The sequence below is a fragment of the Hibiscus syriacus genome, unplaced genomic scaffold (assembly GCF_006381635.1).
Source record: "Hibiscus syriacus cultivar Baekdansim isolate YM2019G1 unplaced genomic scaffold, ASM638163v2 tig00116960_pilon, whole genome shotgun sequence".
NCBI lineage: Eukaryota > Viridiplantae > Streptophyta > Magnoliopsida > Malvales > Malvaceae > Hibiscus > Hibiscus syriacus.
In genome coordinates, this window is record NW_024063486.1 from 1025325 (window position 1) to 1097413 (window position 72089).

Here is a 72089-nt window from a genome sequence, read left to right on the forward strand (position 1 = left end):
ACTAAATTTTTTTTATAACTTTTTACTATGACTAAATAATTTGTTACAATTTGTTATTGTGAAAGAATATTATTTGTCACAGATTTTTATAATGAGAAATTAATATTTGTTATAAATTATTATTTTTATTAAATAAATTTGTCACAATTTTTTATTTTGACAAAATAGTATGACGAAATAAATTTAAAATAACTTTTTACTTTAATTAAATTTAATTTAATTTTTTACTGTGATTAAATAATTTGTTGCAATTTGTTATTGTAAAAAAATATTATTTGTCACAAATTTTTATAATGAGAAATTAATATTTGTTATAAATTGTTATTTTATTAAATAAATTTGTCACAATTTTTTATGTTGACTAAATATTTTGACTAAATAAATTTGACATAATTTTTTATTTTAACTAAATTTAATTTTTTTATTTTGTCGAAATAAATTATCATAATTTTTTTATGTTAAAAAATAGCATTTTATTTAAATTTTTTATTATAACTAAAATAATTTGTAAACGAACTCCTAAAAATATATTTTAAGATCTTATAACAATAAAACTAATATTAAATATCATTAAAATAATCATAAAATGTTTATAATAAATTTGCTAAAAAAATAAAGTCCTCCCTATAAATAAAAGTAAATTAAAATCCACCATGAAGATCCATAAATTCTTCCACACCTACATGTAAATAAAAAAAGTTAAATTATATTAAATTTTTAATAAATATTTAAAAAAAATAACATATGAAATATATTTTTTTATTAAAAATTAAATTACAATATTACTTTGAATATTCAAGTAGATGTGTTTCCTCCAAATCTTTTAAGCAATTGTTGAATCTGAGTTTGGGGAACATTTTGATTTTCCAACTCATTGATTATTGCATTCTGATCAAGAATACTAAGAGGTCAGAGAGCGGTAAGGCTCTGGAAGTCACAAGTGCAGAGATCCTTATCCCCAATGTACACAAGTTTACTAATAAATACATAAGAAAGAGAAGATCAACGATAAGCTTCAAGAGAACCTATAAATCACAATTCACAACCTTCTTAAAAAATTCATCTTCCTTATAAAAAAAACTTCTTTCTTTTAGATTTTTTTAGCAGCTTATATTTTTTTTCTTATTAGCTTTTTCGAATAAAAACAGTAGGGAGAGGAGGTAGAGACCTTACCTCGCCGGCATCGTTCGATTTTCTTTGGTCAGAGTCCGAGTTGGTCGCCATCGGCTTTGAGTCGTCAGGGGATCGGTGTGGCTCCATCGATTTCGAGTTTATGTCTAGGGGACCACAGTTTGGCCTCGTTTGGGTTGCTACGTCGCCGGTGTCGGCCAAGATAAGAAACGGCCACCAAAGCATGGTGGCCAGCGTCCCATTTTTTTATTGTGTTGAGGTGAGTGGCTGCTGTGTGAGAGGGGGTTGAGAGTATATTAGTTTTTTAGGTTAGGTTGAGAGCGAAGCAGAATAAACGTAGGAGGGGTTTTCATTTTAATTATTTTGGATAAATCATGCGTCAGATCCCCGATTTCTGGGAGATTCTTGTTTTGTTCACCTATTTTATGGGTTAACCGTCAAATGATCCCCTTAATTTTAGTGCTTTTAGTCACTAGTTTAGGGTTTAATATTCGTATAGGCCCCTTAACTTTGCAGAGGTATTTACACTTTAGTCACCTGATTTCTCTTCTTTTTTATTTATTTCAAATTTGAGCATATCAATTTTATTGTTTTATATTCTGGTCATTTATCTATATTATAGTTATTTAAATTTTGCATTCTGTTTTTTGTTGATTGTATTTTGGTCATTCATGTTTCTGTTATTTATTTTTAATACAATTTGGTCCTATTTTTTATTTATTTCTTTCAATTTTGTCCTGTTACTTTATGTTTTAATTTCAGCTTTACATTTTTTATTTATTTTAATTTAGCCCTTTTATATTCAATAATTGTTTTTAATTTTTGTCTTTAATTTTTAATATTTTAAATTTAGTTCTTTAACTATTGAGCTTTATTTTTCTGTTCATTTCATTTTAGTCACACGAATATATATATTAAAGCCTCATAAGCATAACTCGACCGATTTCATAATTGGATTAAATGTAGTATTTATTTATTTTTAAATATTAAGAAATAGCCATCTTAAAGTAACTATATGTCTTATTCCAATATTTTAAAATAAATAAATACCCTACTAAGAAAACCTAAAAATCGAATATGCTTAAAATTAATTAAATTGGTTATAATTGGCTAATTTCTTTATTTTGGTTGAATCGTAACTTAAATTTATATTCGAATTCTTAGATTTTCACTACTAGAGATAATTTATAGTCTATGGAGTACAAATTTTGGGCGTTGTGGGGGTGTTTATCGATCACCAAGCATAATCGACCCTGAAACCCTTTTTTATTACTAAAAAAGAATGAATTCTCTGGTTACGCGTAGAATTTTTTATCTTTTAAAATGATATTTTCTAAAAAAAACTCTTTTAAAAATACAATTTTTAGGTATTCGATCTACCTAACCCAAAAGGTCAATGGCGACTCTCATTCTTTTCATTAAAAAAACCATTTATTTATTTGCTTTTCCCAATAAATGTCGTATCGGGAGAAAATTGGTTACGACAAGGATCACCCACAGTCTTTGAGGTAGCTCTCACTCTCTTTCTTTTATACACGATTGCCTATAAACCATAAACTATAGACCATATTATATTAGATCAAATATAAAAAAAACTCATTGTTTTTTTTACCTTCATGATGAAAGATATGAGAAATATAGTTGGGATAATGGTCGAAACGTTAAATTGAGGATTTTAAAAAAATTATATGATAAATACAAATAAATTTCTCTAAAAACTAGTTTCCCTCTAAAACCCAATCTCCTTTAAAAGAAAATAGAGGGAAATTTCCCTCCTTAATTAATTAATTATTTTAAAAATTATTATTTAATAATATTATTAAGAGCACAGCACTATTATTTATTTGATTCATATAATGTTAAAATAATAAAATAAAAATATAACAATAGATTAAATATTAAACAAGATCAAACTCCTATTAAGAGCATAGCACAATTATTATTATTAATTAAAATATCTTTAGATATCTTCTTAAGAAAATAAATGAAAACATTTTGATAATATATTTTGTTATTATATTTTATTTGAAAATGCCATTGAATTATATATATCACATAAATTTTATTTTTTTGGAACATTTTGTTTTTATAATAAGAATAAATATATTTTCTCATTATAATCAAAATGTATAACAACAAACATATTATTTCATAAAAAATAAATCATTTATTATTTAAAAAAATTGTTGTTATAATTTTTCTATAACAATAACTATAAAACTTTTACTATATAATATTTTTGGCACCAAAAAATAGGGAGAAATGTTTCTGATAGTTTAATTTTTCATAATAATTAAAATATATAACTACAAAAATAATTGATTACAAAAAACTTGAATTTTATTATCAAATATGATACTTTTTTCTATAACAATAACTATAATTTATAATTACAAAACTTATCAATATAATATTTTGAAACAAAAAAAGTGGAGAAAAATATTTATCACTATGTATGTTATCACTATAATTAAAATTTGTAACTACAAGTATAATTTGTCACAAAAATGTGAATACCATTATTCTTTGGGACAATATTTTTTTGTAATAATTATAAACACTATAGTTATGAAAATTGCTACTATATGATTTTTTAGCACAAAAAACATGGAAGAAAATCTTTATGACAATATATTTTGTTAATATATAACATTTTTGACACTAAAATTAGGGAGAAATGGTTCTGATAGTATAATTTTTATAATGATTAAAATATATAAGTAAAAAAATATTTTATTAAAAAAACTTGAATTTTATTATTTGATGTGATAATTTCTATAACAATAACTATAAATTATAATTATAAAAATTTTCAATATAATTTTTTAAACAAAAAAGTGGAGAAAAAACAATTATGACAATATATACCATCACTATAGTTAAAATTTATAACTACAAATATAATTTGTCACAAAAATTGAATAACATTATTTTTTGTGACTATTTTTTGTAATAATTATTAACAATTATAGTTACAAAATTTTTCACTATATAATTTTTTTGGCGCAAAAAAATATGGACGGAAATCTTTGTGACAATATATTTTTTCACTATAATTAAAACATATAACGACAAAATTTGTTTGTTACTAAAAACTTGAATCTCATTATTTGTTGTGACAACTTTTTTGTAACAATAATTATAGCTTATAGTTACAAAACATGTCACTATATAATTTTGTTTTTGTACAAAAAATTGGAGATAATCATTTGTGACTATACATTTTGTCACTCTAATTAAAATATATAATTACAAACAAAATTTGTCACAACAAATCTAAATCTCATTATTTGTTGTTATTTGTTGTGACAATTTTTTCTGTCATAGTTACTATAACTTTTAGCTACAAAATTTGTTACTATATGCATTTAATTTGGCACAAAAAAAATGGAGGGAAACATTTGTGACAAAAAATCATAATAAAATTTATTTTGTCACTATATGTTACACATATTTACTAATTGTGACAAATTATTATGACGATTTTAACTTTTGTCATAATTGTATATTTTTTTTAATTTAATGCGATGATTATTTATTTTGTCACCAAAAAACTACTAATAGTAACAAAAATAATTTTAATAAAATGAAATATGTCACAATAATAAAGCCATCTCTATCAATCTACGCTCATTGATGAGATGGCGACATAGAGAAGAAAGTATACCATTTGTCACCCACTTGTCGCTTAAAAGTAAAGAATAGATACAAACTTTGGAATAAAAATTTTGTGATTTTTAAACTTTGCATACTGGAATGCAAAGGATCGGTCCATTGTGTTTTTGCTTGACTAAAAATGGTAAAAATGTATTCATTAAATACCCTAAGTGTACGTACCTTAAGTCCTGATATAACATGAGAACCTCAGAATGAATTCAAATTGGTCCAGGACATGAATCTTTAATTAAAACTTGGTTTTAAATCAGAGTTGGATGAGATTTTTTCTATCACCCTTTACTATACTTAATTAAATAACGGATAATTCAATTAGGTGTTTGTTGATTGAATGCATGTTTTGAATTGTTTATGTTTTAGTCCCTAGAAATGCATATTCAATTAAATCCCAGAGCAAAGTCTGATTTCTCTGAAACTTTACATGTGACTAATTAATATTTAATAAAAGACATTGGCATGATTAATTTGTAAAAAACCCATGAATTTATATATGTATGTGAAATGACCATTTTATCCATTATGGTTAATTCAATTAATTTGTAATGCCTACCTCGTATGACTAAAATAAGCATGTTGTATGATTATTTTCACTGATGCGATGTGTATCACACATGATTAATTTAAATCTCTTCCGCTTAGTACAGATGATTTAGGATCTGTTTTGTCCGACTCGCTTCAGAATCTAACGTGCACACAAAATACCCTAGTCATCCGACGTGGTCGGGTATAGGGTGTTATAATTTAACCGATTTGTATAAGAAATAAAAGCTACAATTTTCTGGTATGGGACCTTTCATCTTCTATAATATTTTTTTCACCAGCTTATTTTCTCCTTTGATGTAGATTGTTATTATTTCCAATTCGTCTCCGTCCTATCATCCGTTCATGGCACTGTACATGCCAAATGAACCAGCTTGATTTTCTACTTCTTTTAGTAGTAGTACTAGTGTTTTCGTCGTCAATGTCACTGTCACTGTCACTATTGAGGGGTGCTGATTATGAGCAAATTTCAGCTTTTTTAAGAAAATAACTCTCCGTGGTTTACCATTGTGAACCGACCTATGTAAGTGGTTTCTAATTGCATTTTTGGTAAATCTGGAAACTTTAATAATTTTTCGATCATTGTGGATGTCATACGCACCCCTACGCACAACCCTTGGGCATGGTTCTGCTCCACTACTTGGAAACCCAAATGACTCTACCCGTGCCTGACCTGAATCGTGTTGGACCTGTGTCATTATTAGGACAACTATAACCGAAGTTGTTGAGCCTACTTATTGGGCCCAACCTATTGGTTTATTAAGCCAAACCCAGTGCAGACAAATTGGTTCAAATCAAACTAGACTGGTCCAAGCCAAGTCAATCAAGTCGAATCAAACTATTCCAAGATATGTTGAGCCATTAACTGTTGAGAAAATCGCCTCAGTGATCAAAAATGCCTTATAATATACGATTTTAACCAATTTTTTTTAGATTTGCCAAAATGACCAACAAAATCGCAATACGATCTCTAATTCGTAACGCGATCTCCAGTATCGCAAATTCGTGTTGCATTTCGCGTTGTGATAGTCTTGCGATTTTCCATTTCGCGTTGCGATAGTTGAAAATCGCGTTGCGATTATCCATTTCGCGTTGTGATAGTGTACAGTGTCATTGCGATTTTCCATCTCGCATTCCGATAGTGTACATTGTCGTTGCGATTTTTCATTTCGCGTTGCGATAGTCTACAGTGTCGTTGCGATTTTCCAAATTCGTTGCGATAGTCTACAGTAAATTAAAAAAAGATTTTGTTTCTTAAGAATTTTCTCTAAAAAGATAGTATGCGCGCGGACGTGTCGAAGACACGTATTACCACGACCACGACGACGCGCGAGAGTCCCCCTTGTTCTCTTTCACTCAACAAGGAAATGGGAAATCCAAGCCTTAAATACACTTCCATATAGTGTTTCCAATACTATGTGGGATTGAGCATTACTCAACACTTCAAAGAAAATATAGCAATTTTTGTAGCATGTTTCCTACTTAATCCATATCTAAAAATATTAAAACATTTTATCATATTAAAACTATATGTATAAGTTTGAATTGAAATGTAGATATCTACAACTCTTTTAATTCTCTTGATAAAATGATAAAATGTTTTAGATATGGATTAAGTGGAAAACATGCTACAAAAATTGCTATATTTTCTTTGAAGTGTTGAGTAATGCACAATCCCACATAGTATTGGAAACACTATTAGGAAGTGTATTTAAGGCTTGAATTTCCCATTTCCTTGTTGAGTGAAAGAGAACAAGGGGGACTCTTGCGCGCCGCCGCCGTCTAGTCTCGGGTCGGGTCGTGGTCGTGGTCGTGGTCGTGGTCGTGGTCGTGGTCGTGGTCGTGGTAATACGTGTCTTCGACACGTCCGCGCGCATACTATCTTTTTAGAGAAAATTCTTAAGAAACAAAATCTTTTTTTAATTTACTGTAGACTATCGCAACGCGAGATGGAAAATCGCAATGACACTGTACACTATCGCAACGCGAAATGGAAAATCGCAACGACACTGTAGACTATCGCAACGCGAAATGGAAAATCGCAACGACACTGTAGACTATCGCAACGCGAAATGGAAAATCGCAACGACACTGTAGACTATCGCAACGCGATTTTCAACTATCGCAACGCGAAATGCAACGCGAATTTGCGATACTGAAAATCGCGTTGCGAATTAGAGATCGCATTGCGATTTTGTTGGTCATTTTGGCAAATCCAAAAAAAGTTGGTTAAAATCGTATATTATAAGACATTTTTGGTCACTGAGACGATTTTTTCTTAACTGTTAATGAGCATTGACCGTTGAGAACCATTGACTTTTTTGTTGACTTGTATCTTGATGTTTTTCGACATCATGACTCCATTTTTGTAGTCCATTTTGCCATATCTCAAAGCCTCGAATTAAGCCTGTTAACTTGAATTTGCATCTTTAACTTCAGTATTTTAATCTTTTTAATAGACTTTGGATATTAAACTGATTTAAGATCATATTTCATGAAGGTAGTTGTGTTTTATCTATGGGTATCGACCAAATCCATCATCTCTCGTTTAGTAGTTCTGTACAGTTCCTGAATTCAAAATGTTACTCCTATGTTCTCATAAAATTATCAGAGTAAAATTTAGATTGAGTTTTTATCAGGATAGTAATTTATTTTCCCTGATAGTTAGGTTTTGGCACCATAGTAGACCATAATAGTCAGATTATTCAATAGATTTTCCTGTTAGACTTCTCAACTCATTACAAGTGTGTTCGTAACTGTGATATTATTATCCTGATTCACTTTTCTGAACTACTCTGAATTTCTGATTTTATCATATGTTTTAAAGGCATTATTTCCGCTTACTGGTATTCTTACGACTTGTATACACATATTTAAATTACCCAAATGTTTTCAAATTTTATTATATAAAATCATTGTTTTTCTTAAAACACTTGCATATTTTTTCTAGGATTGGTTGTTACGGATGAAGTATTTTAGGCATTATCTATGACTTATGAGACCTTATCGCATGTTTTTCTGCCTTGTGCACAAGGTAAGTCCTTGTTGCATGTCCTTATGCTATAAGTGAAAGGTCTTTACCAGGCGTACAGGTGGGTGTACAGTTCTAGGGAACCTACACATTTCTGGCAATTGGATAAGGGTAGTGTTCATATTTTCAAAACTTATTTTTAGATAACTTTTTACTGATATTTTTTGTATTTTTATGATTCTATGCACTTTAAGGACTACATTGAGCTTTTTGGCTTATTTCCCTCGGTTTTACTTTTTCAGATGCTACTAGACAATAGGTTTTGGACTTGGTATTTGGAGGATCAACTATTTCTGCTGTTGTACTTTTATTTTTCCCTCGTTTATTTTTGGTGACATGGAACTGTAACTCTGATTTGATTTTTACTTTTTTCTTCAAAGATATTTGATATGACTAATATTGTATTTACGAGGTATTTATATGGTTTTTTGTATCATTTTATAAATATTAAGGACTTTACTCAGTAAACTTTAAAAATTATATTAGTTTACGAATACTTCTAGGATAAGGTATTTGACTGACTAGTTTTGGTCATAACATCTGGGTTTGGTTTAGGAGGTTACGTGGCGAATTTATTCAGTACCTATGTGAAGGTATTAGTACTATGGATAATTAGATGAACTTCGAACCTCTTTTTGGTACTAGAACTCAGGGCTAGTATTTATACCCCAAGGCCAGTATTGATATTTAGGGATAAGTAATGATACTATGGGGAAGGGAAAAGTTAAAGAACCTTGCTTGGACGAAAGGCTCGAGTGAGGAGTCTAAAAACATCGTAATCAACTATTTATAAGCTTGAAAGTGAGAACTTGAGTAAATGTGTTTGATAAGCATAATAACATTATGGGGTAAGATTTTATAAGACTTATGCCTTTGTTTGATACTCGGAGAACGTTGAAGACACTCGAGTTACTTATGTACGACGATCATCTTATTTCTATAAGGAATATTCAGATATCCCAATTGTAGTTGTTGAAAACATTTTGATATTTCGATATAACAAATTAAGTTAAATGAATTTTAAGATTTTCCAAAATGATTTTCCAAGTATATTCGATATAATTATTCGAATATCAAAACATTACTCAAAATATTTCAAAAATCATTTTTAATCCTTACTTAAGTGTAAAATTAAGTTTTAATCTTAAAACAATTTCAAAATAATCTTTCAAAGTATTTCGAACCATTTCAAAGCCAAAAATTCCAGATTGCTCAGAGGGAACCGATTCCCCCCCCCAAGGGGGTACCGATTCCCCCCTGAATGGTTTGGCTCCGAGATTTCCAGAATGCTCGGAGGGAACCGATTCCCCCATAGGGGGTACCGATTCCCCCCTGTTCAACGGTCGAAATATTTGAATTTTACACTTAGGGAACCGATTCCCTATGAGGGGGAACCGATTCCCCCCACGCTCCAAGCTGTTTTATTAATTGTTTTCACACTAAAACGGCTATATTATCTTCATTAATTATCCCCAACGTTCAGAAGTGATTCAAGGTGTATTTAAACAAGTTCTGAAGCCCTTGATCAACAAGAAATCATAGAGAAACAAGAGAGAAAGCATCAAACACCAAGTTTGTGCAAATCAAGCCAATTTTCCTTTCAATATTCATTTTGCTTTCAAGAACACCATTTGTGCTCATTTGTAATTATCTTTGAGTGTTCTTTTCTTGTTCTAGAATTGTGCAAACATCTTACCTTGTGAGGTTTTCTTGTAAGTTTGCAAATTTGTAATCTTCTCTTTGGGAAAAAGAGTGTTCTCAAGAGTTGGGGTATACTCTTGAGGGATTTTGTAAGGTTATCTCTTTGGCCTCAAAAGAAAGAACAAATGAGTGAATTTGTTGGAAAATCCTTAGTGTGGATAGCTAAGGTAGTGGACGTAGACTTTGTTTGAGAAAGTCGAACCACTGTAAATCGCTGTGCAATTACTTTCAATTTTTCTGCAAAAGCTTCCACGAAATTTTTAATTGCCAATTCACCCCCTCTTGGCCGATTCCGTCGATCGATTAACTCAACAATTGGTATCAGAGCCTAACTCATTTGAAGGTTTAATCGCCTCTTGAGTCGATTTGGGAAGAGTTATATCGATTATTAAAGTCATCAATGGCCTCCGCTTCAAACTTCGACTCCGGTCTCGATTCGATGCCCGTCAACAAGTCTCCTTTCTTCAATGGAGCTAACTATGCCTATTGGAAGAATAGAATGATGTACTTCATTCAAGCAAGTGACATGGGAGCATAGAATGCTATAGAAGAAGGATACATCAAACCTCTCACTCATCCAAGGTTGTGGAGTGAAGGAGAGACAAGAATGTTCCAGCTCAACTCCAAAGCCATCCATATTATTTTTTGTGCTCTTGGACCAGATGAATACGGAAGAGTTTCATCGTGTACAACCGCCAAAGAAATATGGGACAAGCTTCAAGTCACACATGAAGGTACATATGAGGTAAAGAAATCAAAAATTAGTATTCTAACGCATAGCTATGAAAATTTCAGGATGAAACCAAATGAAGACATCAAAGCTATGACGGATAGATTTTCAACGATTGTCAATGGTCTCAAATCATATGGAGAGATCATCTCAAATGAAAAGCTTGTGAGGAAGTTAGTCTACTCCCTCCCAAAATCATGGCAATCAAAGAAGACGGCAATCATCGAGTCTAAGGACCTATCGTCCTAACTCTTGAAGAACTTATCGGTTCACTCCTCACTCATGAGATGATGCTTGAAGATGAGGTGGACCTTGATAAAGTTGAAGAGACACCAAAGGAAAGGAGAAGAAGAAAATATTGGAGTTGCTCTCAAATCCACAAAAGATGAGAGTGATTCTAATAATGATGATGATGACGAGGAAATGGCATTGTTTGCCAAACGGTTCAGAAAAATGATGAGACCTTACCAAGGAAGAAAATTCAAACGAAACGAAGGTCTCAAAAATGAACCAAAAGAGAAGGACCCAATCATTTGCTATGAATGCAAAAAGCCGGGGCTTGTCAAATATGATTACCCACAATTGAAGAAAAAGGGTCAATCAAAGAATAAGCACAAGGCTCATGTGGCTACATGGAGCGATGAAGAAAGTTCCAATGAAGAGGAACAAGAAGTAGCAAACTTATACTTGATGGCATTCGGGGAAGATTCTAAGGTAACCTCTAACTCATCCGATTTTGATGATTTATCTTATGATGAGTTATTTGAGGAGTACAATGGGTTGGCTTCGGATTATGAGAATTGTTTTTAAAATATAAAAATGATGTTTCAAAATTGAAAAATGAAAACAAACTCATATCCAAAACCAACAACGATCTTGAAAGTAAAATCAAAGATTTGCAAATCAAACTAGAAGAGTTTGAAAAGAAAAATTTAGATTTGCAAAATTTACTTTCAAAGATCAATGATGATCATCAAAAGAAAATTGATGATCTTAAAACTTCTTTTGATAAAGTTGGAACAAAACATTTTGAAAAAGGTGGAAATTCAAATCCAACTTTGTTAGAAAAAGTTTTAGAAACTACAATCATAGGGGTCCCCAAAGAACCTCTAATGGAAAAATCATTAGAAGTATGTGGGTTCCTAAAGAACTCATTACTACTAAAGATAAAAATATCCTACACAAATGGATACCTAAGGGGACTAGGATTTTGGAAACTAATGAATATGGACCCAAAAGAATTTGGGTACCAAAAATCAAAAATTAATCTATGTTTGTAGGGAAAGGAGCATTGCTACAAGGCACGAGAAACAAATTCAAATTCATGGTACCTTGATAGTGGATGCTCAAGACATATGACCGGAGACAAAGCCGGTTCATTGAGCTTAACGCCAAAAATGGAGGAGAAGTGACTTTTGGAGACAATTCAAAAGGTCACATTGAAGGTATTGGTACAATAGGTAATACCTCTTCCATACAAATTAAGAATGTTTTATATGTGAATGGATTAAAGCATAATCTATTGAGTATTAGTCAATTATGCGATAAAGGATTCAATGTCTTATTTGAAATTAATGGTTGTAAAGTCATTGACATTGCATCTAATCGGATTATGCTTGTTGGTCATAGAATAGGAAACATTTACATGGTGCATTTAGATTCTATTGATATGACTAATTTATGCCTAGTTGCTAAGGATGAGCATGATAGTTGGTTATGGCATAGGAGACTAGGTCATGCTAGTATGAGTATTTTGCAACGGTTAATTCAAGGAGTCTTAGTAAGAGGGTTGCCTAAGCTTAAATTTGATAATGATAAAATCTGTGATGCTTGTGCTAAAGGAAAACAAAAGCGAGTTTCTTTTAAATCTATTAATGATGTATCAACTAGTAGAGTATTACAATTGATCCATTTAGATCTTTTTGGGCCAACTAGAACTACTAGCTTGGGAGGAAAACATATGCATTTGTCTTGGTAGATGACTATTCTAGATACACTTGGGTTCTATTATTAAGTACTAAAGATGAAGCATTAAAAAATTTCATCACATTTTCAAAAATAATCCAAAATGAAAAAGGTTACTCTATCACTAGTGTTAGAAGTGATCATGGAACTGAGTTTGAAAATCTTGGATTTATTGAGTTTTGTAATTCTAATGGTATTAGCCATAATTTTTCAGCACCTAGAACCCCTCAACAAATGGAGTTGTTGAGAGGAAAAATCGAACTTTAGAAGAAATGGCTAGAACCATGCTTTGTGAAAATAATTTGCCAAAATATTTTTGGGTTGAAGCCACAAATACCGCTTGTTATGTTGTAAATCGAGTATGATTAGGCCAATTTTAAAGAAAACTCCATATGAAATTCTCAAAATAAAAGCCTAACATTAGCTATTTTCATCCTTTTGGATGTAAATGTTTTGTTTTAAACAACGGTAAAGAAACCTTGGCAAATTTGATGCTAAAGTGATGAAGGAATTTTTTCTGGGTTATTCCTTAAATTCTAAAGCTTATCGTGTATTTAATAAAAGAACTTTAGTTGTAGAAGTCTATACATGTTGTTTTCGATGATAATCCCCTTCCGAGAAAGGATTCTTCTGTTAATGATGATGTAGGTATTGTACAGCAAATGACGTTAGACATGACGTTGGAGAATCATCATCAAAGGAAGAAACAAAATGAGGAAACTCATGATCCCCTCGAGAATCCAACCAGTGAAGAAAGGGAAGTATCTTTTCCAGAGAGTACAACTATGTCAAGATGGTGAAATTATAGGTGATCCATCAAAAGGGGTAACTACTCATCTTCTCTTAGAAATATCTGTAATTATGTTGCATTTATTTCATGCATAGAGCCTAAGAACATCAAAGAAGCATTAAAAGATGAACATTGGATTATGGCTATGCAGAAGAATTAAATCAATTTGAGAGAAGTAAAGTATGGACATTAGTTGAAAGGCCTAGTATAAATCTACTGTAGGTACTAGATGGGTTTTTAGAAATAAACTTGATGAAGTGGTAATATAGTGAGGAACAAGGCTAGACTTGTTGCTCAAGGCTATACTCAAGAAGAGGGCATAGACTATGATGAAACATACGCTCCCGTAGCTAGGATGGAAGCAATTAGAATGTTATTAGATTTGCATGTTTCAATGAATTTAAATTATATCAAATGGATGTTAAAAGTGCATTTTTAAATGGTTTTATAAAGAAGAAGTGTACGTGGAACAACCTCCAGGTTTTGAAGATTCAAATTTTCCGGATCATGTTTTAAAATTGACAAAAGCTCTTTATGGTTTAAAACAAGCTCCTAGAGCTTGGTATGAAAGATTGTCAAATTTTTAATTGAAAAAGGTTTTTTTAAAGGGAAGGTGACACTACATTGTTTTTAAAGAGAAAAGGTAAAGATTTATTAGTAGTTCAAATTTACGTTGATGATATAATATTTGGTTCTACTAATGATGTTCTTTGCCAAGAATTTTCTAAGCTAATGCAAAGTGAGTTTGAGATGAGCATGATGGGGGAGCTCTCATTTTTCTTGGGACTCCAAATCAAGCAAGAAAAGATGGCATCTTCATTAATCAAGCTAAGTACGTCAAAGATATGCTCAAGAAGTTTGGACTGGAAAATGGGAAACCTCATACCACTCCAATGAGCTCTTCAACAAAGCTTGACTTAGATGAAGGAGGTAAATGTGTAGATGTTAATTATATAGGTCAATGATTGGCTCTTTGCTTTATCTAACCGCAAGTAGACCGGATATTATGTTTAGTGTTTGCTTGTGTGCTAGGTTTCAATGTGCTAGGTTTCAATTATGTCCTAAAGAATCACATTTACTAGCTGTTAAGAGAATCTTTAGATACCTTAAGGACACTCCTAGTTTAGGACTTTGGTATCCTAGAGACTCTAGCTTTAGCTTACATGCCTTTTCTGATGCGGATTATGGAGGATGCAAATTAATAGGAAAAGAACCTCCGGTACTTGCCAATTCCTTGGAAATATGCTGATTTCTTGGTTTTCAAAGAAACAAAATTGTGTGGCATTATTACCACTGAAGCGGAATACATTTCAGCCGGTAGTTGTTGTGCACAAGTTTTATGGATGAAACACAACTTTTTGATTATGGAACTAAGTGTGACAATCAGTTGAAATAAGACATCACTTCATTAGAGACCATGTCACTAAGGAAGATGTAGTTCTAGAATATGTTGATACTTTGCATCAATTAGCGGATATCTTTACAAAACCCTTAGACAAGGAAAGGTTTTGGACACTTAGAAGAGAATTAGGTTTAACTAACCTATCTTCACTTAGTGTTTAAAATAATTTAGCACTTTTAATAAATACTAAAAAATGCTTATAATAATTTTTGATTGCATTCTTGCTATTAGTTAGGGGGAGTTATGATTCTTAGTGAAAATTAATTTTATGTTCAAATAATGTTTAAAGATTAATTTAATTGTTTGAACATAATTATTTTTCAATATATAAGTTGCCTATACCACTAGAAAAGATTAATTTAGCATTTTATGTGCTTAAAAGTCAGATTTTAGAATTTTGGTGCAGAGGGAATCGATCCCCCCCATGAGGGAACCGATTCCCCCTTTGAAGGGGAACCGATTCCCCCCACAGGGGAATCGATACCCCCCTGGAGTTTTGTTAAATCGGGCAGAACACCCCCAAAAACCCCAAAACCCTCCTTTTCTTCTTCTTCCGCCGTTCTTCACCTCTAAATCTCTCAAATCTCCATTTTTTCCTCAAATCAACGATATTAATCGGAATTTGCTTCAAATATCATCTTCTAAACCTGTTGGAATCATTAAAATCGTGCAAACAACATCAAAATCCCCTCAATCTTCATCTTTCAAGGTAAATTTTTCTAAACTCTCTATTACATTGATTTTGAACATAGAATTAGTTTTAATTAGTTCTAGGTTAAAATAGTGATCGGGCATTGATTGTTTAGTGATTAAAAACTAGATGTTACAACTAATTTCATCAAAAACACAAGAATTTTCCAAATTTTTTTTAAATTTTCGAAATAAAAAAAATGTTAATTTTCAAATTATTGTGTTTTGATTAAATTATGTTATTGTTATGAAAACTATACATATATTGTTTCTCAAAACCATATTTTTCAAAAGTTTTTCAAAAACTTTGCCCATTAGGATTGATTTAGAGAACCTTGAATATTGAGGACTCAATTGAGTTTTGGGATTAATTGAATTGCATACATTTGTTTTTAAAATTGCAGGTATCAATTCTATTCCGATTTCCTAAACCATGTCCATCCTAATCTAGGTCTTCATCTAGTCGTTCTAGTCGTCAACCAACCCTCCTCCTATTCCTCAAAATCCTATTCCAAATCTTGATAACTTGACTATCCAAAATTCTTGTTTCAATCAACCGTGTCCTAAAGATTATCGTTATTGGTTTACCAATATTTTGACTCGTATAAGATTAGGGAAGAACGTATCCCATCTCTTCAAACTATGGTTGATATTAACTTTAAATATCTCCCTATCTTGCACGAATGGAAATTTGATAAACTTTTCGAACTTGAACCCATTGTCTATCATCAACTTGTTCGTATCTTCTATTGTAATGCCGTTTGTATCAGAAATCGTGACAAAACCAAAATCATAGGAGTACGTTCCTACCTCCTAGGTCAATATTTCCATCTTGATCCGGATTACATAGCCAATGCCTTAGGCTTGGATAATGAAGGTTTATCAAACGAAAAACAAGTTTTAGGCTCACGATATAAACGGAATGTGCAAGTGTTCTAGATCTTCATGAGCGTTTTCTTCATCATCACTTGGTGTTTCAACCATCTGGGGGTCATTATCTACTCTTAGGCTTTAGACCTTTGGTGGTTGCATTGTTTTGAACACAACTAAAATAAACCTTTCCGGAGATTATCTTTGCTGATCGTTGAAACCGTTACCTAGTGCATCATCTCATGATCACTTGGTTTTCAACCATCTGGGGGTCATTATTCTACTCTTAGAGCTTTAGACCTTTGGTGGTTGCATTGTTTTGAACACAACATAAAAATAAACCTTTCCGAGATTATCTTTGCTGAGATCGTTGAAACCGTTAACCTAGTGCCAAATAAGAAACTCTGTTCTTCACTAGTTTACGGTTGTATCCTTAGTAATCTCTTTTCTAAAGCCGAGCTTCGAGTTGGTCTAGATGCCGCTTTTCCTCATAAGAAACAAATTAACCTTCTTTCCTTAACGAGAGCGGGATGGATTAAGGATAAGGAAACCGGGGAATGGGTTCGATCTTCTGCAACTACTCCGGGAGCTAGTTCTTCACGAGCTCCACCCGAAGCTGACGAAGATCTCGAGCTTGAGCAACTAATGCGAGACATCGATGAAGCTGAAGCTGAACCTGAGCAGGCCGAGGAGCAACCCGAGGAGCACGCACAACAATCGACTCAAATGCCTCCATATTTTCAATCTTTTATGGAGACATTTGATTACCGATATGCGACAATGGATTCGCGCTTTTCCTCTATAGAGTCTTTGTGATTTGTGTTTAGAACTTAAAAACTTGAACAAAATGAATATTTTTTCAACATTTTTGAATTGTTTGATTTTGTGGATTGTTGGATTTTGGATTTATTGATGGTGTAAACTTATATGTTTGGTGTGTTTTATTCGTTATTGCATCATTTACATCATTATTAGCAATATGACCAATTTTGCCATATCACATTATTTATGAATATTGATTACGGAACTAATGGCTAACGTTTCTCTTAATTGTGATCTTAGCAGCTTATGCATACATATACCTAATCAATTGGCTTAATATTCTTCACGTTTATTTGAATCTTTTTGATTTAACAAAAAGGGGGAGAAGTGTGTTTTTAAGTTTTAAGTGCGTTTTTAAAATGATAAATGGGAGAAGTGTTAAAGTAAGGGGGAGTAATTTCAAAACTTGATTTCAAAATCTTAAAATTACTAAAATGTTTTGTTATATCAAAAAGGGGGAGATTGTTGAAAACATTTTGATATTTCGATATAACAAATTAAGTTAAATGAATTTTAAGATTTTCCAAAATGATTTTCCAAGTATATTCGATATAATTATTCGAATATCAAAACATTACTCAAAATATTTCAAAAATCATTTTTAATCCTTACTTAAGTGTAAAATTAAGTTTTAATCTTAAAACAATTTCAAAATAATCTTTCAAAGTATTTCGAACCATTTCAAAGCCAAAAATTCCAGATTGCTCAGAGGGAATCGATTCCCCCCCCAAGGGGGTACCGATTCCCCCTGAATGGTTTGGCTCCGAGATTTCCAGAATGCTCGGAGGGAACCGATTCCCCCATAGGGGGTACCGATTCCCCCATGTTCAACGGTCGAAATATTTGAATTTTACACTTAGGGAACCGATTCCCTATGAGGGGGAACCGATTCCCCCCACGCTCCAAGCTGTTTTATTAATTATTTTCACACTAAAACGGCTATATTATCTTCATTAATTATCCCCAACGTTCAGAAGTGATTCAAGGTGTATTTAAACAAGTTATGAAGCCCTTGATCAACAAGAAATCATAGAGAAACAAAGAGAGAAAGCATCAAACAAGTTTGTGCAAATCAAGCCAATTTTCCTTTCAATATTCATTTTGCTTTCAAGAACACCATTTGTGCTCATTTGTAATTATCTTTGAGTGTTCTTTTCTTGTTCTAGAATTATGCAAACATCTTACCTTGTGAGGTTTTCTTGTAAGTTTGCAAATTTGTAATCTTCTCTTTGGGAAAAAGAGTGTTCTCAAGAGTTGGGGTATACTCTTGAGGGATTTTGTAAGGTTATCTCTTTGGCCTCAAAAGAAAGAACAAATTAGTGAATTTGTTGGAAAATCCTTAGTGTGGATAGCTAAGGTAGTGGACGTAGACTTTGTTTGAGAAAGTCGAACCACTGTAAATCGCTGTGCAATTACTTTCAATTTTTCTGCAAAAGCTTCCACGAAATTTTTAATTGCCAATTCACCCCCCTCTTGGCCGATTCCGTCGATCGATTAACTCAACAGTAGTGTTGTGGCACTTGTAATGTTAATCAAACGTTGATTTAATACTGGTGTGACCTAGACTTATCCACATACTCTGGAGAAGTAGACTAGTTGAGTGTATGTTTCTAATGCATGTGTGAACCAAGTCTCGCTCGAGGTATTTAACAATGTGGGTCGTTTGGATGTATGTTCCTAATGTATATGTGATCCAGGTCTTATCCAAAGTATCTATGTCGTATGGTAGAGGGGTCTGAGTCTTATGATGCTATGGAGAACCTAGACTACATCATGATGCTTACATGTGTTTGTGATTGATGATGCATTGATGCTTGCTTCATGACAACACTTGTTGGCATGCTCATATGATGGATGCATGTATTATATTAAAGTTATTTGTGTGGCAATGAGCTTATTAACTGAACGTTAGAAAATGTGTTTTTGTTCACATGTTCATAGGTGGAGATCGAGGATCTTGTTGTATAATTAGAGATTCCAGCCATTACATCTATAAGAATACGTCTTGGATATTTGTAGAGGGCATGTATCATTCATTAATTTTATGTATATTTAGTCATAAATCTATTTTGGTATACTTGATATTGTACTCGGGATATAGTTTCAGGAGCTCCCCATTTTGTATACTTACTATTTATTATAGTTAAACTTGTGGTTATATTTTGATTATGAATATCTATATTGATTATAAATTGGATACCGATGATTATACTAATGATTTCAAAAAGGATTGATTAGTCACTTCGTTGATTTCGTGTAACACTTAAATCCTTCGGATTTAGGATGGATCAAATTAGGATGTAATAAATAGTTCCTTTAGTATAGTCACCTCATCGTCTAAAGGCCCAAACTCCTTAGCCAAGCCCTTAGACGAACATGCAATCATATGTTGTCTACAAGGACCTTAAGACTATGGATGAGTGTGCATTTCTCCTCCAATATGAAAAATTGAGACTGCCAACGTCATTGGAGGACTTATGACCAAAGGAAGTACAATATGTACTCAAACACTTGCAATGCAAGTTTGAAGGATCATCCAAGCTTGGGTTATAGATCGAGACAAGAAAATCAAATGCCATATCCAAATAGACAAGATTATTTTCATGAGCAACAACCTTCTTCATCATCAAAACCGACTTTGGAATATACAGTGCACTCTTTTACTAGAACCTGCAATAATTCCAACAAGAGAGTAGGTAAAGTATTAAAAATCTAGAAACTCGGGTAAGTCAAATCGGCTTCTCTCTTGGTCAACTTGCATCTCAAGGTAAACTTTCCTCGTAAACTATTCTAAAACAACACGTAAATGTTATTACGTTGAGAAGTGATAAGAAATTACTGGAAACACACATGAAAAGGGGACCCGAAAAGATAGTGACACAGATTGACAACCTTACAAAGTTAATTATGATTCAACCTCTTTACCCTCAAAGGTTAGCAAGGACCAAAAAGGACGAGAAGGAAAAAGAGATCTCTAAGACTTTCCATAAGGTCGAGGTAAGAATGGGTGAGAATGTACGTACATTACTTCAAAATAAACTTCCTTAAAAGTACGAAGATTTAGGTATGTTCACTTTTGTAAACACCATTTTTTTTATTTGTTTTGTTCTTTTATCATTATTTTATTATGTAAAAAATAATAATAATAAATGTAGTAGTCGGGGTTATTAATATCCCAACCCCCATGTATCAATCACTCTCCCTCTTCCCCCAAAACATTTGAAATGAAAAGCAGATTTCTTGGACTTTGTTTTCCTCTGCATTTTTGGCTTTCTTTTCTTTCTTTTTTCATTCTTTTTGCTTTTGGTTTTCGTGGGTTCATGGGTTGCAGAAGGAATGGCCACCGTTGAGCGGTGACCGACGTGTGAGAGAGGTCAGCTCGTGGCCTAGAAACTCCGGTTGTTGGTGGCTGGCGAAGGTCGGGGAGTTTCGACTGAGAGGTTGATGGTTAGAGGGTAGTATTCGGGGTTCAGTTTTGTGAGTGATGAGCGTCGGGGGGCCTTTTTACGTCGTTTAAGTCACCGGTCAGAGCAAGGGGTGGTCACCAAGGGTGGTGGCAGGCGTTGGGGCTCGTTTTTGAGCCCTATCGGCCGCCGAATGGGGAGGAGAAATGGAGGAGAAAGAGAGGAGAGAGTGAGAGATGGAGATAACGGGGAGGTTTTTTTAGTTGTTCAAGGGTCGGTCGGTCCTCCTCAGTCGTGGTTAAGGTCGTCGGTGGGTGTAGGTCAGTCACCGGCCCGGTGGCCAGCGTGTGGGGGCTGGTGTGCGACGGCCGAAAGTGCGTTTGAAGCTTTAATAAGATTATCGGCTGAGTTACGTAAATGGGGGGATATTTTGTTTGTATGGAAAAAGAGTAAATCACACATAAGGTTCCTTATTTCTAGGAGCTTTCTGTTTTGTTCTTCCTATTTTAGAGGGTTAATCATCAAATGGTCCCTGTAACTTTAAGCGCAGTTTTATATTTTAGTCACTAGTTTTAGGGTGAAATTGTTGTCCCGGTACCCCTATCTTTTCAGTATTTTTATATTTTGGTCACTGGACCTTTCGTTTCTAATTTATTGCAGTTTTATCATTCTATTTTGTTTTATTTTAATTTAGTCACTATTATTATTCTGATTTGTTTGAATTTAGCCACTGGTTTTTACATTTATTCATTTTAGCTACTGATTGGATTCTGCTTCTTATTTTATTATGATTTGGATGTGATAGTTGCAATTTATTCATTTTAGTCACTTTTTAATTTCTGATTTAGTTACTATCATTTTAATTGTTGCATTTTAGTCACTGTTATTAGATTTTATGCAATTTAGTCCTTGTACTTATTTTATTTTTATTTGTTATTTATGTTGTTTATTTTTACTTGTTGTTTTAGCTATTTTTATTAAATTTATTACTAATTGTTTTGTTTCATAGCTTTAATTTTTTAGATTTAGTTTTAAATTAGATTAACATTCGAATCAAGCTTAGAAATTAGAATTTCTCCCTAGTTTAATTAGGGAGCAATTCGAGTCGAGTTTTCGCATAACTCGCTCGATTACTCGAATTGATTGCTCGATTCTAAAATTAATTAATGCTTAATATTTTCTAAAAAACTTTAAGTGTAATAATTTAGATAATAATTAATGGTTTTAATTAGTCCTCGAGTTTAGAAATTACCAACTTAGGTACTAAGCTTTTAGAGTTTTTAGAAATTGATTTTTTTAGATATTGACCTTTAGTCCTCGAATTTCGATTAGACTTTTAATATCGACATAATTAAATAAGTTAAATAGAGCCTCCATTTTAAATTAGATTTCAAACTAGTCTTTTAACTTAGAGGATAACTCGAGTCGGTCCTTGCGTATATGCTCGAGGGACCATCTCGGTTATTTGATTCAATAATTGATTAAAATCAAATAGGATTAATATTAGAACTTATATTTTTAGGTTTTGGGGTTCTAGGTTCCTTTAATTTCATAATTTGACATTTTAAGCTAGAAAAAAACCTTAATTACTTTTAGTTTAATTAGGATGAATACAATTTTGTCTGATTGCATTTTATTTATAAATCTAAGGCAATGTTCACTTATTAGGGAATTAATGGTATATATCCCGCAAGTATGCTCAAGTGGCGATTACTGGTGATTCCCGAAATAGATCGACATCATTTTCAAAGACTGCATCATGATTTTTTAAAAACGAGGCAAATTCGGTTATTTTGCACAATAGTTGATCTCCTGCATTTACGCTTGGGAGCGCATCCTATCAGTCTCAATAAACGAATACCCTTTTCAACTTTACATCCGTAATGATTTTCAAATTAAATAAAGATCGAACTCAAAATTTCCGATTTTAAATATAGGGTAATCAACTAGGTACCAATTTTTGGGCGCTTGTGGGGGTGTTAATCCTTCCCCACACGTAACTGACTCTCGAACCTGATTTTTGGATTTTACCATACCTTAAAACTTGGTATTTTGATAAAAATAAAATGTTTTATTAAAATCACTCAGTTTTTACGGTGTCCTAATCGCACCTTAAATGATTGGTGGCAACTCCTCACATTTCGAAAACACTTTTCAAAGAGAAAACCCCCGAGTCGGTATCGATCTTTCCCCACCCAGGTGAAAAATGATGTCGATAGCTTAGCGACTCTACTGGAGATTTTTGTTTTCTAAACAAATTGTGAATCGAGACACGCGTTCGTTACCCTGTATTTATGATTTTAGAAATTACGAGTTTGATCTTATTTAATTTACAGTTCTTTATGTTATTTCAAAAGAAAAAACATATTTCTCTATGGTTAATGGTTACACTTTTGTGAATATTTAGGATTGTTGCATATCATAACTCTAAACCCGAGCTCAAACCCGGTTTACCTAAGCAGGGAGAAACGTCACACCTCATAAGGAGCATTAAGCTTCCTTGTGTGGGTATGATAAAGTACCTCTGGAAAGCATCCTAAGTTGCCTATCCGGATATCAGATCCAAGGTACGCTTTTAATGGTGTGATCCCCTGAGCTGAACCCAATTCGCAAGTCTGTAATAGGCCAGAATCAGAGTCAATCTTAGCAGGTTGTAAAAATTTCTTGGGAACCTTTGCTAGAAGCCTGCCACTTATAGAGAATGTAGTAAGCATGCCCCGCTAGAGCCATGTGGATAACCTAGGAGAACAAGAATGCATGCGGTTAGGACTATTAATTTCTTTTATATGATTTATTTTTTAGTCTCAACTTTGATTCAAATTTAATTATTTCTACTAAGATTACTTTTCTTTAACTAATCATTTCAACTGACTAGATTCTTTTTGTCTTGTTTCTACTAACATTGATTTCCTTTCGTATGATTTTATTGCATTTTTGCATAAACATGACATATCATTCAAAGGTATTTATTTCCTTATAGATGGACTAGATTTTCACTTCCCTAGTGTATTGATAGATTGTCGATTTTTCAAGAATTGTTCAAGGAACATTTATTTTTAGGATCAATTCCTTGTTGCAGCTCGCATTTTGCACTCCCCTTTTTGCATCTTTGCATTTGCATTTGCATTTTTGCATTAGTATATATACAGTGTATATTACATGGTACACATTGCATCTCAACATGCATTAATCACAGACCTGGGAAGTAACTTGTGGAGTATCTCGTGATAAAAGTTTTGAGGTAAGAAAAAGTTACCCATTTCATACCAAAAGGGATTGAGAGCTATGGATGTCATGTTAACATCGTATGATGTTCGAGGCACATCATTGAGATCTGTGGGGCACTGAGAAGCAAGGCCCAAATTTTGTTTGACCCAGGGTATTGACCTTTAACACGTAATGAGAGATTCTGGGGCCAATTAAAAATAAATTTTTCCACATATCGTGAAGCCTTTTGGCACTGGCTTTGTCCTATTTGAACGGGTTTTTGCTATTTCTTTGTTTTCTCAATAAATATTTTATTGATTGAACTTATGTCATTTTCCAAAGTTATGAGCAATAAATCAAGTTTTAATCATGTAATTCTTTGAATATCGAATGAATTAAAGGTTCTTTTACTACTTTATTAATTACAAATCTTTGACAAGTGTTAAGATTAAACTTTCCATACCCCATCCAAAGCTGAAAGAACCACTACTTGGTTCCTTACCCGAAATAACACATGTTTACTACCAAAGACTAAGCCTTGATATCATTTCCCCAGAAACCATAAAGGCATGCCCCTATCCCCCGAGGCACTAAAATATGTACTTTTACTTTCCCAGACAGATATAACATTTCATTAACATTACCCTTTTCAGAATTATAACTTTAAAGTCGCACATTTCCCTTCCTAGACACGGAACCAACATTCATTTCCCAAACCTCAATAAATCATGGGGGCATTACGAGGACCTTTCCAGCAAGAAAGACAAGATGGAGTGTCGCGGATCAAGTTTTTGAGAATTCGAATAATTGGGGCATACTAGGAGCAAATAGAAGAAGAATAAATAAAAAGAATCATTGAAGTAATTTTATAATGCATTAATTACATTGTTTTCATGTACATAAGATTAATCTTGAATACTTTTCCCCCTGGGGATACCTCTTTTACAAAGATTTCCATGTATGAGATGATGAACGGCTTTGTTTCATTTATCCTTTCAAAAATATGTATGTATATCTATATCCCTTGTTGTCCCCTTTTGAGCCTATAATATATTTTCTTCTGATTCAACCCTAACTAAGGATCACCTTCCACACTGGGGGGCAAAGATGAAGGACATCTGCTCACATGAGTGAATATCATCAATCTAGATTTCGCTATAGAAGCAAGTCATGATGAAATAAAGTGAGAAATAACAAGATATTACGAGGTAGAACCAATGTGAAGCGTTCGAAGATCAAATTGTGTTGACGACAAGGAGAGAAAAAAAATTAAAGATATAGCAAAAAAGAAATAAAAAGATAATAAAAAAGAAAAAAGAAAAAAATAAAAAAAAATAAATAAATAATGGGAAGATAGAAAAAGAAAAAGAGAAGAAAGAAGAAAGAAAACCGATCAAATACTTCAAGACGGGCGTTTCAAAGATCTAGAATCAATTCGCCAGAAGATCACATAACACCAAAAGAAAATAAAATAAAAGATGGACGAGCAGATCAAGTAGAGCAAGACGAGATTGAGGACAGCAGAATGAATTGATCCTTGGTTCAGTAACCTTTAAACACTTATTTGGGTCAATTTATCCCTTTCTTTCATAAATGTGAGCCCCCAACCTACGTTAAGTACATGAAAATTCCATTGTAATAATACATGGATTTCTAAGTGGAGAGACTATATTCAGATTTCATTCCGCCTCTCAGGGTTAATTTTATTTGCAAAGTTTGTTTTCTAAAATTTTTAATGCCTGATAGGAAAAAAATAATAAAAGGAGGTTCAAGACGTAAAATTTTAGATAACGTCTTGAAACAAAAGGAGAATTCGAGTTGAAAACCTGAAAAGGAAGCTCGAACACGAAGATTGTTGACCACTACACAGAAGGACAATCTTATACATCTCTTGATAAAGCATTGCACAGTCCATAGGTGCTCACGAGGGCTGGGAACCAATGAACATTTTCGAAAGATAAGCATAACGACTACTGCATCAAATTAATAAACACCAGAATCAAGGATGCAAGAAGCCAACCTGAAACACATTACCTCCCTAAATTAACCTAGAACACATTACCTTCCCAAGTCAGCCTAAGCCTTTTATCAGCATTAATCTTTACACTTTTCAAATGTATATAGTTTTTGAAGGATTAAAAGATAATTTAACTTATTTGATATTCAATGAACTCTTGTTTTACAATTTGTTTTGATTGTGAGTCGGAAGAAAATGATGGTACTTTTGAAATTTATTCAACAAATTTTTCACATTTCTCAAATAAAAAAGAAAAGATTTTCAAACAAGACAATCTCTCTGGAGAGTTCTAACCTGGAAATTGACAAAGGTCCCTCAGACCTAGAAGCTTAGAATCAGAAAGTGGGGCAAAGAATTGGAATGTTGGGGAGTGAGAAAAGCAGATTTTTTGCAAAGAAATACGATGGTACACCGTGGTGTGGGAGGAATGAAGAAGAGCAGATCAAGAAGAGAACAAGATTGCATGAGCACCTTTTCAATTCTATTAATCAAGAAAATCATGCATTACATATGCATGAATTTGCATCTTTGCATCAAACATCCATCACTTATGCAATGGAAACTTTAATTTTTTCCCTCTCATGAGGGTACCATTAAGATTTCTCTTGAAATCCTGTCGTTTTCAAATACCTTTTCTCTTCTCATGAGAACCTTCAGGATAGTTGCATTCATATACACATTTTTTATAGATCTCTTAGGAAAGAGTAAAATTAAAGAAAACCAGACAACTTCATCGAGAATGAGCAATCATCTTCATATTTAACATTTTCAAGCAAAGATCATAAATTTATCTCACTTGCGATTGTTTTTCTCAAAACAAGTTTCGTCTCACTGGAGATAGTTTCCCTTGAAACAAGAAATTTTATCTCACATGAGATGATTTTTCTTAAAACCAGTTTCGTCTCACTGGAGACAGTTTCCCTTGAAATAAGAAATTTTATCTCACTAGAGATGATTTTTCTTAAAACCAACTTCGTCTCGCTTGAGACAATTTTCCCTCGAAACAAAATGTATCTCACTTGAGATGGTTTTTCTTAAAACCAACTTCGTCTTGCTTGAGACAGTTTTCCCTTGAAACAAAATTTATCTTACTCGAGATGATTTTTCTTAAAACCAAATTTGTCTCGTTTGAGACAGTTTCCCTCGAAACAAAATCTATCTCACTCGAGATGGTTTTTCCTAAAACCAACTTCGTCTCACTGAAGACAGTTTTCCTTCGAAACAAAATTTATCTCACTCAATAGAGCTTCTCTTAAAACAAGTTTCTTATTCATTTTTATCCATATGTTGAATATTTGACAGGAATTCCAAAGTTAACAGAGGTTTTATTTCACAATTCAATGTTGAAGAAGAAGATTTCAGCAAAGAATCAATTCACGTCTTCATTTTTTAAAGAAGTGGATCTCAATAAAGATTCGAGAACCTTCGGGTCAATACCTTCGAGGTACTTCAAACACCAAATCACTGACATGTGATAATCTCTTGCAGGTTTAAAAATCTTCAAAGATAAGATAAACCAACCAACATTTCCAATGGATAGTTCATAATGAGAAGTACTCATCCGACTGAGCGAGAAAAAGTTCATAATGAGAAGAGCTAGTTGACCTATCACTCGATTCACGACATTTCGGATCAATGACGCCTCGCTTGAGGGATTAACAATTCCATTGAAGAGTTCATAAAGAGAATAACTCTTCCAACGAGGGAGAAGAAGCTCATAATGAGAAGAACTTGTTCAACCTTGAATCAACATTTCCAGTGAAGAGTTCATAATGAGAAGAACTCATCCAACGAGGGAGAAGAAGTTCATAATGAGAAGAACTTGTTCAATCTTGAATCAACATTTCCAGTGGAGAGTTCATAATGAGAAAAACCCATCCAACGAGGGAGAAGAAGTTCATAATGAGAAGAATTTGTTCAACCTTGGCTAAACATTTCCAGTGGAGAGTTCATAATGAGAAGAACTCGTCTGATGAGGGAGAATAAGTTCATAATGAGAATAACTTGTTCAACCTTCGCTAGATTCCATCATAGAATAAACCGATCAACATTTCTAGTGGAGAGTTCATAATGAGAAGAACTCATTCAACGAGGGAGAAGAAGTTCATAATGAGAAGAACTTGTTCAACCTTAGCTCAGCATTTCCAGTGGAGAGTTCATAATGAGAAGAACTTGTTCGACCTTGGATCAACATTTCCAGTGGTGAGTTCATAATGAGAAAAACTCATCTGACGAGGGAGAAGAAGTTCATAATGAGAAGAAATTGCTCAACCTTGGTGATTTTATCACAGAAAGAAGTGGATTGACATCCCCAGCGAAGAGTTCATAATGAGAAGAACTCGCCCGATCAAAAGAAATTGGAGCTCAAGATTTTAGCAGTTTAGGCTAGATAAAAAAATGGTGCATACTATCTTTGCTCTATTCCTGTTCCACAATAATGACCAAAGAGGGGCAGCTGTAAACACCATTTTTATTTTTTTGTCATTATTTTATTATGTAAAATAATAATAATAATAATAAAATGTAGTAGTTGGGGTTATTAATACCCCAACCCCTATGTATCAATCACTCTCCCTCTTCCCCAAAAATTTTGAAATGAAAAGCAGATTTCTTGGACTTTGTTTTTGTCTGCATTTTTTTCTTTCTTTTCTTTCCTTTTTCATTCTTTTTGCTTTTGGTTTTCGTGGGTTCATGGGTTGCTGAGGGAATGACCACCGTTGAGCTGTGGTCGACGTGTGAGAGAAGCCAGTTCGTGGCCTAGAAATGTCAGTTATTGGTGGCTGGCGAAGGTCGAGGAGTTTCGACCGAGAGGTCGATGGTTGGAGGGCAATATTCAGGGTTCAATTTTGTGAGTGATGAGCATCGGGGGCACCTTTTTACATCGTTTAAGTCGTCAGTCGGAGTAATGGGTGGTCACCAAGGGTGGTGGCCGGCGTTGGGGCTCGTTTTTAGCCTTTTCGGTCATCGAATAGGGAAGAGAAAGAGTGAGAGAGGGAGATAACGAGAAGGGTTTTTTAGTCGTTCAAGGGTCGGTCAGTCCTCTTTCGTTGTGGTTGAGGTCTCTGGTGTGTGGGGTCGGCGTGTGGTGGCCGAAGGTACGTTTGAAGCTTTGATAAGCTTCTCGGCTGAGTTACGTAAATGGGGGGATATTTTGTTTGAATGGAAAAAGGGTAAATCACGGATAAGGTCCCTAGTTTCTAGGAGCTTTCTACTTTATTCTTCCTATTTTAGGGGGTTAATCATCATATGGTCCATGTATCTTTAGAAGCAATTTTATATTTTAGTCACTAGTTTTAGGGTCAAATTACAGTCCAGATACCCTTATCTTTGCCATATTTTTGCATTTTGGTCATTAGACCTTTCATTTCTAATTTATTATACTTTTATCATTCTATTTTATTTTATTTTATTTTAGTCACTATTATTATTCTGATTTATTTGAATTTAGCCACTGGTTTTTACATTTATTCATTTTAACCACTGATTGGATTTTTCTTCTTATGTTATTATGATTTGTATGTGATAGTTGCAATTTATTCATTTTAGTTACTTTTTAATTTTTGATTTAGTTACTATTATTTTAATTGTTTCATTTTAGTCACTGTTATTATATTTTATGCAATTTAGTCCTTACACTTATTTTTGTGTTGTTGTTTATGTTGTTTATTTTTATTGTTTTTTATTATTACTTGTTATTTTAGTTATTTTAATTAAGTTTATTATTAATTGTTTTGTTTCATAGCTTTAATTTTTTAGATTTAGTTTTAAATTAGATTAACATTTGATTTCGCCCTAGTTTAATTAGGGAGCAATTCGAGTCGAGTTTTCGCATAACATGCCTGATTACTCGAACCGATTGGTCGATTCTAAAATTAATTAATGCTTAATATTTTCTAAAAAACTTTAAGTGTAATAATTTAGATAATAATTAAGGGTTTTAATTAGTCCTCGATTTTAGAAATTATCAACTTAGGTACTACGCTTTTAGATCTTTTAGAAATTGGTTTTATAGATCTTGACCTTTAGTCCACGAATTTCAATTAGACTTTTAATATTGACATAATTAAATAGGTTAAATAGAGCCTCCATTTTAGATTAGATTTCAAACTAGTCTTTTAACTTAGGAGATAATTCGAGTCGACCCTCGCGTAAATGCTCGAGGGATCATCTCGGTTATTCGATTCAATAAATGATTACAATAAAAAAGGATTAATATTAGAGCCTACATTTTAAGGTTTGAGGCCTCTATGTTCCTTTAATTTTATAATTTGACGCTTTAAGCTAGAAAAAGTCTTAATTACTTTTATTTATAAATCTAAGGCAATGTTCACTTATTAGGGAATTAATGGTATATCTCCCGCAAGTATGCTCAGGGGGAGATTATTGGTGATTCTCGAAATAGGTCGACATCATTTTCAAAGATTGCATCATAGTTTTCTAAAAACAAGGCAATATTCGGTTATTATGCACAATAGGTGATCTCCCGCATTTACGCTTGGGAGCGAATGCTATCGGTCTCAATAAACGAATACCCTTTTCAACTTTGCATCTGTAATGATTTTCAAATTAAATAAAGACCGAACTCAAAATTTCTGATTTTAAATATAGGGTAATCAACTAGGTACCAATTTTTGGGCGCTTGTGGGGGTGCTAATCATTCCCCACGCGTAACTGACTCCCGAACCTGATTTCTAGATTTTCACATACCTTAAAACTTGGTATTTTTATAAAAATAAAATGTTTTATTAAAATCACCCAGTTTTTACGGTGTCCTAATCGCACCTTAAATGATTGGTGGCGACTCCTCACATTTCGAAAACACTTTTCAAAGAGAGAACCCCGAGTCGGTATCGGTATTTCCCCGCCCAAACGAAAAACGCTGTCGACAACTTTCTCATGTCAAATTGATAATGTCAAAATCGAAAAGTTCATATTAGATTTAGGAGCATCCATTATTGTTAATCCTCATTTTATTTATTCTGCTAACAAAATATGTCACCTTAAAAAGATAAATGTCATCATTTAACTGGCCGATCAATCAAATGTGTACCTCATTTTCAACTTGGAAGATTATTTAGTTCATGTTAACGGACAGGTTTTTCCTATAGATTTCGATATCATTGATATGGAAGAAAAAGACTCTAGTAATCCTAATTTGATTTTCTTAGTGCATGATGGTACTCTTACTATCGTGTTTGATGGAGAAGTCATCAAGTTCAACATAATGATGTCATAAGAAATCTTAGAGATGCATTTGCTTTATTTGCCTTAGATGTCATTAGTCCATTTTGGGAAGTTCTACAGTGCGACATCTTTAATATATAACTAAAAAAAGACATTACCGGTCTTGTTATTATTTAAATAACAAAACCGGTAAAAAATTATCTAACACATTATTATTTCTACCTAAAACATCAATATTTTTTAACATTTTCGGTAAAGTGTCCAACAATAACAAAACCGATAACGCTTTTCCGGTTTTATTAACAAAACCAATAAAACGCCCAATAATAACAAAACCGATAGAAATAATATTGTTTCCGGTATATTTTTACTAGTTTTGTTATTTAAATAATAACAAAATCGGTAGCGCCTTTTTTAGCTGTATATTAAGGCTGCCTGACGTGATCATTTCCCTTCCATTTTATGTATAAAGCTTTGAACCGATTAAAAGAGAGAATTTCATAGAGCCAAAACTTGAATTGATGTCTTTGCCTGACTATTTAAAGTATCATCTCTTTGTTGAATTAGAACACAAGACATGTCGAATTGCCAAGTAATGCAATACAATGTTATATGAAATCGGTAACCAAAGGAAATTCTTTGATGCAAGTTACTAAAGTGGTAGTTATGTCTAGCCAAAGTTGTTAAAGAAATGTGTCGCATGGGAGACAACCCATGAAAAGTTTATCTTTTTAATTTTAATTTTTAGGAATTACAATAGTATTTAGAGGAGAATTCAAAACATGGAGGCCAACAAAAAAAGTCTTCTTCGATCATATGGACTTTCAACCTCTTTCCACTCACGTTATGGAGGCATCTATGTCGAAATAAGGGAGTTTTTCTTCTCCCAAACTTTTTATCGCTTTATTTAATATTTTGAGCATGTGGATAAAAGCATTGAAGATAATTTTTAGTTTGTGTGGGGAAAATTTTGAATTCATTTTGATTCACGTTCTTAATTGATATATTTTAGTTTCTCGATTGCTGGCCTTTAATCAAATTTATAGGAGAAGAATATACAAAATACATGCTTTTAGAAGATTTGAATCATTGTTTCCACATTGGTGATTATGCTAGAAACCAAAATTGTTGCCTTTTGTTGTTTAGGATCCTTAAGTAAAATCGAAATTGATGTGGGATTTAATTTGAATTTTGAACTTCTAACCAACTGAAAGATTATTTTGTTATTTGATTGAATAAAGGATGGCCAAGCTCTTAGGTGAATGCCCATTCATCCATCTTCTACAAGAATCTTAAGATGACGGATGAATGTGTGATTCTCTAAACTTCCTAGCAGAGCTCTTAGGCAAACACGCATTCATCCATCGTCTACGGGGACCTTACAAATAGTGTCCTCTTCCTCGTCCTGACTCCCGAGTAGTACCTTCGCTAGGTGACCTACTCCCTCATAGGGCCACATTTTCCTAAAATTACTAGCATCCCAAAGACACTTGCTCACCAAACTTTGGTCCTTAACCAATGTGGAATGTCCCCCTCAAGGCAAAACTTAAAGCTTTTGGATAACTTATGGATAACCTTGACAAATTTATAGCGGTCCAAGACCAGTTTTTCCTTGCTACTCTAATCCACGATGGGCTCCTTAATTTCAGGCCCTTCATGTGCCTCCGCGTAAAGCTCAAAAGGTCCAAACATGTTTTCTGGGTCACAACATTTAAAGTAAAGAGATTCCACTAGACGATTGATGAGGTCGACCATCCTTTTTTATGGTAGTAAATGAAATATCCATGAGGATCCACCAAGAAACTCTAGTCAATTGACCAATAGCAAGCCCATAATCATTCAAAACACCCCTCATGAAACTATGCACCGAAAGGTAAAGACCTGCCTCGAGCAAACAAGGGCTTGATCGTTGTCACAAACCTTGCAACAATCACTCACATAACATGGCCCTGAAGGAATCTCAAACTCAAACCTAAAATTTTCCCATAGTAAACCTCGAATCAGTAGAAGATTCCTGACCTCATCTCTTCTAGTTTTGCATATGAAGGTCGCACCCTCTACAGTAGACATGCGACGACACTCTTTTTTGTCATTCTGACCGGAGAGTTGAAAGACAGACAAAACTTTTAAGAGAGAGAGATTAAGGATTCAAGAGTCTTGTCTTCAAAAAAAAAAAACCCCTTTAAATAGTAAACGAATGTGGCACCCCAAAATGGTTTGAATATTGTATCGCCTAACCACTCTAATTACAAGCCAACACGTGTGCAGTTTCTCCAACTATCCTAGAAACATTATTATTAGTACCCCAAAGGATGACCCAGTTAAAGCATAACATGAAACCAAATGATAGTCTAAGATCGTACCACTTTATTGTATTTCCTTGACTAAGAGCAGACAAGATGTTATACCTTTGGAGAATATCAAATATCCGCCAACAAGGACCTTGGAGGATCATACCCCTCCCATTGGAGCCTCCAAAAGATCTCCAGAGACACCAAGTCATTTCCGTAACCACCCTCCATCGGATTGCCATACAGAGCATCGGATTGCCATACAGAGCACACACTCCTCAGCCGACGCGATTTTTGATAACCAAATCTGATGATTGATAGTCGTATGACACTCATCATCCTATTAGCAGGAATGATGACCCTAGACTTGACACTAATCATCTTATGATAAGAATATTCGTATCCAGAGACTAAAAGAAAAAATAGTTTCTTCTTCTTCCATTTGAGCTCCCATATACACCAATCACATTCTTCTCTTCAACATAAACATAAGGGCCATCGACTATTCTCCTTTTCGTTCAAATCAGAGAAGTTGAACTGCCAAGGTCGACAAAACCAAATTGTTCCCATCAACTCTATTTAACTAGAAAAATCTTTGAATTTTCTCAATTGAATTTATATCTAATTAATCCGAGAAACCAACTTAATCATAAAATCAATAATAATATAGATTTATAAAAATAATTTTATTTATACTTTCTGTTAATATTATAAATTAATTTTTTAATAATATTTCCGCAATATAGATTAATAATGTAGCATTATTTCCCATTTTCGTAAGCAAACTTGGATGCGACGGATAGCAGAATAATGCAAAATTAGTTCTGCTCTTCGTTAACAAACTCGGATTTGCGACCGTGAGTCAGATAGGATCCAAGAGTAAATATACGATCATCTGAAAAAAAAATTAAACCTACTCACATTAGATGTATATTCATATTTAACATTTACTTATATATATATATATATATACACACATGGGATACAATCTTATTACATAATGTAAAATTCTTTTAATTTTACACAGATTTATGACTGTTAAATTGATGAAAATAAATGACTAATAGTAGAAATGAAAAGATATTCACAAGAAAAAAAACATTAAATTAATCTCAACCATCTATTTTCACTAATCAAATGGTCTTAAATCTGTATAAAATTAAATTAATCCTAACCCTATATATATATATATGTATTATAACAAAGGGATTCTTATTTGTATAAACATTAAGTTAATCAAGGATCATAAAAAGAATGGTACTGTTTATTATATCAGTGAGCATTTACAAGCCCACGTATGCAAACTGGAATATGAAGCAAGGCTCTTTTATATCATTTAATGGTACTGTTTATTATATATTCCATTCATTAAGTTTCAGTGATAAAAATAATGGAGAAACAACCATAGCTCAACATTCTAAGCTGTGGCAAGCAGAAACCTGAGAAAAAAGATTATTTCTCGATTCGATCCGAAAAAGAATTGAAATCAAGCACCATTTATCTAAGGGAAAGTTGTTACATTTCCTCTTGAAATTTGTGAGTTACAAATGGGAAAAGTTTCTACCGGTGCTAATTCCCGGATCTCTTCAAGTATGCTAATAAGCCGATCCCAGCAGCAACTGCAGCCCCGGCTGCAACAGCGCTGTATGCAGCAGACCATGCATCGGCGTTAGCATAATCTAGGCTTCCCGAACCAGAACTCCTTCGATGAATTTTTGTTCCTGAATAATCTAGATGCAATCTCAAGCACTGCAAAAGTCATATGATCATTTGTCTCAGCATAAGAGATGACGAATTCAAAGAAGTTTCCACTGCTACAAATAAGATGCTGACTTTAGAATGAACTAATACGCAGAGAGATCCAAATTGCACACTAACGTCTAAACACCACATATATCCCATGCATACCTACTAAAGATCATTTTCTGTTTTACATTTTTTTCTTTAGGGTCATACTACGAGCCAAATATAGTTCCAAGCAACATTTCATCATACAAACCTATATTATTATTAGGGAATTAAGAGTAAAGTGCGCCATAAAATGGTCAGTTAGGCGTAAATCTATATAAACTACACAGTCCAATCATACCTTCCAACCAGCTAACTTTGCATGCTCAACAGCCTCTGAAAGATCAGTGTCGGATGCCAACACAACTTTGTCATGGTCTTCATCTTCATACTGCATGATATACCCTCCAATTAGCATAAAATTTGGAGCAAGTATTATTACACAAAAAAAAAAAAACCTACCAATATTTGAGGCACATTGTTTCTATCAATGTCATCCTCCAGCCTATTGAGGATTGCTGTTATTAGATCTGTTAAACTCCGTGTATCTGTATACAGAAGCAACAGACAAAAATCCAATTAGATACAACTTATCGACAGGGATGGTGAAAGGTGTTACTGAAGAATTAGATCCCTCCGATAATATGCTCATGATTGTGGGAAATGCAATCGTCTGACCACTGAAAATCTGCTAAGTTGTAGGACAAGTAACCAATTGTAAATAACACAATAGATGTAAACCATAAGATCAGAACTTAACCCCAAAAAATATTATCGAAGCAAGTGTCAAGGAAAAGTTGACCAAGAAATGGTTTGATTAGGTTGCACAAATTTAACAAGTGATAATACAAGAAACACTAAATGTTATGATCGTGCCAATTTGTTATGATCATGTGTGTTTGGGACTGATAGTTCAGCTCGTCGAAGGGAGACTGAAACTTTTCAGCTCATCAAAGATAGACTGAAACCTTTGGACTCGTGAAAGAGAAAACCAGATCTTTTAGGTTTTTGATTGAAATTCTGCTTAGGGTTTTAGTATTTAATGCCCTTTAAATAGACTAGTATTAGTACATAAAGGAAACCTTTTGTTAATAGGAAAATAAAATCAATAACATACCACAAGTAAATCTATGCATTCGGCCCCTTTTATCTTGTATTTTGAAGCCAAATGTATTTGGAATATTGGAAAACGGATAGGAAAGAGATCTCCCTGTCTCTACTCCATCACTGAAAAATCACTGAGTTAGTAGACAGTAATGGCAGAAATCACAACTATATGATCAGAGAAACATCAACAAAACAAACCTTCGACTCTCAACATCCTCTTCATTGGGAGGTAAGGCCATTGCAGAATCCCAAAACTTCTGCATCATTGTTGTGCCAGCCTCATTGTTGACTCCAGAGGTACTCCCAACCTAGTTTTGAAGAACACGAGTACATCGTAACAAGTTGAATGCTTTTGAATAAATATCTGTACGTTACAGAACTTATCCTGTAAAATTACTTCAAGAACATCATAATCTTAGAAAGATACTGACTTGACTTAAAGTGGCAATAGCAGCATGAGTAATATGGATTACATCAAAAACAGCAACTATCTCTCCATCTGTATCCAACCACAGAAACTTAATAAGAACTGGTTTAGTGCATGTACAACACTAGATTCTTTGCAAAGTAGTAACTCATATCACCTCTATCTACAACAGGGAGATGTAAAAATTTTCCATCATGCATGGTATGCAAAGCATCAACAATTGGCGTGTCAACTATTGCACATTCTGGGTTAGGAGTCATGACCTATACATCGAATCAAAAGCAAAATGATGAGCATATTATTGAGGTGAAAAATGATGAGTTGATACAAAAGTTTATAAGGTCAATATAAATAAAAAGGAAAACATGAGATCCAAAAGTGGCAAATACCTTCTCCACAAAAGTAGCCTCAGGAGGCAGATTTTGTGCTATTACCCGCATCAATATATCCTTCGAACTGTAAGAAATTCATAGCCATGGGTTAGAGTATATGCCAAAAACAAACAGTAACAATGGAAAGTAAAACAGATTGATAATACACCTTCCTGCCCTCCCTCAGCCACATATTGAACACAATGTTGAATTGAAATTTGATAAAAAAAAAAGACTCACGTTAGAATCCCTCGTGGTTTGTTTTCAACCGTCACAACTGCAGAGTTTACTCGAGATTCAAGCATCTTTTTTGCAGCCACTAAAACTGAGTCATCTGGTGAAACTGTTACAATCCTAATAAATGGCATTGTGTTAAACTAAGATATTGATAGTATTACAAATAAACAAAATATCATCTATATATGTTGTATAAAGGACCAGATAGATATAACAAAAAGAAAGTATTACCTACTTTTGATTTTCTGTGATAATCGTAGACAGTGAGGGCCTGAACATTTGCTCACGAAGTGTCTCAATGAATGTGCTGTGACCTGCATATCACCCCAAAAAATAGAGATCTTAAAACATGTCAACTGATAGCTAAATTAAACCAGAAAATGCATGATACAAGGGCCAAAAGTAAAAGGGCGACAGGTACAGACAAATACAAGGGCCAAAAGTTAAAGTACTTCATTGAAGACAAAAGAAAACATTATCCACCAACCAGAGAGAGACGTTCCCCAATTTTTTTCTACTCCTTCAACTGCAGCAGCAATAGCTTTTCCCTTTTCAGCAGCCCTTTCCATTCGAGCAATAGCATCATACAAACACTTAGCTATATCAAGCAAAGCAATGACTTCCCCATTTTCTACAACAGGCAAGTGTCTAAACTTTCCTGTTTAGAATGATATATGAACAACATTAGAGGTAAGATCTGAGAAAACATATCACATAGAAACTAGATATACAAAACAAAGGACCAACCTTGCACCATCTTCTGAAGTGCCTCCACTGCAAGAGTATCAGAAAGAACAAATACAGGGTTCTTGGTCATTACTTTTGAAACTGGTGTCTCCTCCAGATTAAGCTCCCGGGCTATCACTCTTGTTGCTATGTCCTTCAGTCAATAAAGAAAAAGAACCAATAAATAAGACACATCATAGTTGTTATAATTCAGTAGGCAGAAATAATTCATGCAGTTTGTATCCCGTCCACTAGTTTCAACATTTTAAATGAAAAGGAATTGGTAACAGTTTACGAGGAAGTCAGTAATACCTTGTCTGTGAGGATCCCGCAAAGTAATGCATTAGAGTCAGTAAGCAATAAAGCATCAACCCTACGAGCAGCCATCCTACGGCAAGCTTCATAAATGCTTGTACTATCAGGTACAGTCAGGGCCTTTGAAAGCCGCAACCTCTTCACAGTACGCTCTCCAGCTAGTCCCCTTTCCACATGCAAGTAGATACGAATAGTTAAATTACTACTTTCAAGATAAAATTTCAAATTGGTTGGAACTACAGAATCTGAACCTTTTTTCATTACTGATTTGACAGAATGAACACAATAAAAATACGAATTTTCACAAATCATTACTGGCCGCTGTGAATTTTATCCACTTTAAAAAATTTAAAGAAAATACAAAATAAATCTAGTAATATACACAGTTCATTGTCTTTTCAAGTTAACAAGTGACAGAAGCTTCTACTCCTCAGGACTTAAGATTTCAAAGAAAGGGGAAAGTTTTTAGAGTGTGGACAAATTTTAAAGGTTCGTGTTTAAAGCAATGCAACTAAACAGAAACACATATTGTTCCAGGTGCAACCCTTCAACGTAATTGAAGTATCCATTTTAGACAGGCATTTGACACCTCAACGTGTACATATACTTATTAACATGAGAATATGACCATCCAAATGAAAGTAAAGCTATACGCTCCTATGTCAGATATGCTGCCATGCAACATGGGCAACGCTGACACATACAAGCTCAAGAGGAAAAACATCATGGTTGCCAATGATATACAACTTCCATAATATTGGATATACCTGTCAACACCGCTTTCCTTTATACAGGCAAACAACATAAGCTTCCAAGGAAATATTCAACAGTTGACCTTAAACCTAAGACTCAACCGCAAAAACATTTTTCTTCTCAAATAAATGCGATTTTTCGAAATTTAATTTACACAAAACTTCAATAGTTTCTTCAATATTCAAAATAAGCTAATATATTTTTTAAAAAAAATCTTAAAAAGAAAAAAATCAAATAAGACTTGAAAAGAAAGGCCTACATAGGACGAGAAGATGGTACGAGTTTTCGACTAGAGTCGGAACCTCCATTCTCCGGTAAATTTTTCCTTGTCGACGACACGTTTGCCAATGATGAACTTCGCCTCGATGAACCGCTCTGACTTTCCATATCTAATCCCTGCTAATCATGTAGATTTTCCATCAATGACATATCGAATGAAAACAAATTAATTGAAAAAAAAATAACAACTTACCTGAATCAGAAACTTGTTCTGAATCCTATTTCGAATCCAGAGATTGCAGTGTTATTGCTTAAAAAAATTAGAGCTCGATTTTATTAATTCGGGAATTGAGAAGAGGTTTAGCGGGAAAATCAAGCGATCTGGACAAAAAGGAAGACTCTAGGCTTCAAAGGCCAAAACGCCGGAAATGTTTCGAATTTTAAGATTTTGAAGTGATAAAGAAAAGAAAAGAAGGAACAATCGCCGGTCGGGAATGCCGTCGGGAAAATTTGGATTTTCCCGGAAAATACACCGACCGGAAAGACGAGAGAAAACAAAGGATCGAGACCAAAACGGCACGAAATGGGAAAGAGTGTGAAAATTGGAGGAATAAAAAACCAACCAGATTCTTCCACGTGGAATGTTGTTTTAACTGTAACGCTCCAATTAAACGGGATTTTGTTAGGTTTACAATTATAGCGATGGCGGTTTCATTTTTTTATTATTATAAGTAATAAAATACTTAATTCCGGTAATTACACCTTTGACCTGTCAACTTATTTTAATAAAAAGATATTCTAGAATAATATAATAAATACGGTATGACATATTAGTCCTAATTAATAATTTTGTTATGTTCAATTAAATTATAATTTTGTTTTATTTTGGTATATTTTTTTTAATGTAATAAAGACAAAAGCTTTAATAATTAGATGAAGCCTTTAAATAAGAAGGCCTTAAAATGCCCCTTTTAAGTAGAGGCACGATGGTAGCAGGTGTAGTGGGAAAGGAAAGCAGCTCATAATTCTGAACAATAGGAAGCTTGGACATTCCATCAGCAGAAATGTTTCCCTCGCGTGGAACCCAAAGGAATTCAATATACCAGCTACAGCAGCAAAACGAGGAGATAGCTCGAACTAGCGGGAACAAATCCCGGTCCAAAATGGCCTTATTAAACAGCTTAATGGCTTGTAGACTATCTGACTGCATCTGTAATAAATCGAAACCATGAGTCCAAGCGAGTTGAAGGCCAATGTAGATAGCCTAGAGTTCAGCTTGTAGGGGCGTAGTTATGCCAATTGACTTATGAAAGCCAGTTATCCAGTCTCCAGCACTAGAGCGGAAAACACCACCAATAAAACCCAATCTTGTGTAGGTATCTATAGTTGCATCGGTGTTGAGGCATATCCATCTATCTGGGGCGCTTCCACCTTATATCCTGCATGGAATGGGTTGTAGGGACTGGAATAAGAGGACGGGTAACGGTAAAATGAGAGGATCATACAATGCTCAAACGCAGAACATACTCCATGGAAGGATTCAAGTCGGTGAACATGAAACAATTTCTACGTTTCTAGATTTGCCAAATAAGCATAGGAAAAAATAAATCCCAAGAGAGAGACAGGGCGTGAATTTTATCATGACAAGTTAAGTTGCATCGCAACCACTCGGAGATGGAGCAATCAAAGAAATTATGCAAGAAAGGGGGAGGGAGATTTTTTCCCAGATTGCCTTCACTGCATGGCAATCACGAAGCACATGCGTGGAAGTTTCCACGTGCAAGCCACAAAGCGAACATGAAGGGTTTTGCGTAACCCCCCGACGATGACGTTCATGATTAGTCATGAATCGATTCTTAACCACTAGCCATAAGAACACCCAAATACGTTGAGGAATTGGGAGAGTCCAAATTACCTTCCAAAACAGGTCGGTGGCACCCCAACTAACACAAACCTCCTAAGATGTGAGGAAGGATTTCAAACTGGAAAAACAAATATAATTTGTTTATATCCCAATTTTCGTTTGCAACGACAACTTCATGAAAACCCAACGCGAGGTCACGATTATAGTTGGGAAGAAGATAGCCAAGAAGAGGTCCAAGAGAAGGGACCCATGTGTCGTCCAGCATGCAAATGCAATTACCATTCCCTGGGATCCAAATTAAGTGCTCTCTAAAATAATCCTAAGTATTAGATAATGCTTTCCAAAGTTGAGAGCAAGCATGCTTTTCAATGGACTGTGGGCAGAGAATATTCATTCGATATTTTTGGCAAAGAGCTTGCACCCAAAAAGAAGTTTGAAAAGAGATAAGTGCATAGCTAATTTTCCACAGAAAAGTCGTATTATGATCACAAGAGAGATGAACTCCCAAACCACATCTATTCAGAGGTTGATAGATTTCCTCCCAATTAACAAGAGATATTTTCCTGGGAAGAGGAAGACCCCCAAATATATTGCCGAACAATTTTATCTATCTCATTACAAACACCCAGAGGCAACTTAGATGTTTGCATGAAATAGATAGAGGTGTTGGATCATAAACTTGATCCATTATGAGAGCCTAAACCCAAACCCAAACTAAATTGATGTCATTACTTACATCATTTAATTAAAGATGTCATTGCTTACATCATTTAAGTAATGATGTCATTGCTTACATCAATTTAGTTAGGTGAGAGTTAGATATTTGTTGAATTTGTAATGGTTTAAATTAGTTTATTTGTGTGGTGTAGGATTATTCTTGAGTAGTATAAATACCCCTCCCCATTTTAGTTTTAAGCATCAAGAAAAATTAAGAGCTTCTAAGTGAGTGAAGAAGCAAAGTCCTATAAGAGTAAGTTGTAGTTCTTGTTTTTGAGTGAGAGTGCTCTTGTAATATTTGTTTGAGTTTCAATAAAAGTTGTTTGTGTGAGTGTTTTATTTCCAACAAAGTGGTATCAGAGAGAGTTGGAAAGATCGAAGGTCTCGACGAGAGGAATCTGATGCCGCCAGAATTTTCTCAATCTGAGTTCTGACGCACCGCCACGCACCGCCGGAAGACTAATGCCAGAAAATCAAGTTGACTCATCGTGTTGAGCCGAGTCAGCCGAGTTGGAGCCCTTGACCGAGTTGTCCAAGTCCCTCCAAAGTTTTTTTTTCAACGTTTTGGATTCATCCTTGCAATCGGATTTTACAAAATCTCATTATATTGAGAGATATGGAAAATGGTATGGCACCATTCCAAGTTCCGACACTCAACAACAACAACTACGACAATTGGAGTATCAAAATGAAGGCACTTCTTGGATCAAAAGATGTGTGGGATATCATAGAGAAAGGCTATAACGAGCCTGCGGATGATGATGCTTTTGCTACTTTTACACCAGATCAAAAGACAACTTTGAAGGATTCAAGAAAGAGAGACAAGATGTCTCTCTACCTCATCTATCAAGCATTAGATGATGATGGTTTTGAAAAGATTTCAAGTGCAAGCTCTAGCAAGGAAGCGTGGGAGAAGCTTCAAACCTCTTACAAAGGATCCGAGCAAGTGAAGAAGGTTCGTCTCCAAACATTAAGAGGTGAATTCGAATCCTTACACATGAAAGCATCTGAGTCTATTTCAGATTATTTCTCAAGAGTAGTAGATGTTTCTAATCAATTAAAAAGAAATGGTGAAAAGTTAGACGATGTGAGGATAATAGAGAAGATACTCCGTTCGTTGGATCTCAAATTTGAGCACATCGTCGTGACGATTGAAGAAACTAAATACTTGGAAGAAATGACGATCGAGCAACTCCAAGGATCATTGCAAGCATACGAAGAGAAGCATAAGAAGAAGCCTGAGTTTACTGAGCAACTCCTCAACCTGCAACACAAAGATATGCATGAAAGCCAACGCAATGATAGAAACCAACGTGGCCAAGGCAGAGGTAGAGGCCATGGACGAGGTGAAAGTCGAGGTCGTGGACGAGGCTGGAATTACAACAACAACAATTCCAACAACAACTATGAGAAAGGAGAAAGCTCAACACGAGGCTGTGGAAGAATCAATCCGAACTCAAGGCATGACAAATCTCAAGTTAGATGTTATAATTGTAAAAAATTTGGGCATTATGCTTCAGAATGTAGAGCTCCCAACAACAAAATTGAGGAGAAGGCCAATTACATGGAGGAAAAGACATATGGCAAAGAAACTCTTATTCTAGCACGAAAGGAAACTGATGGTGGCCAAGCAAATTCCTGGTATCTTGACAGTGGTGCAAGCAATCACATGTGTGGAAGGAAAGACATGTTCGTGGAGCTAGACGAGTCAGTAAGAGGAAATGTTTCTTTTGGAGATGATTCCACAATAGCAGTGAAAGGGAGAGGTAACATTCTTATCCGTTTGAAATATGAGAGGCATCAATTTATTTCAAATGTCTACTATGTGCCCAATATGAAAAGTAACATCTTAAGTTTAGGGCAGCTGGTAGAGAAAGGTTATGATATTCATATGAATAATTATAACCTTTCTATAAAAGATGATAAGAATAACTTCATTGCTAAAGTACCGATGTCAAAGAATAGAATGTTCTTGATCAACATATAAAATGATGTTGCAAAGTGCCTGAAAGCTTGCTATAAAGATGCATCATGGCTTTGGCATCTTCGATTTGGGCATCTCAATTTTGGAGGTCTAGAGCTGCTATCTAAGAAGGAGATGGTGAAGGGACTACCTCGCATCAACCATCCTGATCAGCTTTGTGAAGGGTGTCTAGCTGGGAAACAATTCAGGAAAAGCTTTCCAAAGGAGTCAGAGACAAGAGCCAAGAAGCCACTCGAGCTCATCCATACCGATGTGTGTGGACCGATCAAGCCGAGCTCTCTCGGTAACAATAACTATTTTCTTCTCTTCATTGATGATTTTTCAAGAAAAACCTGGGTATATTTCTTGAAACAGAAGTCAGAAGTTTTCGAAGTCTTCAAGAAGTTCAAAGCAGCAATGGAAAGAGAAAGTGGTAGAAAGATCAAAGCCATGAGATCCGATCGAGGTGGAGAATTTACTTCCAGGGAGTTTCAAGAGTTCTGTGAAGCAAATGGAATTCATCGACCAATGACAGTTCCTAGATCCCCCCAGCAAAATGGTGTGGCAGAAAGAAAGAACAGAACAATCCTCGACATGGCACGAAGCATGCTCAAAAGCAAGAAACTACCCAAGGAATTTTGGGCGGAGGCAGTAGCGTGTGCAGTCTACTTTACAAACCGATCTCCAACAAGAAGTGTATGGGGAAAGACACCGCAAGAAGCATGGAGTGGAAGAAAGCCTGACATATCCCACTTGAGAACCTTTGGAAGCATAGCCCATGTTCACGTACCAGACGAGAGAAGAACGAAGCTTGATGATAAAAGCGAGAGTTTTATCTTCATCGGCTATGATGCAAATTCGAAGGGCTACAAGTTGTACAATCCAAACAATAAGAAGTTTATGATTAGTTGAGATGTGGTCTTTAACGAAGAAGGAGAATGGGATTTTAACTCTCATACAGATGACTTCAATTTCTTTCCTCAGTTTGAAGAAGATGAGCAGACAATGAGGGAACAACTAGATGAATCTCAACAAGAGCTTGCAACTCCACCCACTTCACCAACATCAACCACTCAAGGAGACTCATCACCTTCGTCATCGTCAAGTGGGAGTCAAAGTGAAAGAGTTGTACAACGCACAAGAAGCCTTAGATATCTCTATGAGGTGACTGAACGACAAGATAATCTTACATTATTTTGTCTGTTTGCCGATTGTGAACCAGTGAGCTTTCAAGAAGCGGTACAAGAAAAGAAATGGAGAGATGCGATGGACGAAGAAATCAAGGCCATCGAGAAGAATGACACATGGGAACTTACCTCACTTCCCAAGGGACATAAGGCGATACGTGTCAAATGGGTGTACAAAACAAAGCAAAATGCCAAAGGAGAGATTGAAAGGCACAAGGCGAGGCTAGTTGCTAAGGCTATAGTCAAAAGGCTGGAATTGACTATGATGAGGTATTTGCTCCTGTTGCTCGATTGGAGACTATCAGACTAATCATTTCTTTGGCAGCTCAAAACAAGTGGAAGATACAACAGATGGATGTAAAGTCCGCCTTCCTAAATGGAGTTCTTGAAGAGGAAGTTTACATTCAGCAACCATCAGGCTATGAAGTCAAAGGGCACAAAGACAAGGTGTTGAAGTTGAAGAATGCTCTTTACGGGCTAAAACAAACACCAAGGGCATGGAATAGCCGAATCGACAAGTACTTCCAAGAGAATGGCTTCAACAAATGTCCCTACGAGCATGCTCTATATATCAAGATCAAAGATGAAGATATTTTGATCGTATGTCTCTATGTGGACGATTTGATCTTCACTGGAAGCAACCCAAGCATGTTTAATGAATTCAAGGATGTGATGATGAAAGAATTCGAGATGACAGACATGGGGCTCATGGCGTACTACCTTGGCATTGAAGTTAAGCAACAAAATGATGGAATTTTCATTTCACAGGAAAACTATGCAAAAGAGATACTGAAGAAGTTCAAGATGGAGAACTGTAAGCCAATAAGCACACCGGCAGAATACGGGATCAAGATGACCAAACATGAAGAAGGTGAAAGTGTAGATCCAACATTCTTCAAAAGTTTGGTAGGAAGTCTACGCTATCTAACTTGCACGAGACCCGATATTCTTCACGCAGTTGGATTGGTTAGTCGCAATATGGAATCTCCAACAACCATCCATTTTAAAGCCACAAAGAGAATTCTTTGCTATCTGAAAGGTACAATTGACTTTGGCTTGTTCTATTCAGTTTCTAACAATTACAAGCTTGTTAGATATAGCGACAGTGATTGGGGTGGAGACATAGATAATCGAAGGAGCACTACTGGATTCGTATTTTTCATGGGAGATATTGCGTTCACATGGATGTCAAAGAAACAACCGATTGTCACATTGTCCACTTGTGAAGCGGAATATGTTGCTACTACCTCATGCGTTTGTCATGCAATTTGGCTTAGAAATCTATTGAAGGAGATAGGTTTGATACAAGAAGAGCCTACCAAGGTTTGTGTCGACAACAAGTCAGCCATTGCCTTAGCGAAGAATCCAGTATTCCATGATTAAAGCAAGCACATTGATATTCGCTACCACTATATAAGGGAGTGTGTTGCAAGAAAAGATGTGGAAGTTGAATACGTGAAGTCACAAGATCAAGTTGCTGATATTTTTACCAAGCCACTGACCAGCGAAGACTTCTTAAGATTAAGGAACCTACTAGGGGTCACGAGATCAAGTTTAAGGGGGGGTGTTGGATCATAAACTTGATCCATTATGGGAGCCTAAACCCAAACCCAAACTAAATTGATTTCATTACTTACATCATTTAATTAAAGATGTCATTGCTTACATCATTTAAGTAATGATGTCATTGCTTACATCAATTTAGTTAGGTGAGAGTTAGATATTTGTTGAATTTGTAATGGTTTAAATTAGTTTATTTGTGTGGTGTAGGATTATTCTTGAGTAGTATAAATACCCCTCCCCATTTTAGTTTTAAGCATCAAGAAAAATTAAGAGCTTCTAAGTGAGTGAAGAAGCAAAGTCCTATAAGAGTAAGTTGTAGTTCTTGTTTTTGAGTGAGAGTGCTCTTGTAATATTTGTTTGAGTTTCAATAAAAGTTGTTTGTGTGAGTGTTTTATTTCCAACAAGAGGTAGCTGCTAACACAAATTTGGCAAGGGTTATCCTACCAACCAAAGATAAAATACGAGCAAACCAGCCATTGAGCCTTGCCCGTATTTTATGTAATATGAAATCATAATTCAGAGCATCGAACACATCTATGGATCACTGGCACACCCAGATATTTTTTTAGAGTTTCAACCTACTGATAACCCAAAAGAGAGCATATAGATTGTTACAATGAGCTATCCATATTCGGTGAAAAATATATGTGTGTTTTTCGAGCATTAACTTTGTGTCCAGAAGCATAACCAAACTTAGAAATAGTCGAAGCAATGAGCTGAGCTTGAGCTTGAGCTAGGTTCACTTTTCCATAAATGGTGAGATCATCAACAAAGAATAGATGCGAAAAAGGTAAACCATAACAAGCCAAAAAGAAAGGCGACCAAAAGCCAGAAGAAATGAGATGGTTGATATGTTGACCAAGACGTTTCATAATAAGCACAAAGAGATAGTGGGAGGGATGGTCACCTTGACTAACTCCTCTTTCAGGACGAAAATGAGACGTAACTAAACCATTTCATTGGATCTGCATGATGGAAGAGGTCACATATTTCATGATGATCTGAATAAGAGTGGTAGGGAAACCAACATCCTGAAGAGTGTCATGAATGAAATCCCATTTGACTCGTTCAAAAGTCTTTTCAAGATCAACTTTAATCACCATCCACCCTTGCTTGGTCTTTTTGTTACGCATAGAGTGAATAATTTCCTGATTAAGGATAATATTCTCAGTAATTGATCTAACAACAATAAAACTGGTCTACGTTGGATGAATGAGACAAGGAATGATAGGCTTGAGTCTTCGAACAATGATTTTTGTTAGGAGCTTATACATCTTAGAGAAAAGATTAGTCGGTCGAAAATCAGTCATAGTTTGCAGAACCTTTACCTTTGGAATGAGAACAAGATTAGTGCAACAAATAGAAGTTTCAATTGGACTTCCACTGAAGACAGATTTAACCATACGACAAACGTCTACACCAACTATAAGCCATTGCTTCTATAAAAACTTTGCATGCAGACTATCAGGACCGGGAGCTTTAAGGGGAGCCATATAAAAAATAGCTACTCGAATTTTCTCATCACCCGGAATAGTGGCTAAAGCTTGACACTCGGCCGTAGGGATAGTAGGGAAACAACCAGAGAGAGGGAAGGGATTATAGTTATCAGCAGGATCATCAAGAGATTCTTGAAAAATTGGACAGCTTCAGATTGAAGAGTATAATCATCATTACACTATTCATTGCTTGCAAGTTTGAACAAATAGATAAAGCTTTTAACTCTGCGCTGCTGTGCTTTCTGATGGAAATACTTAGTATTTTTGTTCCCATTAACAATCCAATCAGATCGGGATTTTTTCTTCCAGAGAAGCTCTTCTTGATCAAGAAGGGATTCTAACTCAACTTGAAGCTCAAATTCAAGTTTACGAATGTCATTTGAAGAGCGTCGCTTAAGGGCCTTTTGAACACCTCGCAAGCGAGCCCTGGCAATGTGCTTCTTAGTGCCAACATAGCCAAAAATAGTTTTATTCTAGGTATTGGAAGCTGAAGAAAAACTAGAGATAGTTTCTGAGAGACTAGGCAGAGAATTCCAATTATTAACAACCATCATATCAAAATCAGCATGAGAGAGCCAACAAGTAAAATACCTGAAAGGACGAACATTATTGCGGGAAGGAGTTCGATCGGAGCAAAAGAGGTGAGGCTGATGGTCTGATCGAATCCATAAAAGACGGTGGACAACTTCTTCAGGACACTATTAATTCCAATAAAAATTGCACAAAACCCGATCAAAACGAGCATAGGCATGACCACGATTCCAAGTAAACTACGGGCCTTGATAGCCTAAGTCACGAAGGCCAGAAGCAAAAATGAAATGCTGGAAAGCTTTACTAGGCCTAAAAGAGAGAGCACAACCTTTACGATCAACTGTGTAAAGAGTGGCATTAAAATCGCCTAGTAAGAACCAAGGGTAATGAACAATGGCAGTAATAGAGCTAAGGTAGTTCCAGATAGCTTTTCTTTTCACGACATTTGGGCTAGCATAAACAAGTGTAGCCAACGAAAGAGCACCATAACGTTTATATCTAAGACGAAAGTGAATAAACTAAAAATGGTTAACCAAAATATCAATAGTCACCATATTATACCAACAAAGCCAGATTCCTCCAGAGAAACCTGAAGCTTCAATACGGTGGGAGTTCGGGAAGCCAAGAGTATGAATAATAGAGTCTGCTCTGTGGCCACTAATCCGTGGTTCAACAAAACCAATAACATCAGGAGAATTATCACAAATGAATTACTTGGTAATAAAAATAAATTTAGGGTCACAACCCTGAACATTATACATAAGAAACTTAATCATTAAAAAATTGAAGCATGATAGGAGGCACCGGCACAATCAGTCAACCATCGGGGATCCTTGGTTCTTCACAAAACTATCAATAGTTGGTCGTTCAAATGAGCGCTGGAAGACCACAGTCGTGGGAGGCTTTGAAGAGGCTGTATGGTTCATCAAATTTCCTTGCACCAAGACATCATATGGGGGATTAGGATGGAGGGATGGTTGTTCAAGGACGATCAAATTTGATGCAGTGCCCACAATGTTTGGATCGATATTTTTGGGCATTACTAAAGCTGAGTGGGAGGCAGGATTTAAGAAATGCCCAACTGTATCGGGTAGGCTATCACGATGAGTCTGGTTTATGATGAGCGGACGACGAGCGACGATCATTGGTGTTTTCGATGAAGTTGACGAATTGTGAATTGAGAGATGTTTTCGAACTGAGATGGACCCTCTCTCTTTGGGAACACCAGTTTCGATGACATTCTTCCTTTTAGCATGAGTATTAACAGACTTGTATTTTGCATGATTCACATGACGTGCATGGGATTTTGTTTCTCTTGAGAGGATATCAGCAGGTTGTGAGGTATGATCTGTTGGTCAAAGAAAAGGGCTAGCAGCCGACGGCTGCTTAAAAATTCAAAAGTGGGTTGCCTAATTTTATTGAAATTGACAAAGGGATAATTATCAAATTTAGTCATTGAACTTTAGAGTATTTACAAGATTAGTCTCTAAGCTTCAACTATAAATACCCTTACCCATTTAGCTTTAAAATCATCTCAAATATTTTTTTTCTCCCAATACTAGAGAGCTTTCTTATGAGTAGTGAGTGTTTTGTAAACACATGTAAATTTTTTCTCTTTAGTAAAAGATCTACAACAGTCTGGAGACGTAGGCATAATAGGCCGAACTTCGTTATCAATTTTGAGTATTATTTTTTCGCTTTCATTTCACATTCTCACTAATCTGGTTATAGGGAAATTTTCTTTTTATTTCCCAACAACTGGCATAAGAGTTTTTGGTTGTGAGTTTTGTCAATTTTTTACGAGGTTACTATTTATTACTATTCATGTTAATAGTTAATTTTATTAATGGTAAAATTTTTTTCGGCGATACGAATTTTTCGACGGAGGTATTTTAATATACGGTGGTTCGCAAGAATTGTCAGAAACGATCCAAATGAAGCCAGATTCGAGTGGGAGCGATGGCTGCAGACGAAGGGAATGTGAAAATTGAGAAGTTCGATGGTGCGAACTTTGGCTTTTGGAAGATGCAGATTGAAGATTTTCTGTACCAGAAAAATCTATATCAACAATTCTCAAGAAAGCAACCAGAGGGCATGAAGAATGAAGACTGGGCTCTTCTCGACAGACAAGCCCTCGGAGTTATCCGACTGACGTTATCCTGCAATGTTACTTTTAACATAGCAAATGAAAAGACCACAGCGGGTCTTATGGCGACTCTCTCCAGTATGTATGAGAAGTCATCGACCTCAAACAAAGTTCACTTGATGAGGTGATTATTTAATTTATGGATGGAGAAAGGGGCATCAGTGCCTCAACACCTAAATGAACTCAACACGATCACAACTCAATTGAGTTCCGTGGAAATTGAATTTGATGATGAAGTTCGAGCTTTAATTCTCTTATCATCTCTACCAGACAGTTGAAATGCTACTGTTATAGCAGCCAACAACTTGTCGGGAAACAATAAATTGAAATTCGACGATGTTCGGGATCTAGTATTGAGTGAAGAAATTCGACGGAGAGAATCTGGTGAAGCATCAAGCTCCTCAACCTTGCACACGGAGTCTAGAGGGAGAACTTCATAAAGAAATTTAAATCGTGACAGATCTAAATCCAGAAGGGGAAAATCAAAAACGGGAAAGAAAGATTTTACCTGTTATAATTATGACAAGAATAATCACTTTAAAAGAGATTGTCGAGCACTGAAGAAAGAAACCGGCACACAGGAATCTGCCAATATGATATAGGAGACAGGTGATGCCATGATTCTAAGCGTCAACAGTCCGATTGAATCATGGATTTTGGATTCAAGGGCATCTTTCCACTCCACCCCATGCCAAGAAATCATGGAGAACTATATCAGTGGTGATTTTGGGAAGGTTCATCTAGCTGATGATGAAACTTTGAAGATAGTCGGAAAAGGAGACATCCGATTAAAATTACCAAACCAGACCACCTGGAAGCTTAAAGGAGTGAGACATATTCCTGGCTTCAAAAGAAATTTGATTTCTGTAGGACAACTTGATGGAGAAGGATATTGATGGAGAATGATATAGTACAACCTTTTCAGATTGTGAATGAAAGATCACCAAAGGAGCACTCGTCATTGCTCGTGGTAAGAAGACTGATACTCTCTATATAACCTCAAACTTAGAGAATATCATTTCAGTAGCAGATGCTGATGGAAAATCAAACCTATGGCACCAAAGGTTTGGCCATATGAGCGAGAAAATGATGAAGACACTTTTGTCAAAAGGGAAGCTGCCGGATCTAAAGAATGTAGATGTCGGACTATATGAGGATTACATCTTTGGCAAACAAAATAAAGTCAGCTTTACAAAGATTGGCAAGACACCCAAGGCATAAAAGTTAGAGTTGGTTCATACTGATTTATGAAGACCATCTCCAGTTTTATCTCTTGCAGGCTCACTATATTATGTCACCTTCATCGATGATTCTACAAGAAAGGTGTGAGTTTATTTTCTGAAGAAGAAATCATAAGTCTTTGATACCTTCAGAAAATGAAAGGCCATGGTGGAAAATGAGACTGGTTTGAAAGTCAAGCAGTTGAGATTTGATAATGGATGAGAGTACAGAAATAGTAGATTCAGAGATTTTTGCGCAAACAATGGGATCAAAATGGAGACAACAGTTCCTATGACACCACAGCAGAATGGCGTAGCAGAACGCATGAACAAAACTCTGAATGAACGTGCCAGAAGCATGAGGATACATGTCGGATTGCCCAAATTGCTATGGGTTGAAGCTATCAACACTACAACCTACCTAATCAACCATGGGCCCTTAGTTCCTTTGGATGGTTGAATACCAAATAATTTTGGAGCAAGAAATAAATAAACCTTTCACACTTAAGAGTGTTTGGTTATATTTCTTATGTACACATAAACTCTACTGAAAGAAGTAAACTTGATGCCAAGTCCAACAAATGTGTCTTTGTTGGTTATGGTGGTGATGAGTTCAGTTACCGGTTTTGGGACTACGAAAATCGGAAGATCATCAGAAGCATAGATGCCATTTTCAATGAGAATGTGATGTACAAAGACATGTCAACAATAGAATCTAGTAGCTCTAACACCGAAGCTGAAATAAAGGAATTTGCTAAGTTTAAGGAGATTTCTAGAAATGATGTTCATATCAGTCCTGAAGAAGTTCAAGAAGAACTAGACACACCATAATTGAGATGCTTCTCAAGAATTCCTAAACCAACCCAACGTTATTCGCCTTATTTGCACTACTTGCTGCTGAATGACAATGGTGAAACAGAGTGCTATGATGATGCAATGCAGGTGGAGGATTCAGTCAAGTGGGAGTCTTCCATGAAAGATGAGATGGACTCACTTATGTCAAATCATACGTGAGAATCAGCTGAATTATCACCAGGCAAGAAAGCGCTCCATAACAAGTGGATTTACAGGATCAAATAAGAGCACGATGGGAGAAAACGCTACAAAGCAAGATTGGTTGTCAAAGGTTTTCAGCAAAAAGAAGGTATTGACTACAATGAAATTTTCTCTCCAATTGTGAAGTTGTCTATAATCAGACTGGTGTTGAAAATTGTAGCTGCAGAGAATCTACATCTTGAGCAGTTAGATGTAAAGACAACTTTCCTTCATGGTGATTTAGAGGAAGAAATCTATATGAGGCAGGCAGAAGGCTTCATAGAGGAAGACAAGAAAACTTGGTATGCAGGTTGAAGAAGAGCTTGAATGGTTTAAAACAAGCTCATAGACAGTGGTACAAGAAGTTCGATAGTTTCATGAGTAGCAGTGGTTTTACCATATGCCAAGCAGATCATTGTTGCTACATCAAAAAGTTCGACAATAGCTTCATTATTTTATTGTTGTACGTTGATGACATACTCGATGCACGCTCAGACATGCATGAGATTATAAACTTGAAGCAAAAATTGTCGAAGCAGTTTTCAATGAAAGATCTGGGTGCTGCAAAGCAGATTATTGGGATGAGGATTAAGAGAGACACAAAGTCGGGGACTTTGATGTTATCACATGATGAGTACATCAACAAAGTACTCTCCATATTCAACATACAAGATGCTAAACCAGAAAGTAAACCTTTAGGTGTTCATTTTAGACTCTCCAAAGAACAATCACCAAAGACGGAGGAAGAACGTGCACACATGGTGAAGGTGTCGATGCCTCAGTAATTGGAAGTCTGATGTATGCCATGGTTTGTACTAGACCAGATATTGCTCATGCAGTGGGAACTGTTAGCAGGTACATGAATAATCCGGGCAAGGTACACTAGGAAGTAGTCAAATGGATCCTTAGATATCTGCGAGGTACCACAAACAAAGCACTTTGTTTCAAAGGTGAAAATACGATACTGACAGGCTATGTAGATGCTGACTTAGCCGGAAATGTTGACATCAGAAGGAGCACTACATGGTATGTCTATACTCTAGGAGGTACTGCAGTGAGTTGGGTTTTTCAACTACAGAAGATAGTTGCTCTCTCCACAACTGAAGCAGAATATGTCGCTGTTACGGAAGCCAACAAGGAGATGGTTTGGCTCCAAAGTTTCTTGGAAGAGTTAGGCAAGAAACAAGAAAACAATGTCTTGTATTGCGATAGTCAAAGTGCTATCCATCTAGCGAAGAATTCATCTTTTCATTCCAGGACAAAGCACATACAATTACGATATCATTATATCCGATCTCTTCTGAAAGATGGGATTTTGAAACTTGAAAAGATTAGTGGAGCTCAAAATCCGGCAAACATGTTGACAAAGACGGTGACTACGGACAAACTGAAGTTGTGTTCAGCTTCAGTTGGCATGCTAGAATAATAAGACTAGAAATGTTGTTGCATTGATCGAGGTGTGAAGACAAATTAAAATCAGTCTTCAAGTGGGGGATTGTTGGTCAAAAAAGGGCTAGCAGTCGGCGGCTGCTTAAAAATTCAAAGGTGGGCTGCCTAATTTTGTTGAAATTGGCAAATGGATAATTACCAAATTGAGTCATTAAACTTTAGGGTATTTACAAGATTAGTCCCTAAGCTTCAACTATAAATACCCTTATCTATTTAGCTTCAAAATCATCTCAAATCATTTCTTTCTCCCAATACTAGAGAGCTTTCTTGTGAGTAGTGAGTGTTTTGTAAACATCTGTAAATTTTCTCTCTTTAGTAAAAGATCTACAGTAGTCTAGAGACGTAGGCATAATTGGCCGAACTCCATTATCAATTTCGGGTATTATTTTTCCGCTTTTATTTTGTATTTTCACTAATCTGATTATAGGGAAATTTTCGTTTTATTTCCCAACATGATCATCATCCGAGGCTTCGAGTATGGGATTAAAATGAGAATCGGAGCTAAAATTTTCTTGAGCATTTTGTCTAGAGCCAGTCATTTTTACGGTGCCTTTGCACTGTTTCCTTGTAACCATCATCCAAGGGCCAAAAGATGAATTTTCCGGCCTAGAAGTTGGTTGATCAGTATCCACAGGTGGGGCTGCTTGCGGTTGGGGAGAAATAAGAGGACAAATCTTTAGTGTGACCATATTTACCGCATTCAAAGCAGATAGTAGGGAAAGCTTCATATTGGAGTCAACCATTGACTAGAATTCTTGAGACTATAGGTTTTCCAATATCCAACCGAACGACAATCCGAGCAAAACGGCATCGCCTTCCATTTTCAGTCTGAAAATCGATCTTAATTACTAAACCAATACATTCGCCAATTTCTGTGAGCAAACTACGTTTGTAGAGTACCGGCAAACCAGGGAGGCAAATCCAAGCAGTAATTTTCGTCAGATGTTGTTGAGAGGTTGAGAAATCCACCGTCCAAGGATCCACAACCAGATAGTGTCCAAAAATCATCCATGGTCCTCCCGAGATTACCTTCAAAAAATCATATTGTGTGCGAAAAGTAATAAGCAAGAAATCGTTTTCAATGTCCATGACTCGAACTGGTTGGGATGGCTTCCAGAGGTCATATATTTTGTTACGTGGAGTCGTATAGCCTATTTTCCTGCCCAGTAATTTAACCACTACTGTTTGGTGTAGACTCTTTACTACTAACTCTTGAACCTTATCAGAGAAGTCGATAGAGATAATACCATCAATAACATTCCGAGCAACATCTCCCTCAAGGATTTCAATTTCTTCATCGTCAATGATGGCTTCTTCAGGATTAGAAATAGTCGCTTGGTCACCCATAAGAGTTTCCTTGTAAGACGGGATCAGTGGAGCATGGGTTGTATCAGTCGTGATTTCATCCATGGCAGTGTCACTAGGATTAAAAAAAAATTCTTGGTGAGTTTCATTCCAAACATCGATGATCCGAGCATCTTCGGTGTCCATGGCGATCATAGCATCATCAGGCGGTTTATCACCAACTCGGCGTGGTTTCTTGACGCATCTGTCATCATCAGGCGGCGGGACAGCTGGTTGGCGAGGGTTGGAAGGATTTTTTAAGAAATTCGCAGCAAGCATTAGGGTTTTTCTCCTTTATTAGCTGTATAAATTGGTATAATTTATTTATAATTAATAGAAAAAGCATACAAATCAAGGCTTATGTGCATAATTTATCAAGCTTTAAATGATTATACGTTTTGGCAATCAAGTTTGTAACATCTAAAGTTTTTTTATTAGTACGAAGGATTATAAGTTAATATTTATTTATAATCTTTTAAAATTATTGGTAACGTATATAAAGATAAATTTATGATTTTATGTTATAGTATAAATTTATAAAATTTTAAGAGACATAGATTTATAAAATTTCAAGGGACAAAAAAGATATTTAACAAAAAATACAAATAAAATATAAAAAATTATAGGAATTTGAAATTCAGGATCGCGACTGCCCCACCCACTCATCCCTTTGGTCCATCTTTGAATACACATACATTCTAAAGACGTAACTGCTTAAACTAAAAAATAATAATAATAATAATAATAATGATCTTGTTTACTATTAAGGTCACTTGATAACTTCGTAACATCTAAAGTTAAAAAAAAAATCTATAGAAAAAAATTAACATTCTCATTTACTCCTAAAACCACTTGATAAATTCATAATATCTGAAGTTAAAAAATTATATGGACTAAAACCACTTGATAACTTCGTAACATCTAAAATTAAAAGACTATACGAAGGAGAGCTCTTGAAACATGCCAGCGTATCCTACTTGAGTTATCATCAGTTATTAAATTAATTAAAAGTTGAGACAATAAAAATGACATAATGACAAAACGATCACTTTGTCCATATTTTTTTTTCTGGAGTAATTTATATTCCAATGTTTTAATTTTTAAAACAGACTTTGTTGGATAGAAACAGTTTGTTAGATTTGACAAAAATACAACCTCTTGAACTTGTTTTGTTGAAACCCCTGATAATATATTTTTGCTATCTAATTATCCAAAATTTAGAGGTGTTACAAATATTTAATTTAATCAGAATGGATATCATTTCAGTCCAAATCAAGCTTTTCACATCACTTGGTTTGCTGCAACTCCAAGCTTTTCAGCAGATAATTTTTCACAGCACTTTTCCGATACACTTCCCAAATCGAAATACTACATGAAACTCGGCCTTTATGGTATTAAATCGAAGAGAATTTAAAGATGAACAAAATTAAATTTCATGTCTAAACCTTAATTCCAAAACAAAAAGCTTCAAACAATCCAGAAAGTCGGTTCAAATGATTCAGTAAATCTGGGATTCAATCTCAGCATCTGCTAGATCAAGACCTCCCTTGTACAAAAAAAAAAAAAAAAATCAAGATGGCATTCCCAATAAGACGTATTACTGCATTAATAAAGTGACATAGCAAGTAGATAGAGTGCTTTACTGAAACTAGAGGTGGTAATCAGGCATATTTCAATTTTTTCGGGTCCGGTTTTCAGGTTCAGGCTCATTTTGCCACCTTAACTGAATCCAAATTGGATACATGTTTCAAAAAAAGATTCACTTCAACTCTCCAACTGACACTTAACCTGCATACTTAGCTGACAGCAACCAAGAAAACAAAGAGACCAATCATGTTTAAGCACCTGGAATGAGCTCTATAATCCCAACCCCAATTGTCTTTTGCCAAATACTTCTTGACATCACACCACCCACAATTCCTTTCTCATTGAATTATCAAATACCCATTTCAATCATGTATGGCAGACTAACTAAGAACAAGACAAACAATTCTTCAGCTGATCTGCGATAATTACTGGGCATACTCCGGCAAACTTGAGTAAATTAACAAGATCCGTTTCCGATGCATAACATAGCTATCTAGATTACAACTTTTCCATTAAACTATGGTATTAGGAAATATATAGAGAATAGTAAGTAAAATAACAAGAAATAAAAATAAACCGCAACTTCCTAGATAATCATGTATTTGAGATACGATAATAAAAGATGAAGCAAAATAACATCTCTAGACATGCAAGAAAACAACAATCGCATATTTAGGATTGAAGCAAAATTATAATGGATTATTGTTCCAACCAAAAATATCCTCAAGGTATAGTTGTCAATGACCATTTTTTATACCACAAAAAGGATAAAAAATAACATATTAAATACATATAAATTTGTGAAGAATGGCATGATCCTAACAAAACATATTGACACTTACCAAAAACAATATCTACATTCTTATCAACATACTGCTAAACAAAGCTTAAAAATCAAACAAGACCATAGATTACCCAGAAAGTGCACGTCCAGCTCTTATGATCTTTCTCCTTTCGTAGTCAGCATCATCTGTTGGCAACTCATGACGACAAACAGGACAGGTATTCCTTATTCCCAGCCAGGGTATAATACAATCACCGTGATAGCGATGAGCACAAGGCAGTTGCTTCATCTTTTCACCAAGGTTAACCTCATCCTTACAAACCGCACAAAGCGCATTGTCATTAACCATATCCTCTTGAGTCACAACAACAGAAGGAAGATTCTCAACTATAGATTTTGAAGCTGGAGGCTTCCCCATATACGCATTCTCATTCTCAGCAAACTGTTCGAACAGCATTTCATATTCTGCAGCATCAATATAGTCATGATGATCAGCAATAAATGGCTCAGCATTCTCATCCCTTTCATGGGCCGTTTCCAAGTTGTTAGCATTCAACAGAACCTCCCACTCCAAAGTCTCCAACCCAGTTGCCCTCTCTAAACTAACCACATCTTCAGGTGCTATCATAGGGGAAACGGATAGTGAAACCGAATTCACATCATCATCATCATCAATAAACACACTTAAAACATCCCTCTCATCAATCCTACCATCCACTTCCTCCCACTCAAAATCTTCAACAGTCTCCCGACGATCCTCCAACTGCAGCGAATCCCAGAAAAGCGGAATACTAACACTCAGATCATCAGCAGCATCAATATCATAACAATCATTAACATGATCATCGTTTCCATAATCATCCCCGGAATTCAAATCAATTGTTAGCAACTGATTATCATTCTCGTCCTCATCATCCTCTGAATCGGACCTAAACCCAACAATCCGAATGCTATCCCCAAACATTTCAACGCCGCTAAAATTAGAAGCGACCTCGCTAGCACTCAACCCAGCAACCCTCCTTTCCACAAAGAAATGGCCGTCATCATATTCTCCACCACCAGTATCAATCTCAACATCACTCTCATTAGTATCCATCGAATCAAACCCTAACCCTAAATCCAATTCATGGTTTCCCTCAATAACACCAAAACCCGAATCGCTCAAATTATAATAAACCAAATCAACGGAATCATTATTACCATTGGTGCTATCACAATTGCAATCGCTGTTATTGGGAGTATTAACGGAACAAACCTGAGATTGTTCCACGCTTTGGTGGAAGAGATCGATGACGAAATTGACTTGGTTCTCGCGGCGATCGAAGAGAATGGGGCCGTTAATAATGAGGGAGTCAGGATTTGAAACGTCATCGTTGGGGTGAGAGAGATCGGAGAAATGAAAATCAGGAGACCAGTAACGAAGGTAATCCAGGGTCAGGGTTTGGTCACGGTGGTGATGGTGCTGGTGGTTGTCGTGAAAGATGTCATCCTCTGAGTCTTGAAGGTGAATGGAAGTAACCGACGCCATGAATTTTTTTCAAAGTGAAGGAACAGAAAGAACAAACAAGATTGAACTGATATTGAAAGTTTTGGGTTTCGTTGTAATGGCGAGAGAATAGAGGTAACGTTAATCTTGGGAAATTACTTTTATGTCCTATAATCTACGCTACTTACAAAAATTTAATGACACAAATTTATTGATAAAAAACATATTTTAGAAACGGGTAAAGTGCACAAATGATCTTCTGATTATAGAACATTGTTTTGTTGAGCCTCTCGACTATTAAAAGTTATAAAATGATCATCTGACTATATGATGTTATTTTATTATCTCTCTACTATTAAAAGTTACAAAATGGCCACCCAACTATTCATATGTTCCAAACTCGTACTTTTTCGGTAAAAATTAACAGCTATCTGAGTTGAACGTTAATATGTTGCCTAAGATATGACAATTATTTAAGATTTTGAGATCATATTTTTAACATAAACTGTCATTAATTTTTTAACTAAATAGGATGAGTTTGAAACATATGTATAATTGGGTAATAATTTTATAACTTTTAATAGTCGAGGGACTCAACAAAGCAATATTCTATAGTCAAAGAATCATTTTGTAACTTTTAGTAGTTTGGGGACTTAACAAAGTAATGTCATATAGGCAAAGGACTATTTGTGTACTTTACCCTTTAGAAATTACATAAAAATATTTTAAAAATAAAATTCATGGCTGAATTGTTCTTTTCCTTTTTTGCCATTTTTAAAATATATAATGGTTTTAAGTATTTTTTTAAATGGATGATTAATTATTTTTAAATGACATTGTAGTTTATATATATATATTAGAAAAGGTTTGATGTAAAAATAAATTTCTAAATTATACCTAAAGTTAATTTTAAGTGATTAAAGATTTTTTTACTCAAAATAAATATATAAAATTTTCTCCGTTATAATTTTATGTGTTTATGCCATTATAGTCATTAAAATATTGTTATTAAATACGTGTCACATTTATATATTTTTTAATTTTATTTAAAAAATAAAAATCGTTATCCCCGATCCCCCGCCTCCTGTCGTCCCCCTCCCTCCCAGGCGCGCAAAGCTTCGATGGTGGCCCTCGGGTTTACTACTACAACAATTGCAGTGCAATAGTTATCAAAACCTGCAACGAAATGGGCAAAATTGGTTGGCTCCCCATCCACCAGGGGTGTTCATAATTTCATTTTAACTGAATTAACCGACTAAATAAAAAAATTGGTTAAAGAATCAAATAATTTTAAGTTTTATCGGTTAACGATTAATGATTTTTTAAAACTTTAATTATCAATTAATTCAGTTCGAAATCAAATAATTAATAGAATTAATCAAACTATTAAATATTAAATATATTATATGTATTATTTATATATTACTCATGTTAGATTTGTATAGAAATTAAGTTGACAAGTTGGAAATTTCATCTTGGTTGGTGGCCAACTTATTGGAAATTTCATCTTGGTTGGTGGTCAAACTTTGAACATGTGAATTTCATATTTGGTGGCTAAATTGTACATATTGGAAAATTCTTTGGTAGGTGGCCAAACTTTGAACATATTGTTCTTGAAACTCAACTATAAATAGGCCTAAGTATTTCCATTAGAAATCATCCCAAAAACAAGTTCTCTCTTCCTCTTGTATTCTTCATTCTCCCACTTTGGGAATTCCAAAGAATTCCATTTGTTGTAATATTGGCGATATAGTGAAGTTATCATCCGGTGTGGTGCCCGAGGAGTAGACGATATTCTCGTCGAACCTCGTAAATTTGGTGTGTTCTCTCCTTTATTGTTTTTTATTCGGTTCTTTTCCATTGTGTTTCAATATTCAATAGTTTGACAGGTTTATCCGCTGTGCAACCTTTGGTGGTTTTAATCTTGACATTTTAGGTCAATTTTAAAACTACGTTCGTGTGGGAAATAACCCGTTTTCCCCAACAATTGGTATCAGAGCTTCGGTTGAGGTTATCTTGGTGGTTCCGTTGCTGAAAAGATACAGTTCGTGATATTGAATATTGTTCGTTAGAATTAAAATGCCAAAATACGGATCAGTTGAGACATCAAGCTCTTCATCTGGACCGGTGAGGAGGGTGATGTCAAATGCAAATTTCTCGGTGGAGTTGTTCGATGGATCCGGTCATTTTGGCATGTGGCAAGACGAGGTGTTAGACGCTTTATTCCAACAAGGTCTAGACATCGCCATTGAGGAAGAAAAGCCCGAATATATGGAGGAGAAAGAATGGGGAACAATCAATCGTTTGGCGTGCAGCACGATTCGATCTTGTCTTTCCAAGGAGCAGAAGTATGGCTACAAGAACGAGATTTCTGCAAGTAAGATGTGGAAAGCTTTGGAGGAAAAATTCCTGAAGAAAAGCTCTCAGAATCGTCTCCACATGAAAAAAAGATTGTTCAGATTTGATTATCAACCAGGCACCAGTATGAATGAACACATCACTGCGTTCAATGAGCTAGTGGAAGACTTATTGGGCATGGATGAAACCTTCAAAGATGAAGATTTGGCTTTGATGTTGTTGTCATCTCTTCCAGATGAATTTGAGCACCTTGAGACAACGTTACTTCATGGTAAGGATAATGTTACCCTTAAAGATGTAACTGCTGCTTTGTATAGTTATGAACTCAGGAAGAAAACCAAGAAGGAGAGCAAGTACGAAGCAGCAGAGGCCATGGTGGCAAGAGGTCGCTCGAAAAGTCAAAAACCAAAGTGGAGAGGGAGATCAAAGTCGAAGTCCAGACTGGGAAAAGATGAATGTGCCTTTTGTCATGAGAAAGGCCATTGGAAGAAAGATTGTCCGAAGCTGAAGAAGAAAGGAAAAGCTGCTCCAGATGCATGTGTTGCAGAGCATGATGCACATGACTCTGACATATCATTGGTTTCTTCATCAACAACATTCCATTCCGATGAGTGGATATTAGATTCGGGTTGCACCTATCATATGTCCCCTAATCGGGAGTGGTTCTCCGATTTAATGGAACTAAATGCAGGAGTTGTTTATATGGGCAATGACAATGCCTGTAAAACTGTTGGGATAGGTTCAATTCGATTGAAGAATCAAGATGGATCAACCAGAGTTCTGACGGATGTCCGATACGTGCCCAGTTTGAAGAAAAATCTCATCTCATTGGGAGCCTTAGAATCCAAAGGCTTAGTAGTCACTATGAGAGATGGAGTTTTAAAAGTCACATATGGCGCACTTGTGATGATGAAGGGCATCAGGAAAAATAATTTGTATTACTACCAAGGTAGTACAATTATTGGAGCAGTTGCAGCAGCTTCTGGATGTGATGATTTGGACGCAACCCAGTTGTGGCATATGCGGTTGGGACATGCTGGAGAGAAATCCTTGCAAATTCTGGCAAAGAAAGGATTGTTGAAAGGTGCAAAGGCTTGCAAATTTAACTTTTGCGAGCATTGTGTTCTGGGAAAGCAGAAGAGAGTGAAGTTTGGCACCATTATACATAATACAAAAGGTATTGTAGATTATATTCACTCAGATGTATGGGGTCCTTCAAAGACATCGTCTTTGGGAGGAAACCATTATTTTGTAACTTTTGTAGATGAATTTTCCAGAAGAGTTTGGGTGTATCCGATGAAGTCTAAAGATGAAGTGCTTCAAATTTTTCTGAAATGGAAAAATATAATCGAGAACCAGACTGGTAGAAAGATCAAATGTCTTAGGACGGACAATGGAGGAGAATATAAAAGTGACCCATTCTTTGACGTTTGTCATGAGTATGGTATTGCTCGACACTTCACTGTTAGACATACACCACAATAGAATGGGGTGGCAGAGCGTATGAATTGAACACTATTGGAGAAAGTTCGATGTATGTTGTCTAATGCTGGGTTAGGCAAGGCATTTTGGGCTGAGGATGTGACATATGCTGGCCATCTCATTAATCGTTTGACGTCATCAGCGATAGGAGGAAAAACACCATTGGAGGTATGGTCTGGAAAACCTACTACTGATTATGATTCCTTACATGTATTTGGATTCACTGCTTATTATCATGTGAAGGAATCCAAGCTTGATCCGAGAGCAAAGAAGGCTCTCTTTATGGGAATCACCCATGGAGTGAAGGGATTTCGCCTTTGGTGTTTAGACACCAAGAAGATAATTTGTAGTAGAGATGTTACCTTTGATGAATCTGCCCTAGTAAAGATGGTAACAAGTGAAGCTGTCCAGACAAGTAGTACTCCGCAGCAGGTGGAGCATACTCCAAAACAGGTGGAGTTTCAGTAGATGATGATCCCAGAAGTTGATGCAGCTGATTCTTCAACTCCAATAGAAGAATCAGAAGATGAAGAGGTTCAAACCCAAGAACCATTGGAGACACCAGAAACACTTGCAGTTACAAGGCCAAGGAGAGAAATTCGTAGACCTGCTCGATTTGTTAATATGGTGGCCTATGCTCTTCCAGTTGTTGATGATGATATCCCTATCACTTACCAAGAAGCAATACAAAGCTTGGAAAGTGATAAGTGGAAAAGTGTCATGGATGAAGAAATGCAATCTCTCCAAAAGAACGACACTTGGAAACTGGCACAATTACCGAAAGGTAAAAGAGCCATTGGATGCAAGTGGGTATTTGTAAAGAAAGATGGATCTCATAACAAGAAAGATGTTCGCTACAAGGCAAAGGTTGGTAGCTAAAGGCTACGCTCAAAAGGAGGGAATCGACTACAATGAAGTATTTTCCCCTGTTGTGAAGCATTCCTCCATTAGAATATTGTTGGCCTTGGTAACACAGTTGAATTTGGAGCTAGCTCAACTTGATGTAAAGACGGCTTTCTTGCACGGTGATTTAGAAGAGGAGATCTATATGACACAACCAGAAGGATACAAAGATGGTGGTTGTGAGAAATGGGTTTGTAAGCTGAACAAATCGCTATATGGATTGAAGCAATCTCCGAGACAGTGGTACAAGCGATTTGATAGCTTTATATGGAGGCAAAAGTATACTAGAAGAAAATATGATCATTGTGTGTATTTACAAAAGCTCAAAGATGGATCTTTCATTTATCTTCTCTTGTACGTTGACGATATGTTGATCGCTTCGAAGAGTCAAAAGGAGATAGACAAATTAAAGGCTCAGTTGAATCAAGAGTTTGAGATGAAAGATCTAGGTAAGGCCAAGAAGATTCTTGGTATGGAGATAAGCAGAGATAGACAGAGAGGGAAGCTTTATTTAACACAGAAGCAGTATCTGAGAAAGGTATTACAATGTTTTGGCATGAATGAAAATACCAAACATGTAAGTATCCCATTGGCTTCTCATTTGAAACTTAGTTCTCAATTATCTCCTAAAATTAACGAAGAACGAGTGTATATGGCAAAAGTTCCATATGCTAATGCAGTTGGGAGCTTGATGTATACAATAGTGTGTACGCGTCCTGACATTTCACAAGCAGTTGGAGTTGTGAGCTGGTACATGCATGATCCTGGAGAAGGACATTGGCAAGCTGTGAAATGGATTCTACGGTATCTCCAACAAACCGTGGATGTTGGTTTAGTTTTTGAACAGGATGAAGTACTTGGTCAGTGTATGGTTGGATATTTTGATTCCGATTATGCTGGTGATTTGGATAAGCGTCGATCAACTACTGGGTATTTGTTTACTCTTGCTAAAGCCCCAGTAAGTTGGAAGTCTACATTGCAATCTACGGTGGCCTTGTCTACTACAGAGGCAGAATACATGGCAGTTTCAGAGGCTGTAAAGGAAGGAATTTGGCTTAACAGGTTGATGGAAGACTTGGGAGTTGTTCAAAGTCACATTAGTCTCTATTGTGACAGTCAGAGCGCTATTCACTTAGCGAAAAATCAAGTCTATCATTCAAGGACTAAGCATATCGACGTGAGGTATCACTTTGTGCGGGAGATCTTTGAAGAAGGAAAGATTCTACTTCAGAAAATTGTGACATCAGAAAATCCTGCAGATATGATGACCAAGGTGGTAACAAGTTCAATCATTGTTTGAACTTGATTAACATCCTGAAAGTATGAACACCTTCGGGTGTGTGGCGTTTGTGAGCGCAATTAGAGGCACTACAAATTTGGGGAGTTGAAGAAGTTGAGTAGGCTTGGTAATTTCAAGCCAAGGTGGAGATTTGTTAGATTTGTCTAGAAATTAAGTTGACAAGTTGGAAATTTCATCTTGGTTGGTGGCCAAACTTTGAACATGTGAATTTCATATTTGGTGGCTAACTTGTACACATTGGAAAATTCTTTGGTAGGTGGCCAAACTTTGAACATATTGTTCTTGAAACTCAACTATAAATAGACCTAAGTATTTCCATTAGAAATCATCCCAAAAACAAGTTCTCTCTTCCTCTTGTATTCTTCATTCTCCCACTTTGGGAATTCCAAAGAATTCCATTTGTTGTAATATTGGTGATATAGTGAAGTTATCATCCGGTGTGGTGCCCGAGGAGTAGACGATATTCTCGTCGAACCTCGTAAATTTGGTGTGTTCTCTCCTTTATTGTTTTTTATTCGGTTCTTTTCCATTGTGTTTCAATATTCAATAGTTTGACAGGTTTATCCGCTGTGCAACCTTTGGTGGTTTTAATCTTGACATTTTAGGTCAATTTTAAAACTACGTTCGTGTGGGAAATAACCCGTTTTCCCCAACAACTCAGCCTTAGATATGTTTAAACTTCATAACTGAAAATATTATTTAATATATAATATGTAATATTTATATGTTATTTACAAATTTAGGTTAATTCGGTTAACCGAATGAATTAACTGAACTTTGTTTGGTTCAATTAAAAATTTTAGAAAAGTTTTTGATTCGATTAATGGTTAAAGGTAAAAAAAAATCGACTAATGATTTTTGGGTAGTTCGATTCAGTCGATTAACCGAACCAATTGATTTTGCACCCCTAACATCCACCCAAGTCTATCGTTAACCTCCCTCTTCGTATTTATTATTTCATATTCAATAATCCAACTGAAGTGAAATGAAAATACAATTGTCAATATTCGGAGAGTGATTGGAGTAATCAACAGTTGAAGTTATTGGTGAAATCAAAACGGTAGAGAAGACAAGTTGTATGAGAAAAGAATACATCTACTATATTCTACATACTAATATTTGGAAGAGTTAATACAACTTTTATACAATAATTATCAACTTTAACAAACGTAATTAACTCTCTAACTAACCAGCTAACCTACCTTTCATTACTCCCCTCAAGTTGGAGAATGGTATATATCTAGCATTCCAAAAATATTCATGTTGCCCAACTCCTAATCCTTTTGTAAAAATGTCAGCCTATTGATCTCAATGTGCTTTGTCCTCTCATGCTCTTTTTTTAAATTTTCTCACACATAAAATAACAATCTATCTCAATGTGTTTTGTCCTCTCATGATTTGCCGCAATGTGCAAGGCATGCATCTTGATTATCGCAATACGACGTTGATGGCTATTGACATTCAATCCCTAGTTTGTTAACTAACCCTTGTAACCAAACAAGTTCAGCTACTATGGAAGCCATACATGTACTTAACTTCATCGGAGGAACGCGATATTGTACTTTGTTTTTTAGATTTCTAGTAAACAAGTGAATCCCCCAATTTAATTCAATACCCTATAATTGATCGCCTTATCATGGGATATGCAGCCCAGTCAAAATCGTAGAATGCAAGTAAGAAAGGTTTACTACTTGCTGAGAAGAAATCCCCTTTTCCTGGGCTCTTCCCGACATATCGAACAATACACAAAGCATCTTCAAAAATGTTCCTTTGTGGAAGCCTTCATAAACTGACTCAAATGTTGAACAGCGTACATGATATCATGGTGTGTATGAGTCAAATAGAGCAACATTCCAATTAATCTTTGATACTCCCCATTATCCTCTAACACATCACTACTTCGATGTTGCTTTACAAGCTCGGAATATTCCACCGAAGTTAACTTTTGATTTTGCTCAAGAGGTGTGGAAACACACCGTGCTCCCCCTATGCCAGAACCAGCGATGAGCTCCAATGCATATTTCCATTGATTCAACACAATCCAATCCTTCGATATCATTATTTCAATACCCAAAAAATATTTGAGCTGTCCTAAGTCCTTCATCTTAAAGTTTTTATGAATAATGTCTTTGAGTTCACTTATAAGCTTATCACTATTCCTCGTGATTAACAAGTCATCAACATATATCAAAAGAACTACTATCTTGTCTCCGTACTTCTTTGTGAAAAAGGAATAATCACGAATGCTTTGCACATATCCATTTGCAATAAGCGTCTCTATAAAGTTCAAGTACCACTGACATATGGCTTGCTTCAAGCCATACAATGACTTGAGCAATCGACATACATGAGACTCCCCTTGATTGCCAAAACCATCTGAATGATTCATATAAACCTCTTCATGAAGATTACTTTGCAAATAGGCATTAAACACACCCATTTGATACAATGGCCAACCCAACATGGCAACTGTAACAATAACAGTTCGAACCAGGGTTTTAAAAAACGGTCTGCGACCGCGATTTCGGCCGCGATATAGCGGTTTCGCTGCCGTCCGAGTTACCTGCAACGGCCGCAATCACGGTAAATCCAAAATAACAAAAAACGCGACTGCGATTTGAAACCCTGGTTCGAACAGTAATCTACTTTGCAACCGGTGAAAACATGTCATGAAAGTTTATGCCCTCACACTGACTATACCCCTTGGCCACTAACCTGGCTTTGAATCTTTCAACCGAGCCATCAAAGTTATATTTCACTCTACAAACCCATTTACAACCAATGGGAGTTTTACCGGGGGTAACAAGACTACTTCCCAAGTATTATTCACCTATAAAGTACAAACCTCCTATTGCATGGTCACAACCCATCGTTCATCAGTAACGGCCTCGCAGTATGTTTGTGGTTCAACTATGGAAAAAGAAGTATGAAAAAAAGCACGTGTATCAGTAGGTAAATGGGAATAAGAAATGTAGTTTGAAATCGGATGCGTACCTTTGGGCAGCGAAGTAGATGAAGATGATGAAGGTTGACAAACAAAATATGATAGCCAGGAAGGTGGTTTAACAACAAGAGAAGATTTTCATAATGGCTGAACAGGAGGTACAACGTTCTGAGAAGGGAGAATTTGAGTGGACAATTGATGACCAACATCAGATACTTCAAGTGGTGAAGAAATGTCATCACGTGCAAGAGTAGAGTCATGCATTAAAGGAGAATCTTACATGGGGCACCAAAACCTAAAGCAGCTGCACGTGATTGAACAACATGAATATGAAGAAAATCAAAATCAAGCTCACTTGCAAAAGGATTAATAGGAAACAAAGGTGACGCTAGAACAAAAAATTGAAAGGGAAATGTGGACTAGTGAAACACAACATCTCTGTTGATAAAAAAAGTTTTGGACTATATATTAAACAAAATGTATCCCTTATGAACCAAGGAATACACCATAAAGACAGTAGGAATTGCTTTGCGTGTTAACTTGTCATGATAGTTAGTAATTGTGGCATAACATAAACATCCAAAAACACGAAGACAATAAAGATTAGGCACTTTCTTGTGTAACATTTCAAAAGGTAATTTCCAATCGAGAACTTTTGTAGGTAGTCTATTGATTATTTAACAGGTTGTTTGAACATATTCTCCCCAAAACTTTGCAAGAACCGGGGATTGGAATTTGAATGCCCGAGCAACGTTCAACAAATGTTGGTGCTTACGTTCAGCAACCCCCTTTTGTTGGAGTGTGTGAACACACAAACTTTGATGAACAATTCCTTGTGAAGCAAAAAAGGCACTCCCTTCAATACCAAAAAAACTCGGACCCATTGTCACTCATCACTATTTTTATTCGAACAGAAAAATGATTATAGAAGGTATGAAAAAAATTGTTGAAGGACAACAAAAGCATCACTCTTGAGCCTAAGTAAATGAACTCATGTCATTCGAGTATGATCATCTACAATGGTTAAGAAAAACCTAGGGCCACTGTGGATTGAAATACAATATACCCCCAAAGGTCAATGTGTATAAGACAAAAAGATGTAAGCTCACGAGAATCACTAACTGTAAATAGTAAACTAGTTTGCTTGGGAAGAGGAAAAACAACACAATGCACGATATGATCCGTACGCACCAAGTTATTGTGTAATTGAGACATTTTATTCAAAGTACTTAAAGAAAGGTGACCAAGTCTTGCATGCCACAATACACCAACAGTAGAATATGATATAGTTGAAGACAAACATGAATATGGAATTGAAAGAGAAGGAAAAGAATTTTTAAAAGAACAAACTGACGATGAAGATGATGGTTTGGAAAACACCTAGAGAGAAGACTCGAAAATGTATAAACCACGTTGAACTCTACCAATCCCCTTCATCTCTCCACTGCAAAGGTCCAGCAAAAGACAAAATTGAGAATAAAAAAGCAAGAAGCAATTAAGTTCTTTGGTTAGTTGAGAAATAGATATCAGGTTATAGTGAAAGTCTGGGACATGTAAACTATTTTTTAAGGTTTGGGTAGGCGAAAGAGAATAGAATCCATTGTGAGCAATTTTGGTTGTTTTACCGTTTGGCAGTTGCACGGATGAAGAGGAGTCACAAGCAACATAAGAATTCAAACACTCTAGATTAAAAGTCATATGATTCATAGCCCCCGTATCAAGAATCCAGTATTGACGTTGAAGATCAAGATCCATACTTGCGATGTTTGTTAATGCTTGCACTGTAGAATCTTTTCCCATTAAATCAATGATTTGTTGATATTGTTCACATGTGAAAACAAGAACTGAAGCAGGAACAGTAGAAGATACTTTACTCACAGAATCAACTCCATTTATTGTCACAATGTTGGCAGAAAACCCTTTTCTTTTATTAAACTTGTAATTTGCTGGATAACCAATTAACTTGTAACAAGTATCCCAGTATCCCTTTTATGGCCTTTAATGTGACAATAATCATAAACACCATTAAATAGTTTCTTGACTTGCGAAGTATTACTATAAAGAGCAAAAGACTTAGAACTCATGAGAATTTTCCCACTATTCTATCGTTGTCTTTCTTCTTGAATTATCATGGAATATACTTGGTTAACCGAGGGCAAAGGTTTCAACAACAATATTTAACTACGCACCATTGAATACGAGTCATTCAACCCCATAAGAAACTAATAAAGATGCTGCTGATTTACATGATCATTATTCGATCGATAAACCTCACAACAAAAGGCGCAATTACGTCATATTCATCCCAAAGCAATCGAAGGCTAGTGTGATAAACAGAGATTGAAGAAGTACCTTGTGAATGAGAAACAATCTCTTGATGCAAGAAGTAAACTCATTATCCATCGATTTTATCAAAACGTTCTTTGAGATCATCCCAAATTCGCGAAGCATTTGATGTAAAAACTATCCCTGTAGAAAGTTCATAACCAACGGTGTTGAGAATCCAAGAAATAAAAATATCATTACAACGCTCCCACTGAGCTAACAAATCCAGAGAAAGACCCTCACGAGAACAAGTTTTATCAACAAAATCGATCTTGTTCTTAGCCAACAAGGTAAGGCGCATAGATCGACTCCAGAACTTTAAATATCTACCCCAGTCAATTGATGTGAAATGATCAATGTCCTTGGTGTGTCCGATGGATGAAGATAAAGTGGATGATTGAAATCAATTTGGCTTGCTTCAGGATGAATCATGATTCCAAAAACCAAAGAAATAAAACAAAAAGAAAGAAACAAAACAAGAGAGAGAAAAAAGACAGATCAAACCACCAGCAAACTATTACGTCCGATCAAAACACCAGCTTGATTTCAATCACCGACGATGGTTCTGATACCATGTCAACGTTCACAGAATGATCGTAGTAATCAATAGTTGAAGTTATTGGTGAAAGCAAACTGGTAAAGAAGATAAGTTGTATAAGAAAAAGAATACATATACTATATTCTACATACTAATATTTGGAACAGTTAATACAACTTTTATACAATAATTATCAACTTTAACAAATGAAACTAACTCCCTAACTAACCAGCTAACCTACCTTTCATCAATAATAAATAAATAAACTTAAAATGATCAGTTGTGAGCTCTACGGGGAATTGTAGTCGTCGACGGTGACGACAACAATGGTGATGACTGACGATGGTCGCTTTCAAAATCTTTTTAGGTGTTTTGATGTATTATAAATTGATACGCAAATTGTGCAAGTATACATGTCGAATAAGTAATAAAGTGGTGAGTGAGTATCGTTTCTATAGGGATTGGAGGTAAATC

The 72089-nt window shown here is 35.4% G+C and overlaps 2 protein-coding genes across 4 annotated transcripts; both read right to left on the bottom strand.

Moving 5' to 3' along the window:
• Nucleotides 1–16610: 16610 nt before the first annotated feature.
• LOC120189898 (CBS domain-containing protein CBSCBSPB5-like) lies at nt 16611–40024 on the bottom strand. Of its 3 annotated transcripts, XM_039193041.1 has the most exons (18): nt 39647–40023; nt 39434–39570; nt 38419–38587; nt 38128–38260; nt 37868–38038; nt 37616–37694; nt 37384–37497; nt 37162–37228; nt 36930–37035; nt 36777–36844; nt 36544–36653; nt 36356–36465; nt 35701–35786; nt 35540–35629; nt 34992–35199; nt 29857–29861; nt 27310–27318; nt 16611–16622 (listed from the first exon to the last, which is right to left on the bottom strand). In XM_039193041.1, the coding sequence occupies exons 2-15, from the start codon at nt 39559–39561 to the stop codon at nt 35020–35022; spliced, it is 1611 nt and encodes a 536-aa protein (XP_039048972.1). In that variant the 5' UTR covers nt 39562–39570; nt 39647–40023; the 3' UTR covers nt 16611–16622; nt 27310–27318; nt 29857–29861; nt 34992–35019. The 3 variants fall into 3 exon arrangements, with proteins under 3 accessions (XP_039048972.1, XP_039048973.1, XP_039048971.1); XM_039193042.1 differs by lacking the exons at nt 16611–16622; nt 27310–27318; nt 29857–29861 and having other exon boundaries at nt 34784–35199; nt 39434–39573; nt 39647–40024; XM_039193040.1 differs by lacking the exons at nt 16611–16622; nt 27310–27318; nt 29857–29861 and having other exon boundaries at nt 34784–35199.
• Nucleotides 40025–58272: 18248 nt separating this feature from the next.
• On the bottom strand, nt 58273–59866 carry LOC120189878 (E3 ubiquitin ligase BIG BROTHER-related-like). Its single transcript, XM_039193024.1, has one exon. It carries the CDS (start codon nt 59805–59807, stop codon nt 58407–58409), a length of 1401 nt encoding a protein of 466 aa, XP_039048955.1. The 5' UTR covers nt 59808–59866; the 3' UTR covers nt 58273–58406.
• Nucleotides 59867–72089: the final 12223 nt, after the last annotated feature.

Coding starts and splice junctions, on each gene's coding strand:
- LOC120189878 (XM_039193024.1), bottom strand. CDS start 59,807: ATGGCGTCGGTTACTTCCATTCACCTTCAAGACTCAGAGGATGACATC.
- LOC120189898 (XM_039193041.1), bottom strand. CDS start 39,561: ATGGAAAGTCAGAGCGGTTCATCGAGGCGAAGTTCATCATTGGCAAAC. Junction 37,695..37,867: donor TTGGGGAACGTCTCTCTCTG/GTTGGTGGATAA, acceptor GGTGATATGCAG/GTCACAGCACATTCATTGAG. Junction 36,845..36,929: donor TCTCCCTGTTGTAGATAGAG/GTGATATGAGTT, acceptor GGTTGGATACAG/ATGGAGAGATAGTTGCTGTT.